The following is a 70,832-nucleotide window of genomic DNA, read 5'->3' as shown; positions in this document are numbered from 1 at the left end:
CTCCCTCCGCACGATACAGAATACTTCTTAAAGTACAAATACTTATTAAAATACAAAATACTTCTTAAAATACAAAATACTTCTTAAAGGCGGCAGGATGTATTATTTGTAGGTATGAGGACCCGGCTTTATTATTTTTTATCCTTCTCCTAGTTTGCATGTTTTCCTTCTCTCGTCTTCTAAATTGCTGGCACCAGCAGTAATAAATAGTGATAAAATCAAAATTGATTTTTAGCAGTGGACAGTTTATGCCTAGAGAGACGGCTTATACCTACATAACACAAAAGGGGGAAAAATGAGGAACCTCCAGTGATCCGTGAAAACCTAAATGCTTTTGAACAAATCCCAGGAACAGAACTGCTATCCACAGATATCAGTGCCGTCTCGCAGGCTCTGCTGGGTTAGATACAACTGAATGCAGTGATAGCTCAGAGCTAAATAGCCTTTCAAATTAATTTGAAAACAAACTCTGTGTGTGTGTGTGTGTGTGTGTGTGTGTGTGTAGCATATGTATCATATGTAAGTAGCTTAACATTTTTCAAATGGTGCCTCTATTTTTTGCACACACAAATCTTTATATTTGCAAACTCAGAAATCCATGCCAAAACACAATACCGTTTGTCATTTTCAGTCCCTTCTCTAAACTGGACCATTCACAAGTTTCTGGTTACGGTTTGTGAAATTCTTGGTTTGAAAGGAAAAAACAGGGAGAGAGATGGGGCCCAGGCGTCCTCGTCCCCTTGAGCACGGATCTGCCAGTCCCCCCCCACCCCCCCCAGCCTGCCTCAGGTCACGAGGCCACTGCGCCCCCTGCTGGCGGTGGCCGCTCCCCGAGGGCATCTCACAGGCTGTGGGGTCCAGGGCGGCCTCCCCTGTCCCTGTCTGCGGTCCGTCTGGCTAGAGGAGGAGCAGAACGAGGTCCAGCTCCGGAGTTACGAAGGGACCACTGCGAGGAGTCCGCCCGCAGTTAAGCGCGGGCTCGTCTGCTCTTGCTGGTGCGAGCGCTCGCGGAGGTCGCCGGAACAGGGCCTGTCCTTAGAAAGTGCCCTGACGCGTAGAGGGATGGCTCCGGTTCCCGAGCACAGATCAGCTAGGGCCTGTGGTCACCACAGGTGCCACACGTCGAGTGGGGCCCCTCGGGGTTTCCGTGGCCCGACTGGCTTTGTGGACGGCTCGTTTCCTTTTTTAACCTTCGCGGAGCCGCGTTGGCAGGAACCTTTTAGGGAAAGTAGCTGCTGTTCCAGTGCTCCCTCGGCCTTGTGCAGAGCCCCTCCAGAACGTTCGCTCAAACAGCTGTGACGGGAGGGCGGGGGTGCAGGGATGAGGGCTTTCTTTCGAACGTGAGGAAATGAAGTCTCCAAGAGGTTACGCCGAGCAACTTCTAAAGCCTCTCATTCGGAACGAAGTCGGTCTCAGGGAGCCCACGGGGAGGCCGGGACGGCCACGGCGGGGTCTGGACCGCGGTCCCAGCTAGACGGGCCGTGCGAAGGCTCTGCCGAGTGAGCTCGCGGGCTCGGGCGCTGCGACCGCTTGGGCCCTCTTACGTGTCTGTCTGCCCACCTCACGCGGTTGCTCTGTAGATCCAGTGGACAGAATCCGGACGCTGATTGAGATGCTTTTTTATTTTTCTTTTTGAAACCAAACACACTCAGACAGGGAAGGACAGGTGTGGTTTCCGTTTTCTCTTTGCCTGAAGATCTCTGCGTGATGCTCGTGGGGGATGAACCGGGGGAAGAGATGCCCAGTCCGTCTGGCGAGCCGGGGACGAGGCTGCTCTCTGTGGGGCTTGACATAGCTCGTAAACTAAATGTGAAGCGAGGGCGGTCCCTTGACGTTGGTGTCACAGCAGGGGCCTGCGGGGTTTCAGAACAGCCGAGCTTCTGGGCGCGGACGTCTCCCCAAGTTAGTGCTGCCTTTCTCTGGGAGAGCCTGGAAGGAAGCAGGTCTCAGGGCCCAGAGGCGGGCTTGGGAGGCCATGAAAACGGGCCTCCAGCAAGACTTCCAACCCTCTCACGCCTGCACCCGAGTCCTGTCTGCCACACGCACAGTCCATGGGCTCAACCTCCCTAGAATGTCAGTTGGGGTGCATGAGAGCCCCCCCACTGACCCCCTGCAGGGGGATCCAGACCTCCCTCTGTGGGGTGTTAGCGACGTCATCTATGCCACTGAAAAGGTTTCATCTTACTACTTTTCATTACAGGGGTATTTTGGAAAACATAGAAGACATGAACACACACGAATGGTTGTGTATAATAGTTGCAAGTGAAACCCGCAGAGGTAGATGAGAGGTTGTCTCGAGTAATATAATTACTTGAGATTTTTTTCCTAATGGAATTAATTCATTAGAAAATGTCTGCAGCGACTCGGTAAAAGAGGAAGAAAAGCTAGCAACAAGAGCATAGCTGTTACCTGACTTGCCGTGGATATTCGCAGTCATGATACCTTGGAATGTTGCCACAATATGGATTGCTTTGATTAAAAGATGCCACTTGCATAAAACAGGACCATGGGGTAATAGTTTTCTGCCGCTAGATAAATGCTAATGTTCATTTTTAAACCAGGAAACATTGATCCTGTGACAATGCCCTATTCGAATTACTTTGTTAGACCACAGGGTTGATGTCTATTTAATCACTCGGCTAACGGACGTGGGTGCGGGACCGCCGTGCGCCCACTGCGTCCTGCTGGGCCCCGGAGTGTCCGTGTCACTCCCGCCCAGCGCTGCGGCCAGCCCCAGCGGATCCCATCTACTTCTTGTTTCCCTTCAGCCCATGCCAAATAGGGTAGACAGATCTGATGATAGCTCAACACAGTTTCCTTAAGGCTTAGTGCTCTCAAGGATGCATAGCTTTTTGTGACTTAAAACACTAATAAACTAGCATGCATGTTTCTCATGTCAACTCAGTGGTTTTCCATGTGATACGAAGAGGTCTGGTTGTTTCTATGAACCGGACTCCTGCATTCCCGTCTTTCTTTTGTACTTACGAAGTCAACTACATTCAGCTGTGACCCTCCATTGCGGCATTCATTTAAAACGAGGCTTTTCCATTGACTCTTGTAGTTGGATTCAGAGGTCAGAATTTATTGTCTGTAATCCTGAGACCATGTGCGCAAGAACCGCTTGCCTTCAATGTTCATGCGTTTAGCAAACATTTATCAGTTTACCTTCGGTATGTTAGATACTGGAGGAGACGCTGAGGAATTAGTCAACAGGAGTGACCTGTTTTTGTGCGTTTCATTCGTAAGCACCCTCAGTAAAGTGATCCAAGCTTACATGTAGAGAGCCGACTGCAGAGTACATTTGGTTCTCATTTCTGCTGCTAGCGTTTCCTTTTTTTAAGAATTTATAAACTGCTGCCGTTTGGAACTTCTTTAAGAAACTTAGAATGATCTATTTAAATGTCCCCTTGACCGCCTCTCTCCTTTGTGAGTAAAGAAGTCATTTCAATGGCGCACGCTGTCCCCCTCTGCTTTACAGCTTTCTCCCTGTCGTGGAGGAAAAAAAAAAAAAAAATCTCTGCAGTTTGTAGTGTGTGTTCTCATTCTGACTTCAATGTACATTAACATTTTGGGAGATCGAGTCTTTCAAGAGATGTCTTACAATGCTATTGTTTCCATAATTTTTCTTTTCTGTATTTTAAGTTGTATTTCCTGTTTTGACTGAGAATTCATTTTAAAAGTTGGTGCAGGAAAGGACTCTACCATCATCCATTCTGGTTATCTGATATGTAATAAATTCATGGTTTTATGGCTGACTTTACATTTCCCGGAGGGAAGGAGATGTATTTCTGCAGTGTCCAGATCGAAAGAGCCGTTCAGAGCGTGTTCTCACATGTTCCACTGTGTCGGCCTGGTGAAGCCCGCCCTGCCAAGGCATAAACTTTTGTACTAGCTGTCTCCGTATTCTGTTCAATAAATTCTGTGCTCTGAATATGTTTAACGGATGCTTCGGTGTAAAATTATTTCGAGTGGATGGCTAAAGAGCATTTGGATATGCTTTAGAGAAAACACCAGAGCCCATCGCCTTGCTCTGCGACTGATTCTTAGGAACATAAAATCGGTTTAAAATGAAAGATCTTAGATATCTCGTGTGACGGAAACAGACCTAAGGAATGGCTTAGGTCAACTTCCTCATTTTACTGATGAGGAGACTTTTGCCCAGTGTGGGAGCCAGGCACGCATTCTCGTCCTTCCTGCCTGTTGGGGGTAGGGTGGGGAGGATTCGTCATTGAGTGACAGAGCCCTGGCTGGTGGACATGGCTTGCAAGTCTGCAAGGTGGGGCAGCCTCTGGCTTTAAGTGGTGGTGGGCAGCTCTCCATCATACAGTGTTATCTTGGTGAAACGTGAATGACAACATTTTCATTTCTTTTGAAGAAGCAACACGCAAACGTTAAGACTTAACACCAGTCCAAAAGACAGCATGAAGATCCACCGGCTCCCCTCCCCCCCCACCAGCCCACACCCACTGCGCTTCTCCAGAAACTCCTGTATGTCCCATTTCCCGTTTGCCTCTTTCCAGAGATCCTCTCCGCACGTGTGTCTGAGCACACACCGGCCCGTGTCCCCTTACACACAGAGGGCAGCACATGCAGCCTGCCCTGTCATGACTGTTTTTTTACTTTGTCACATGTTGGAGATCATTTCCTGTCCACACACGTTTTCTTGATGGCTCTGTCGTTTTTCTCTGTGATGTGCCCGTAATTGACTGAACCAGCCCTCCACAGAGGTGCACGTCACCTGTTGCTAGTCTTGGCTGCTACAAACACAGCTGCAGCGGGACCCCTGCCCACGAGCAGGAATAATGGGGTGCAGTTTTGCGTTTTAAATTTGGTCCCGTGACTTCCCCATCGGGTTTCACGGAGGACATGCCAGCTTCTGTTCCAGCACCGTCTACCTGTCCCCCGCCCACTGCTAGCACGTTGCTGTGTCTGATTTTTGCCTTTCTTTGCTCATCAGGAAAGGGCATACGGTTTCTTGGTTTCAGTCCCCATTTCTTTGCATGAGGTTGAGCCGCTTGTTCGTGTAAAGGTTGTTTGAACACACACGTGATGATCGGGAATGAAGGACGTTCGAAGGAAGGGCAGTCTTAACCACGGAGAGGGCCAGGGGTGAAACAGCAGAAATGCAGTTGTAAAGGGGTACATTTACGAATGTGGAAATAGGAGTGTACAGTATTTTGCTCCTGGGAAAAGCACTTGCTGCAGAGGACATAGAAATGGATTGGGCGGGGGGGGGGTGATAAATAACACTTTATTGCCAACTGATCAGGCTCTCGTTCCTGACCTCTGCTAGCGACGTCCTGATGGCGTTAGTCTAATGAGCCTGTCGTCTTGCTGCCCAGGGGTCCTTATCACAGAGGCCACAAGTGAGGCACATGTCAGTGTTCTAGACCCCAGGGGGTTCTGGAAGAGGAACTAGAAATAGTGGTTATCCTTAAAGCTGTGAAATAGAGGTGTTTTCTGCTCAGCAGTCACAGGAGCTATTCTGGCATTATCTCTCATGAGCATCTCGTTATTAGCGCATCGGGAAGACAGACGCCGTCTGGGAAGTTGCCAAGGTCCTGTGATGCGGGGGGAGATGCGCCCCGCCAGAAACAGATCCCCCCCCCCACCGAATCTGCACGTAGAGTGGAGGCTTTACCTTGCCCAAGTAGAACTTCTCTTTCTGTTTTCTTAGCAATGCTTGACCACTAAAATCATTTGAAAGAAAAAAAGAGTAAACATTTAGAGAAACACATTAGTGCTACAGACTTTTCGAAGAACGGACCTTTATGCTACTTCAAAAACGTTAGGAGAATGTGTACGGCAGACGGGAGGCTTTTGAAAGTCAAGCCAAGACCCATTGCTCTATCCCAACCCCAGCCTTGCAGTCACAGTGCCCGACCTCAGTGCGGCTCCAAAGCACAGGGAGTGTTTCCCGGTCATAATGGTAAAACCACCCAAAGGTATTTCTCCGCTCACTGAGAGCTCACGGCTGGTGCTTCGGGCATTTTCTCCCTTGTTTCCTTCAGTCTCAGACTCTGAGGACGAGTCTGATTTGTACAAACTCAGCTGCTCCCTCTCCCCCACCCTGGGATGCCTGCTCCACCAGCCCTGTCCCCCAAAGTGTTTTGACACCTCTCTTGCCATAGTCTGTCCATAGGGGATTGAAAGCAATTTGAAGGGAAGTTCTAGGTTTTGTTGTTGGATTTGTTTTTGCATTTTTTGAAAGTTTTTATTTAAATTCCAGCTAGTCAACATACAGTGTTACGTTAGTGTCCGGTGTTAATATGGTGACTCAGCACTCCCATCCATCACCCGGCGCTCATCACAAGTGTGCGCCTTCATCCCCATGCCCCCGCCCCCTGCCCCTTGGGAACCGCCCATGTGTTCTCTGTAGTTAAGAGTCTGTTTCTTGGTTTTTCCTCTCTCTTTTTTCCCGCTGTTGTTCATTTGTTTCTTAAGTTCCACATATGAGTGACATCATATGGTATTTGTCTCGCCCTGACTTATGTTGTTGAGCATAATATTCTCTAGCTCCATTTTTGTCACTGCAAGTGGCAAGATTTCACACTTTTTTTGTGGCTGAGTAATGTTCCCGCATATACATACACCACATTTTCTTTATCCGCCCCTCTGTCGGTGGACGCTTGGGCTGCATTCATAATTTGACTATTGTAAGTAGTGCTGCTGTAGACATCGGGGTGCATGTGTCCCTCTGGATTCGTGTTTTTGTGTTCTTTGGGAAAATACCGAGTACTGCAGTTGCTGGGTCCTAGGGCAGCTCTACGTTTAACTTCGTGAGGCACCTCCGTGCTGTTTTCCACAGTCGCTGCCCCAGTGTGCATCCCCATCCACCGTGCACAAGGGTTCCTTTTTCTCCACATCCTCACCAACATGTCTTGTTTCTTGGGTATTGTTGAGTTTAGCCATTCTGACAGGTGTGAGGTGGCATCTCGTTGTGGTTTTGACTTGTGTTTTCCTGGTGTTGAGTGATGTGGAGCCATCTTTTCATGTGTGGTGTGTTTTGCGGCATTTTTCATTTTACCTTTTACCAAAGCATTTCATGTCCTTCATATAAAATGCTAGATAGTTCTAACAGGCTCATAGTGAAAACTGCACACCCTCCTGGCCCTGTGCTTCCACCTCTGGGAGGAAGCCATGTTAGCGCTTTCTGTCTTCTCATATTAATATCTATATTTCTCAGTCATGTGCCTATATTTCCTTTTCTTTCGCTTCTAGATCTTATCTGTTGATTTCCTTCTAAGGAAGGTAAGGAAGTGGCTCCAGCAATCTTTCTCTCCACCCTTGTCTGAAACACAGTCTCCTTCCCCTCCCCCTCATAGGGTTATGTCATGATTTTTGGCTATGTCAGTATCCTTTTGCTTGATGGAGACTTAAATATTGTTCACAGCAAGGTATTGTCTGTTCCGTGATTTTATTTCCCTTTTATACTTAACCCTGCACCTCTCCACTGCTTACTTTCTTATATATCTTTCATTAATTCAGCCCCGGACTCTGACAGACGTGTGAGAGCATTCACACATTTGGTATACTATGATTCTTATGTATTTTCTCAGGAAGGTCCATCCTAGAGAGCTCCCTGTTCTCTTGCTACTCTGTGGGCTGACTGGCCTCCAGACCTGCTGCCTGACTCTTATATCAGGAAGGCCCTTCCTTCACCATCATGTGGGGAATTCCCTTTGTTCTCTTCTGGGTGGATCTCTAGCTTCTTCATTCTTGTTTTACCTCCTGGTTGCAGTGGAATACATCCTCAGGCTGGTTGCTGAGAAAGGAACATGTGGGAGATAACTTTTCTGAGAAGGTTACATATCTGAACATGTTCCATTCAGCCCTTTCACTAAACTGATAGTTGTACTGGGTATAAAAATCAGGGTCGGAAATCATGCTCAGGATCCTGAGAATGTTTGCTGATTGCCAGCTTCCGGTGTTGGCCTTAAGAAGTCTAATGCCATTAACTCCTGATCCTTTTTTTTTTTTTTTTTAATTTCTAGAGAAATTCAGCTTTAATTTCCAACTTTCTTTTGCTTTGTCTGTCATCATATTTATAATTTTCAAGAATTCCTTCCTTTCTGAATACTAGTATTTGTTTTTTAACAACCTGCTTTTGCTAGATAGTTTATATTCTTTTCACTGAGGATATTCTAGTTCCTTTTTTTTTGTTTGTTTGTTTTTTTTGTTTTGTTTTTTGTTCTTCTGTAAATAAGAGGGACTGAAAAATATTGATGGTCTTTAAAAGGTTAGCATTGTTTTCGCCCGGGGTGGTATAGGTCTTTTTGTTGTTCTGTCCTCTGCATTATCTGCTTCTTACTGGTTACTTTGAATGTTTTTTTAAGTTCATTTACTTATTTTTCAGTAATCTCTACACCCAATATGGGGCTCTTACTAGTCACTTTGGGTTGGGTTTTAGTCTCTAGCATTTTGGAGGCTTTCCTTAAATATCTGGTGACCCTTGAATGTCCTTTAATGTATTTATGAGTGAAGCCCTGAAGAGCCACATTTGTGTAGGTGGGATTTGCTGGGTTTTGGGTCTCTGTGCAAGCGAAGGGGCTGGGAACCGCTCAGGTACCTCCTCGGGGGGAACTTCCAGCTGTCAGTATCTGCAGTTGGTTCAGTATGGGCTCGTTTCTTGGGAATCTTCCTGTCTCCTGCCTGGCAACAGAAGCCTGGCCGCTATTCTCAAGGAGAAGGAGGCTGTGCAACCCAGCCATTTAATGGGTAGAATTTTCTTTGCTATCTATATTTTTAGTGTGACACCTTGCTCTGGATGGTCTCCCAAGTCCAGACATCTCCTGTTTGCCCTTCTGGTTTCATACAGGGGTTAGGAAGAGGATCTGGGGATAAAACTCCTTTGTAGACTTTCGGATAGTCCTGTTTTCAGCCCCAGTGCTCTCCCACCCCCAGGCTTCCTTAGACCACTGCTTCCCAAGCCTTTGGGGGCATGAGGGGACTTGCTTCTGATGCCTGCCCCGAAACTGGCCAGGCAGCACCTTTCTCTCCGCTCTCTGTCACCTCTCAACGTGTTGCCCAACAGCCCTCCAGACTCTGGAAGTTTGCTACCATCTCTTCTTGACTTTTCTCCTTTCCTGTGTATCTGTGTGAACTTGTGCCTCTGTTCCTTTCCCATAATTTACTGGGGGCTTCAGAAAGAAGTAGCTGTGAAAGCGTGTGCTCCCCCTGGCCTGTGTCTGGTACTCAGTACCTATGTGGAGTTCTTAATAAACTGACTGTTGATGTTAACAGCGCTAATGACCAAGAAAAATAAGTTTTCTGTTAATTATTTTTCTCCTGCGGGATTAAAAAAATACCAAATGTAGGAGTGAGAGTAGCAGATTACTAATTAATAACCTTTAGGAAGTAAATACAGCATCGCTGGGAGGAGAACCATCCTCACAGAGAGTTTTGTTTCAAGCCATTCCTCTTACAACACGACATTGCTGCTTCGAGAATCTCCTGTCAGGCGTGGACCTTCCAGGTGTTCGAGTTCATTTTCCTGGTGAGGAAACTGCAGCCCGGCGCACCATAGCTAAGGACGGAAAGTCTTAGGGCCTACTGAAGCGCCTAAGAGGCTGAGGGTCTCCCCGTCTCCATGACCTTTACACATGTGAGACCTGAGGGGGGCTGTCAGGATCCTGCCGATGTCAGGCTGTGTGGCCCCCTTTTCTGGGACAGCAGCTGGCCCCAGTGCCCTTCCTAGGAAGAGCCTGGGTAGGAGAAAACAGATTTGCTCAAGTTCACAGCTCTGGGCTCTGCTCTGCCAATCTTATTTAAAAAAATAATAAAAATAATGATAATCAATGTCAAAAACTCCAAGCCAGATTTAGACAGAGTATGTGGCTGTCCTCTGGCTGCTTGAGTTCATAGCCTCCAGTCAGCCTTGAGAGGGTTTACTCATCCAGCCCGTGTTTACTGAGCTCCTGCTCTGTGTCAGGCGCCGTCCACATGCTGGGGGCGTGGTGGGTGACAAGACGGACAAGGGCGAGCCGTCAAGGGACACCTAGAGGAGAGAGGCCGACAATGAGGAAATGGAGCCCTGACAGGGTCCTTCCTGGTGACTGGTGAGACTAAGGTGCTGAAGTCTTCCAGGCAGAGGGCGGGGTGAAGAGAAGACCCTGATGGGTGGGGGCCCAGGTTAGCGCTCGGTCCTCACACCCGGCTAGTGGGGTCTGTGTGAGGGGGATCGGCTTCCAGGCGCTCAGGCCAAGCTCACGCCCGGGGAGCAGAAACGGCCCCCCAAGCCCTTCCGGGGCCCCACTGATGGCCCTGACGCGCCTCCCCGCTCCTCTGCACCGGGAGCTGCATCCAGCCTCCCTCACGCCTGAGTCACCAAGGCCCCACGAGAGCGGCCCGAGTGCGGCCGAGCCCGCGTCACTGCGAGCTGCTCTTTCTCCGGCCGGGAGCACCACGGGGAGATTAAACACATTCGCTTAGAAAAAGCCAAGAAATAGCTTCTTTTGATAACCAGCATCTGTTAGTTAATGGGCCTCTGAGAGCTGTATACAATTTAAACTTTTTATTAAAAAAAAAAAAAAAGCAAGCCTCATTTACTCTCCTGGGAGCTTGCGCTATGAAATTATAAACTGCACGGGTTTTTTTCCCTTCCCTTTTAAACGTGACTGAACATGGAATGGAGAACATTAATTTTGTTTTGTTTTGTTTTGAACTAGAAGTATGGGTTTTACTTTCCCCTCTGTTGATGAAAGCTATCTTGGGTTTTACGTGGAGGGTTCTCCAAGGAGCCAAGAAAGGGGCCGGAAGGCTGGTGTCTGCGGGCTTCTCACCCAGCCCCCTCGGCCCCCTGGGTCCTCAGATGACGCCTTCTGGTTTCAGCCCAGGGGGAAAGGGATTGTTGTCCTTTCTGCAGCCGTCCACTGCTCCAGAACCAAGACGCCCTGGGAGGGAGGGCACGTCGGTCCTGTCAGGGAGACTTTAATCTGAAATGACTCGTGCTTTGTCCCACGAAGCAGTTCTGGCTTCCTTTCCCCAAATACAGTCAAGGAGTCCTACCCCTGTGAGGGGAACTGGAACCCTGGAAGGACATCCCAGGAGAGACGTGCAGCCCGCGGGCTCTGGGGCCCAGCTGCTGGCGATCTTGGGCAAAGCCCATTCTCCTCTCTGCGCCTTTAGCATCCTCAAGAGCGCAGACACACCCCTCACCTTCTGGGGTGCCCCACCCACCCACCCTGCTGCGCCCTGCAGGGTACTATGCCGGCCATGTGCCCGTGGCCTCATCGTAGGTCTTGGTGTGAGGATTAGCTGGGACCGTAAACATTTGTTTCCTCGACTGTAGTTATGAGCATGTGCAAGCTCTGCTGGAAAAGATGGCAGCGACTGACTTGGTCCTTCCCTGTTGCACGGAGCTTACGGGTGTGGTAGAGGAGGCAGAGAATAAACAAGAAACCGATGAGGTCATCTCCCACGGTGAGCAGTGAGCATGAGAAAGAAGGGTCCGCATGATGGGATGGGTGGATAGACAGAAGGACAGAAGGGGAAGGGAGGCTGCCGTTGTGGGGTACTGATGGCTGACCTCCCTAAGCAGGTGACATCTGGTCTGAGACTTGAAAAGGTCAAGCTTCTGAGCATCTGGGGGAAGAGAAGCAGCAGTGACACATGCAAAGGCCCCGAGGTAGGGAAATAGTTTGTTGCAATCCAGAGCCAGAAGGAAGGCCGGTGCAACCTGCATGGGGGGGAGGCACGGCTGGACCTTGTAGACAGCACTGACCCAGGAGCAGGGCTTTTCTTCCTGGTGCATCGGAAGCTTCCAGAGAATTTGTAGCGGGGCAGGGCAGTCGCCTGAACCGAAGGGGCGTAACAGAGAGCTGGGGTTTACCTCCACTGGTTTTATTCACTTTCACACATTTCCTGGAAGACACTTCACTTCCTTTCTTTAGGACCGTAATCCCCTTGGTTGACTTTAATAACCAGCAAGAACATTTTTCAGGCTGTTTAATTTTATTAAAAGATTCAAATTTGATGACAAATGGCGTCATGGTTGCCTCGAGCCTCAGATACAAGACTTGCTGAGCCACGGACACATTATTGCCACCCACCCTCTGCCCCACTGGGGACTGCACCCCCCACCCGACGCAGTCTGAGACTGTAAATAATCTAATTATTTCTTGTACTTTGGTAAATACTCCGGGAACACACGTAGCTCTCTGAGACCTACAGAGAATATTAACTTGGTGGGTCTTTCTTCTTTTTAAGAACAATGGGTAGATAAGTTAGAGCCATTTCGGTGGGCTGATGGAACCCCACACAGTCAAACAGAGGACCAGGGCTTCCCTCTGAAAGCACCATTAACCTCACAGACAATTGTTCAAGATCAGTGATGAGAGCCAGAGATAGGGATCGGGGGAGAAAGGAGGGGGAGTCCTAGGCACAGAGTCCCCGAAACCCTTGAGCCCACGAGGATCCCAGTCAATTTCACAGCGTGCAGATGAGGCCTCGGGAACACGGGCAGGGTCCCTGCAGAGGCACAGCCTGTCCCCCACCTGGATGACAGGCCCCTCCTAGCAGACGAGGACATCGGCACCTTAGCACCGGGGCGAGCAGGCTGGGTCCCCCTCCAGAGGTTGCCGTGCAGCCTGGTGACCCCGACCTCTCCTTAGGATGGTCCCAAAGACCTATTCGGGGGTCTCTGCCTCCTCGTCAGTTGAGTGCAGAGAATCCTGAAAACAGAGGACGCCTGTACAAGGCTGGTTACGGAGCACCTTAGTGTCACCGCTGTCGTTAGTATTAATTACTGAAGGCGGCAGGCGCTGCGCTCCTCCACACACCTGCCCCCAGCAGCCAGCCGGGTGTGGGCGAGGTGGGCGCTCTTGGGGGCCCTGACGGGCGGCTTCCTTCGCATCCTGGTCCGGGAGGGCCGGATTCAGCCGCGTGCGGTGTCGACAGCTCGAGGCCTGACTCGCCGACGCACAGTCAAACCCAGGAAAGCCGAGTCGCCCCGAAGAGACAGGCGCTCTTCCAGAAAGCCGCCAAGCACCAAAAGCCCGAAGCAGCATCTTTAATTCATAGCCCTGGTTTGAGTTTGTTTTGCTAAATTCAAACTAATAATCTTTAAAACAAGAATCCACAGGCTCGGCAGAGCGGCGGTGGCCTCCCCGTGCAGGGCCTCACTCCCGTCCCACAAAACGCCAAGGACGGGGTGGGAGAAGGGGCTGCTGTCCTCCCACCGCCCCAGAAAACCAGGAGCTTGCGTTTAGAGCCGCAGAGCCCTGGCCATGGCCACGCCCAGGTTCACGGCCAGCACTCGAGGGCAGGCCTTGCAGGTGCCGTGGGACTCGGGGGCTGAGCACCGTGGGGCCCAGGCTGGCGGACAGCAGTGGTCCGAGCGGAGGGTAGAGCGGGCCCTTCTCACCGATGCAGGAGGAGTCTGTGCCTGGAGGGAGGCCACGGGGCACCGAGTGTCCCCAGCGGCGGTCTAGAGGTCAGAGACCGATTTCACAGCCCCTCGAGGAAGGCCAGTCCCAGAGCCAGAGGCAGGACGGGGAGAAGGGCCGCTGGAGGACACAGCCCCCCACCACGGAGGGGCTTCGGCAGAGGCCTGTGCTGCAGGGGTCCGGACACTGCCTCGGCCACCCTGTCGCAGAGCACCAGGGGCGCTTGGTAGGACGTGGGGCGCTTCTCCGGGGTGTTAGGACTTGACCCGTCCGTAGGCCTTTGTCCGATGAAGAGCAGGCTTTGCCCGAGGGGGTCTAGCTCCATCTTGAAAAGCTCGTACTCCACGTGGGGGAGCCTGATGCCCAGCGGTAGACACCCATTGGTGGCTGTGACGTCCCGCTCCGTTCCCAGGGACCAGGCCCCCGCACCCCCGCAGCTGCTCGGTTCAGAGAAGTTGAGCATGGCCGTGGTGACCTGGTCCATGGGAGTCACTCGGGCCCGCGTGACCTGAAACACCAGTTCGGTGCCGCCGAGGACCTTGCTAGAGGGCCTGCCCCTGGTGTAGCGGCCCGCGGCGTAGACCGTGAAGGTGGGCTGGCGGCAGGCGGGGTCTGAGAAGTGGCGGTAATACCCTTCCCAGGAGCGGTTGTGCCCATGGAAGGTGAAGAGCCTGGTGAGGAACAGCACGGCGGGGCGCACCTCGCACCCGGGGCTGACCCACCGGCCCCCCAGGCGCAGGGGCAGGGCCGCCTGGGGGGGCAGCACGGGCGGGTGGTGCTCGTCAGAGCGCGCGATGAGGCCGCACGCCGGGCAGGGGCGGGCGTGGTGCTGGCAGGAGACAAACAGAAACGGGACAGCGATCGTCCGGGCTGCACGAGGAGTCGAGGTGCGGGCGGGAGTGGGGCTCTCATGGGGTCCCGCCCGTGGGTCACTCCCCGCCTCCCACCGCAATGGCCACTTTGCTCTTGTTGGATCTCAGGAAAGTCCTCCCTCTTCTGGGCCTGTGCACCTGCTGGCCCTCTACCTGGCAAATCCCCCCACATGGGGCCTGGTGGGCTGCTTCCGGTCTGGGTCTCGGCTCAGTGAGGCCTTAGCGAGAACTCTGCAGATCACAGACCTGTCACTTCCTGCCTCCTCTTCTCTCCACCCCTCTGCCTCGCTGGATGGTAGGCTCCCCAGGCCGGGAGGCCCCTGTGGCTCCTTCGTCCAGCCCCAGGGCCTAGCTCATAGCAGCCCCATGCCGATGGGATGAATGGGTGGAAAGATGAAGGAGAGACGCCCTGGGGTCTGGAAGGGGCCTTTTCCACACCCATCCTGCTTGGTCCTGGGAGTCGACCATTCAAGGTTATTGCCCTTCTCCTGGCCCACTGTGACTCCCCCATCCCCTGAGCCCAAGCGCCAGGTGTTGGGCTCAGCCCTCCTCGGGCAAGTGTTACGTGTCCTGGCCGAAGATGCTGGGCCTCAGTGGGCCCGGCAGCCTGCCACATCTCCAGCCCGGAAGTGGTGGAGACAGGCTAGAATGTGCCGCCTGGTGCCCCTTCCGCATCCCCTCCGTACTGAGAGCTTCAGTGCTCTCACAGAGGTGCCTTCCCCACCTTGGGTGGAGAAGAGAGGCTCTTCTAGCTCCAAGAACCTCTCCCGGGGAAGGTGAGCGTCGTTCCCTCACTGCCTTGGAGAGTGCACGTGGTGACAGGGACAAAGTCCCACTAAAATACTCCTGCACGTCCCCGCCCCCCCCCCCCCCCCTTTAGAGTCTGCCCTGAGGAGGTAGTGGGAAAGAGATGGCACACAGAGATGTTCACTGTAGTATTATTTATGACGGGGAAACCAGCGGCCCTCCAGTGGCCAGCTACGGCCTCGGCCCCGGTTGTCCCAGGCTGCGCATCGGCTTTGCCTTTTCTGTGGCCTTATTTACAGTTGTCCGTGCTTTCCGGAGTCACGGAGCCGGGCTTACCATGAAGCACGTCAATGGGGAACAGATGCCAAACCAAAGTGTGTGGGTGTAATCAGTCTGCATTTTGGAGGGAAAAAGCTCAACGGAGGCCAAAAGGAACCAGATAGAGACATCTTGGTGTGGTTTTTTTTGTTTTGTTTTGTTTTGTTTTTGTTTTGTTTTGTGTTTTGAAAGGGAGCTGTTGCCCAGAATTCAGTCCAGAGCATCCCTCTGAAAGGTAAACGTCCTGGGAACAACGGCTTGTCCAAGCAAGGTTGATGTGGGAACTAGCAGACGTGCCCCGCTTTTGCTATTCGAGAAGGAAACCCCAGGCCGGGGGCGCAGGCAGGACGGGCAAGGGCAAAGAGGGGCATTTGGAGAGCCCAGTCAGGAAATCAGCTCCGTTTTTTCTTTTCCTTGCAAAAAACAAAAGATTTCTGCAGATTGCTGTTGGGTGAGACAAGTGGCATTCGGGATTTTTTTGTCTAGAAAGAAAGTATCGGAGGACTAAGAAACTATTTGTTTTCTTTTTCAGTTCGTCACATATTCAGCTCTTATTTTTGTCTGTGATGAACCTAAACTTGCCTTGATTTCCATAATATGGAAGATTATATTATTTTTGGTTTGGGGGATTTTGACTCGAGGACAGAGGCCTCGAAGGCATTTTGAAATGCTAGTAAATGGGTCCAAAATTGTGATGGGAAGAAATGAGCCGGCTGGGTGGTAAGCTGGAGAGCTGGTAATTGGCAGTCTGGCTGATCAGAGTCTAATTTAGGCATTTTAACCCACATTCTGACTGTTGTCACACTGATGTGTATTGACAGAGCAGAAGGCCTTACATCAAAATAATACCAGGGCTGTCCTCCCCACCTCGCCCCCTCTCCTGTAGGCAGGACATTTGAGATCCTAGTTGGTGATTCGGGCAGGGCAAGTGGCTTTCTGCATAACAGAAACAAACTGAGAGCTAGTGAGCCTTTCAGGTGAGAGATGAGCGAGAACAGGCATCTCCTCCTCCGATGTGTTCGAGGGGGATGAAAGACGAAAACGCTTTCTGGCGTCATTCTGCAGGGGTCCGGAGATGCACGTGTTAATAAGCAAGGCCCCAGCCAGCAGAATTCACACTTGCGTGGGAGCCAAACTCTTACTGGTTCAAACCTGTTACATAAAGTTATTTCTCGAACAGCACATAACAGTTTCTAATTAACCCCCAGAGGTGACACCAGGCTTAGATGATTTTGGTTGAGTGTTGGCTGATTGATTAGGATTCTACATCCAGGCAGTGAATTTGGGGATCAAATTGGTTTTAAATTAACTTCTAAAAATGTTCATGTTTACCATCTGGTTTGGGTCATGGACAACGCTCGGACCCTGGAGGTAATGACTGATTCGTTACTTGGGAGTTTATATGCAGCATTTTCTTCTCTGAAATTATGTCTCTCTCTCTCTCCCCCCCCTTTTTTTTCCCGGGGGAGGGGGCAGTTGCTGAGCAGGTATTTAATTTAATGTGCGCACATCTGGCACTGCTCCTCTCTGCCCACATTCCTGCTCTGCTGCTCGATCGCAGGGCGGGCTGCGTCGGCCACGCTGGCTGGTCAGGCAGCAGGAGGGCAGAGGTCTGCAGCCCCAGAGCCCTGCGTGGGGAGACATGAAAACTGTCATCCGCTGCACCCCAGAGGTCCATCCTGTCCATGTTCTGAGCAGTTTGCCCTCCTCATGAGGGGGTGGGTGCCTGTCATCACCCGCTGCCAGCACCTTCTCCTCTCTAAGTAGGATTAACGTCAGACCAGCCTAGAACATTGGTTGCCAAAAAGAGCATAATTTTGAGGTCATGGAAAGAACTCAGGCTGATTTTCTGATTATGAGGACTCCTGTGCTGCTTCTCTGCTCCCCAGAGGAGGGGGTGGGAGAGGAGAAGAGGGCAGCGGGGCTCATCCCTAGTACGCTTCTTTGGGGTCCTTTGACAAGCAGCTGCTCCCAGAGGTGAGAAATTGCCCATCTGGTTTAGTTCCTTGAGTACTGAGTACACAGTAGGCACTCAATACTTGATGAATGACCTGAGGGTTGCCCAAGGGCTCACTTGATAGGGGCTCCTGAACTCATGCCTCCAGTCTGTTCATCCTCACTTTTGAAAAATATTCCTGGGTTACCTAGTAGAGACATTCTTCTCACGGCATCCTACCTTGACTTCAGTTTCAAGAAACCCCAACTGATAAAAGTTAACTTGTAATTGTGGGTGTCGGCAAAGAAGCCCTGCAATTTCTGGAACCTCTGGCTTTGTTTCCTGTCTCCTAGTAACAATGTTGCCGATACTGGGAACATGTTTGCACTCAATTAGGGAGAATAAAGGTTCCTGTGTCACAAATTAATGCTGTAAGACTTGGGTAGCTGTTTTAATAGAATTGGTTTCTGTTAAAATTCGCTGTTTAATTGATGCTTCTGCAAACATTTTCCTGGGGGTGGGATGGTGTGGTGGTCCCAAGTCTTCAACCAACTGCACTGGAGAAGTCCTGAGCCTCCATGCCTCGAGGGCCAGGCTCTATGCCACGTGCCCAGAGTACGTCTCACACATGTGAAGAGCGGAGTCTTTCTGCCTATGTGCCTGTCAGGCAGAGAAGGGCTACCAGGTCTCCCCCGAATGGGGGCAGTGTGCTGTGATCACTTAATTTAAAATCTAGGTTAAGGACCTCAAGTGAAATTCACATGGGAGCTGGGGTGGGGGAAGTACATCTCCCTTCACAGGGCAGCCTCCTGCCCGGAGGGCAGTCCGGGGGCCATCTGGGAGCCTGTTGGAAATGCAGAGTCCCAGGCCCCACCCCAGACCCCCAGGACCTGACTGCATTCTCAGAAGATGCTCAGGTGATGGCATCTTGAGAACAGGGGCCGAGGAGTGCTGCTTTACCCGGCATTAGTGTGAATGGGTACACTCAGCATCTCTGGCTCCAGACACCAAAGAGGTGCCCGCGGGGCTCTTGGGGTCACCTTCTCTGGGTTCTGTGGCCGTCCAGCAGAGCCCTGGAGGAGGACTGACCTCTCCTGCATTCATTCGCTAAGCTTTATTGGCCCCCACTGTGTGCCAGACCCTGGGCCGTGTATAGGGATCCAGGAGAGGACAGGGCCCCACCCGTGCAGAGTCTACTGCTAGAGAAGCTGGCAACTAACAAGTAAACAAACCATGCAGCTGCGGGGAGCTGAGTGCTGGAAAATGTGCAGAGTGGGGATTGGCAGGAATAGCTGATCTGAGAACTGAGACACACCTGCCCAAGTGCCCAGCACGAGCAGAAGAGGACCCTGTGGGGACCACAAGAAGGATGTCAGGAGGACCAGGCACAGACAAGCTGAGCAGCGGTTCCTTTGGAAAAAGCCAGCCCTGTACAGACCTGTCTCAAGCAGAGGGAACAGCATGTGCAAATGCCCTGAGGCCAGCAGGCCAGCAGGGGGGTACAGAGAGGGTCTGAGGCAGGGACCAGACCATAGAGGGCCCGCTGGGTTGGGGCCCAGAGCTCGCCCTCCCAGGGCCCCAGACTCACCAGGGCACTCTGCAGCGGGCGCTGGTAGCCCGTGGGCCGGTAGTGCCGCCTCTCCCCTCGGTCGGTGTGGATGTCCCCCAGGTAGAGCTCCTCCACCAGCCGGGGCCCAGCCCGAGGCTGCGGCTGCAGGTGCCGCAGCACGCGGACCAGGCTGAGCTCGTGCATGGTGAAGCCCAGGGCTTCCGTGCAGTCCTGCTTGGCCCGGGCACTCAGCAGCTCGTACAGGGCCCCGGGGAGCCAGGCCCGGGCTGGGGGCAGCCGCTGGGCACAGTCCTGGCCCGCCCGGGTCTGGTTGAGGCTCCTGGTGACATCGAGCAGGCCGTGGCGGCTGTGAAAGACGATGCCCACCTTGTGCAGGTGGTAGTCGGCCTCGGTGGCCCCCCGGGTGACCCAGGAGGCCCGGCGCAGACGGACTTTGCCCTTGATGAGCAGGGAGTGGGCAGGCTCCCGGCAGAAAGGGTCCCTGTAGTAGAACTGGTAGGCTCGGAAGAGGCGGTTAGGGTAGAAGGTGTAGGAGCGGGTGAGGAACTCGGGTCCCGGGCGCACCTCGCAGCTGTCGGAGAGAGAGAGAGAGAGAGAGAGAGAGAGATGGGGGTTGGGCGGAGCAGGGAGAGCCTGCACGGTGAGCCCCTCTCCCTCTGGGCTGGACTCCTGATCCCACAGCCTCTATTTCAGACCTCAGTCCAGAGCTGGGCCCTGACAAGCCTCGGTTTCCCTAATTGGTCTCAGCCACCCACTTTGAAGCCAAGGGCCTTTCACTTGCCTTGTGGCCTCCACAAAAGCCTTCTTCTACTTCCTCCGATCCTAAATGCCTCCTTTAGCCGTCAGCCTCCCTCATGGCATGGGTCCTCGTACCTGTGGATACCTCGTGGCCCAAGAAGTATGCAGACTCTACAGCCAGAGGACCCAGGTTCAAATCCCATTCCTGTCCCTCAGGGGCTGTGGATAATGCCCAGCTCCTTCCTCTGTGACACGGAGGCATCGGACCCACAGTCAGGGTCTCCAGGAAACGTGAAGAATGGTGGTGGTGCCTGGGAGGTGCTTAGGAAACGGGCTCTTCTGCACCATTTGGGGGGCTCCAGGCCATGAGCCCCAGGAGGCAGTGGATCCTCGGCCCCTGGCCTAGAGCCTGGCACACAGCAGACCCTCCCCAGGGCCTCACGGAGGGAATCGTGGCTGACGCGCAGTCACTTCCGATCTCCCTTTTGCTCAGTTGACTTCCCTGACCAAGTTCCCTTCGTGCCTGTGACAGGTTTGTTGATCTAAACCAGGGGTCACCAAACTTCTTCTGTAAAGGGTCAGGTAATAAGTATTTTTGTTTGGGTGCGTGGGCTGGTCTCTAGTGCTAAAGCAACCAGAGACAATAAGTAAATGGGGTGAGGTGGGGCATAGTTGTGTGCCAATAAAACTTTATTTACAAAACAGGCGGTGGGCCAGACCTGGCCACCAGGATCGCTTCTGCTGGTGGTAAAGCAAGCACATGGGGTTGGGCACAAAGGGAAGCTGAATGACTCCTAGATCCACGGCCGTAGCCGGGTTTGGGGGCAGGGGAGCTTCTGAGACTGCATTGAGGGCGCAGACAGGGGGGCGGCTGGGTGAGTTCTAGGGGGAAACAGCGGGCAGGGCCCCCTTCACACGCTGCTGTGAACTCTCGTAGTAGTTTTCATAGCAAGACGGATGGAGCGAAAGAAATATGTTCTTACCCAGCACGAAAACAGTTCCCTTTTCTTTTCTTCCAATCTTTCTGATTATGTTAAGGAGAAAGTCTCTGTTGGAGCTAACGTGTCTGTAACACCAACCTCCCTTCTCTCCCAGAGAAAACGGACTCAGGACCCAGGCCAGGCAACGAATCTAGTGAGAATCTAATTATGTTGTTTTGTCTTCATTGACTTTCTTTTTTACAGTTACCTCCTATTTATGTCAGGTGGCTCTGCCCTCCCTCTCCGGGATGATACTACGCTTCCTTTAAAAATAATTACAGTATGCTGGGAACCTGGGTGGCTCAGTGGGTTAAGGCCTCTGCTTTCGGCTCGGGTCATGATCCCAGGGTCCTGGGATCGAGTCCCACATCGGGCTCTCTGCTCAACAGGGAGCCTGCTTCCTTCTCTCTCTCTGCCTGCCTCTCTGCCTACTTGTGATCTCTGTCTGTCAAATAAATAAATAAAATCTTTAAAAAAAATAATTACAGTACACTGTAAATGTGTACAGTTTACTGTTTACCAATTATGCCTCAATAAAGCTGGAAAAATAAATGAATATATTTAGGTAAACAAAAACAAGCTGGTGTAAAGAAAAATGGTAAAGATTTGCCAGTACAGGAGGTCCTTGAAGACGGAGGGAGGTGACACACACGTGAGGGGAGAGCCATAGTCCTGTCCTCACCTGCGTTTCAGACAGGGCCGGGGGCAAGAGATTTGCCTAACGGGACAGAGCAGGTCACAGTGAATGGCCTCAGTGGGCCCCAGACTCTGGATCATTCCCTGCATTGCCTCCAGGAAGCAGCAAAGCCTGTCTGGAGAACATGAGGAGGAACTTTCTAGGAAGACAGTTCTAGAAGTTTCTAGAAGAACTGTCCTGGAACGCTGTTGTCTCAGGGCAGAAGCAGCCTGCACCCAGTTCTGACCTTCCCCACAGCCCAGTTCTGTCTTGGGGTGACCCAACCAGTGGCGCCTGGATCTCACCTGGACTGTGGAGTCAGGATGGGGACAGAGCCTGGGAACGCATCCAAAGTGGCTTAGTAGTGCTCACGTCCCCTCCCTCCACCCAGAGTGCTAACAGATGTTTGGCAGTTGAGTTTCTCCCTGACCCCAGGAGGTACATGGAGGACGTGGAGAGGCCAGTCCCTGACTGCGGAACAGGACTGGCCCCAAGGGCGTGGCGGGGGAGGAAAGGATGTACTAGGTGTGGAGGAGGCCATGGCCGCCCTTCTCCCTCTCCCAGGAGGGAGGACTTAGACAGCTGTTGTCGCGTCTGTGCCCCACGGAGGAGGGTTAGAGCACAAATCCCACTGCCCAGAGCAGCAAACAGGGCCTCTGAAATGTCAGGCAAGCCTGTCCGGTTAGGAAGAAAATTCGACGGACAAGCAGGATGCCTGGGCCCTCTCCACCCTCTCCTCTCCCTTGTCCTGTCTCAGGACCTTTGCGCAAGCCTCTCCCTCTGCCTGGCTCCTCCCCTGGGTCTCTGGATGGCTGATTCTTCTTTCAGCTCTCAGTGGAACGTTGGCACCTCTGAGAAGCCCCCCTGGGATGCTGGTTCTCACATCTGTGGTTCCATGTCCTTCGTGGCAGAGCTCAGCACCGTCTTAGGTTCACCACACTTACTTCTGGGTCCGCACGTCTGCTGCCTGTCCCCACAGTGGCTCCCCCGTACCTAGTGGGCACTCAGTAAGTACTGGAGCCTGGGTGCTCAGTATGTCACGCACACGGATTTCATCCATGGCCGCGTGTGGCTGGGACACGTTCCGCCCACCAGGCTTGCGCTGGGGAGCGGGGGTCAGTAGAGCCACACGTTTGGCAGGTAGCAGGCCTCTTGGACAACTGGTTGAGTTGGGCCGTGTGGACACTGAGGCCCCGAGGGGGTGCAGTCTCCCTGCCCGGGGGCCTGTGATCAGGGTGACCTCAGGGTCTTACCCGGTAGAGACCCAGGGCCCGTCGAGGCGTGGGGGCAGCAGCACAGTGACGGGGGCTCTGCTGGGCGCGGGCTGTTGGCAGCGGGGTTCCCAGTGTAGACGGCTACCCCTGGAGGTCCCAGTCGCCTCTGTGGTGTGGGCTGTAAAGCAGACAGACAGGAGTTAGGGGTCCTGACGCGGTCCAGAAACTCTGCCTGCCCTCCCGAGCCATCCTGGGCCACAGTGGGGTCGGAGGCCAGCCGGGGTCTGCCGTCACCTGCACGGTGGCCCTGCCCTGGGGCATCCAGCTCCGCCTCAGCCACACCCGAGTCAGGGTGCCTGGGTCAGCACCTGGAGTCGTCACCCGCATCTCCACCGTGGAGGGGGACAACCCCAGGCTCCTGAGCTGCTGTGTGGCCAGGCACTGGCACGTGGTGGCTGAAGGACTCCGCACTCCGGGACAAGGGGCCCTCTAGACTCAACCCAAGGTGCTGGGGCAGTGGGACTCCCCCCGCTCTGCCACCGTCCGCACCGCCCCGAAGAACCCAGGTTCTCCTTGACCTCTGCCCCGTGGCCAGAACCGCCACCAGCCTCTGGAGGCCGCTCGTGGAATGGCCCCTCCTTGGTGCCAGGCCCGTGTGCTGCCCACCTGCGCACCACGGGTCCCAGGCCCTCACCTGGCCCTTAGCAGGTGCCCGGGAAGTGCGCGGCGGGCAGCGGGGCTGATGCGTGCAGCTGTCGGGGGGGCCGGGGAGGAATCGGAGGCTCAGGGAGGACGGCCGTGAGCAGCCGGGGCCTCACACCCTCCTGAGTGACCCCACATGTGCTCATCTTATGGAGACAGGCCAGGCGTGGCCTTGGGACTGCGCCCAGTCTCTTCTATGTGATGTCCCAAGGCGAGAGCACCAGGGCCTTCAGCTGCTAAAGAGCAGCGATTTCCCCAGAAACCGTCATCTCCACTCAGAGGGCTGGGCTTGACAGAGCGCAGATGGCGGGATGTGTGGGAAGCCTGGCGGCCAGCGAGGTCGGAATATTACAGCGACAGGCTGTGCTGAGGGCGGCCTCGACCCGCTGGCCGGCCCCTGCAGCAGGCCTGCCAGAGGCACTTCCTCCCGCTGAGCCTGCGGGCCAAGTGCTTGGGGGCCGGCTCGGGGACACAGGCCCAGAGGGGCCCCGGGGGGGGTGCCCGGGAAGGCTTGTGGGCTGCATGGAGAAGCACGTGACAGGTACACTCTGCCCCCTTCTCCACCGCGCACGGCGGCTTCCTGGCGCCACCAGAGAAGGCCTGGGGAGGCCTGAGGTCCCCACACTGTCCCCCGGCAGCTGTCTGATGGGGCGGGTGGCCCCGGACAGCTTCTCCGGAAAATGAGGCAGAGTAGATCCCTCCCCTCCTGGAGGCCTGGGGGCTCCTGTGGAGATTCGTGGGGTCCCCAGAGACCCCCAGACGCAGAGAAAGCGCAGGTGGGACGTGCCGCAGCAGTGACGGCAGCCACTGTTTCTGTTAACCGTGTATCCATCCCACGGGTTTTCGCGGCTGCCTCATCTTCGCGACGACCCTCGGAGACGGGCGTGAGCATTCGCTTCCTTTTTGGGGCAGAGAGACAACCTGGGGGAACCCAGATGCTGCTCAGATGGGACAAAGGACAAAACTCAGATGGTCAGACCGGCCTGACGTTTCCACTGTCGGCCATCGTCCATCACAGCCGGGGGGAAGGGGCTTTTTTCAAGACTTGGGGGGGATGAATTTGCTGAATGAATGAATGAGCAGGCAGACATGCTGGTGCAGCTCAGGGTCCTTGCTGTATTCCTGCTGTGTCCTCCCTGGTTTTAACCAGCCAAATGGGAGAAACGAAAACCACCGCCCAGTCAGCCGGGGCTGACCTGGCCCCAGACGACACCTTGGCCACTCTGCACGGGGAGCACGTGGCAAGGGGAGTCTTGAGAAAGAAGCTCGCGGGTAGTTCCGCAGTATCTTGGGCACATCTCATTTCTTGAGGACCAGAAGCAGGACCTCGTGGCGTGTGGGCAGGCACTGATCGGGCCAGATGGCCAGCATGGCCCTGTCAGGGAACCCGAGCCGGGGCCGCCTCCGAGTCAGCTTCTCCAACCTTCTCGTGCTCCTGCAAGCTCCCTCTTCGGGAGACACGGGGTCCCCTGGATTCAGTTCTGCGGGTTCATGTGAACATCATCAGTGTCAAGGAAACCTATCCGAACGTTTTGATTTGGGGAATGTTGATTCGGAGAAGCAGAGGGAAGAAAGGGACCAAAGGGGTCAGTGTTACTTGCCTGGTTGGAAGATCGAGCTTGTATCTCAGAAAAAAAGAGCAAACGGGCCCTGAAAATTATATTGACATTGTTTCCACAAAGCTCTGTTTCTTGAGGAAATGTTTTCTGTTGAAAGCAAAACAGGCCTTTCCCCCCATGTACTCCCTGAAGCACCGAGAAGAGATGGCCCTAGATGTTGCTTTTTTGCTGTGAATTCTCAGACGGCATGTTCCTGCGGAGGGTGTTTTAGTCTAGACGGCATGTTCCTGCGGAGGGTGTTTTAGTCTGTCTTGTTTTTCAGTGAGAAATTAGGATTTAATGAAGTCAGGAGACGACACGAAATCTCGCTGTATCCACAACAGACACACAAAACGCAAAACACAACTGGAGGCCTTTGTGGAAAGACCAGAGCGGAGCCGGCCTTGGCCTCTTGGCCGTTTGCAGAGCTTCAATTTAAAGGTTGCAAAAATTAAATTAACCAGTTACAAATGAACCGGGGCAAGTTGTTCTGTTGTAGCTTTTGAAGTAGCTTTTTTATTTTTTTCTTTCTCTCCCCTTTTCCTGCCCCCGCTCCATTGGCTCCCCCCTCCCCCGCCCCAAACAGTCTCCCCTAAAGGAACATCTGAAAGCAGATGGTACTGGAGGCCAATTGCACAACTTTTCACAGGGACCTGTTAGACTGAGTTCAATGCACGGGCCAAATTGATTTTTATCAACCATGGATTTTTAATTAACAGCGGTGTCCACTTACCGCCATCCATTATTTACTGTTTACCCACTAATTAAAAATTATGCTGCTTTTGCACTCGTAAGAACAGGGACATTTGAAATTAGATAGCCTCGTTCAAATTACCTGCAGAATTACATCCAGAGCGCCCAACTGCTCAGAGCGAGCTTCTGGGGTTTAAAATATGATCTGCTCCAACCTTTACGTGTTACCGTGAGTCAGAATGCCAGAGACAGCCCACACAGGCCCGCACCGTAGGGAGCCTGCCTGGGATCTTAAGGGGGAAGGATGCTTGATTTTCTCGACTGAGCGCAGGCACCCAGCGGAGACCGTCTCCAGATCAGCGGCTGTCTGCTGAGTCCTTGTAGCAATCCCAGAGGGCGCAGCCTGTCTGCGCATTCCATGTGCCCATCATGTCTGTGGATCAGCTGGCGTGGTCTCGCTACTACCCAGGGCGTGGGTTCTGTCCATTCTGCAGATGAGGAAACAGGTTCAGAGAGTGGAGAGACTTGGCTGGTGTCACTTACGCCAGGCAGACGCTTCTTATCCAATTAAAAAATAAATTTTGGCGAAGTACACGTAACGTACAACTCATCATTTTAACCCTTGGAAAGCCTACAAGTTAAAATTCAGTAGCATTTAGGCCATTCCCTAGGCCGTGCAGCTGTTACCACTGTCTGGTTCCAGAATGTTCTTATCACCCCAAAAGGAGGCTCTGTACGCATCGGTGGTCACTCTCCATTCTCTCCTCTCAAACCCCAGCAACCACTAATCTGCTTTCTGTCCCCGTGGATGGGCCTATTCTGGGTTTTTCCTAGAAATGGCATTACAAATAGGTGCCCTCCTCATATCTAGCCTTCGGAGCACTTCTGTTTGGTGGATGTGGCGATCCTCATTTTAGAGATGAAAATGCAGGCTCAGAAAGGTTCACACCCCACTCCATTATGCGTGTTTTCTTCAAAGGTCACGACAAATATGGGGCCGAGTGAAAAGGGGAGGAGGTGGGGAAGAGACACGGGGTGTGTAGGCAGCAAAACATTAGGTCTTTGGAGGTCATTCTTTTGGGGACAAAAAGCAACAGAAAAGCAGTCATATCTCCTATCCTAATTGGCTTGTGCTGGGGTCCCAGGAGGTGAGCCCGGTGATTCGGGGGCGGTGGCGAGCACTCAGCCGGCTGGTTTTGCACTGATTTCAGAGGGTGTTAAAAAGCAGCCACAGTTCCCATAGCCAACTTGGGCTGCACGGTCCACATTGCCGAGGACAAGACTGAATTTTAAAAGGGGCTTGGTCTGTGCTTGATTTGAAAATATTAAAGAATGCTTTACGTGAATAATCCCTAATGAGTAAATGCATAAGTGACTCCTCCATAGCCCAAGGGGGACACAGAACGAGGGGGGAAGGGCGTGAGGCTCACTCTGCACCCCAACCATGCAGAAGGGCAGTGGCTGTGTGTCCTAGAGCAGCTCTTTCAAAAGACCACCAATGGGGTGACCTAAACAGCACAACTTCATTCTGTCAGAGCCGGCAGACCGGAGGTCTGAAACCAAGGTGTGGGCAGGGCCACGCTCTCCTGAGGCCGTAGGGGAGGATTGTTCTGGCGTCTTCTGGCTTCTGATGGTTCCAGCCATTCCTTGGCTTGGAGACGCGTCGCTCCGGGTTCCGCCTCCATCGACACATGGACTTCTTTCCAGCATCATCCGACACATCCCATCATATTTCTTCATGGGGTGTTCCTAGGGAAGGACAGGGATGAAACTTTCCTGCCTCAGGGCTGTTGTGCATGCTGTTCCTTGGGCAGAGCACTGTTCCTCTGCTTAGTGCTGCGTTCTCCCTCTGTGCGGAGGTCTGAGGATAAGTGGCAGCCCCCAGCAGGTGGACACCGGACACTCCCTTCTGCTATTCTCTGCTCCCTTTTTGTTCTGTGTGGCACTCGTTGCGGCTGACAATTATTTTTTTGCTTTCTGCCTTTTATGTACTTTTATTTTTTGACTTTTCCATTTGAAATAATTTCAGATTACGAAAATGTTGCAAAAGTAATAGAAAGTTCTAGCAAACTTCATCCAGTTCCCCAAATGTCACTATCACCCACAGACATGGTACTTGGTCAAAACTAGGACATTGACATTGGTAAGGTGTTACTAAGTAGTCTACATGTCCTAGGCAAGTTTCACCAACTCCTCCATGAGTTTCTCCTTTTTGGTGTAGGGTCCAGTTCAGGATCACACATCACATTTATTTTTCACGTCTCTAGTCTCCTTTAACCAAGAACTTCCTTGGTCTTTGTCTTTTACAACCTTGAAAACTTTTGAAGACCTCTGGCCTGTATTTTGTAGTGTGTTTCTCAACTTGGGCTTGTCTGATGTTTCTTTATGATTCAATTCAGCTTTTGCAGTTTTGGTAAGAATGCCATAGAGGTGATGTGTGACTCTCAGGACAACATCTCAGGAAGCACACGGTCTCACTTTGTCCCAATACTGGTGATGTTCACTTTGGTTAGTTGCTTTAGGAGGTGTCTGCCACGTTTCTCCACACTGTTAAATTACTACATTTCTCTTTGTAATTAATAATTATCTTATGGGGATAGACTTAGATAATGTAAATGGCTTATTTTTCATTATACGTTCCCCCCACTAATTTTAGCATCTGTTGATGACCATGGATGATTCTTGCCTACAACAATTATTCCTGCAGTGTTTTCCAAACGGGCGTTCCCGAGTTCCATCATCTCGTCTGAATGTACTGATTGGAATTGTGCTCTAAGGAAGCACTTTCTTTTCTCCCATGCATCTCTTTGTTTAATTGTTATTTGCATTAGTATGAACCCAGATATATATATTTTATAGGTTACAACCCATTGCTATCATCTGTTCATGTTGTTGCTGAGTTGTCCCTGACTTGGTCTTTAGGCGATCATCCAACTTAGCTCTTATGTAACTTTCTACATGACCTTGTCATTTTTGTGAGCACTTCCTTATTTTCTGGTACTGAAAGACCTTCTAGACTCATTGCTCTGGAATCAACCATTTCTTCAAGGAGTCCTGGTTCTTTTTTTTTTTTTTTTTTTGGTGGATGGTGTTTAGAAACCAAGATCTGGGTGCTAGGTGTGCTCACTGCTGCTGGGGTGTCGCTCTAGTTTCCTCAATTTTTTCCTTCCTTCCTTCCTTCCTTCCTCCTTCCTTCCTTCCTTCCTTCCTTCCTACTTCCCTTCCTTCCTTCCCCTCTCTCTGCCTTTCTTTCTTTTCTTTTTTCTTTCTTTCCCTTTCCTTTCTTTTCCTTCCTTCCTTCCCTCTCTCCCTCTCTTTCTTTTCTTTCTTCTCTTTCCCTTTCCTCTTTTCTTCCTTCCTTTCTTTCATTGTCTTTCCACTAATCTGCCTGTTCATGAGGATAGGTCTTTATCTCTCTTGCTTTCTGCTGATTCTTCAGCACCTAGCATAGTGCCTGATGGATGCTCAATTCATATTTTTTGTCATGGCATGAAAACACTTAGAACAACGCCTGTACATAGTAAGTGCTCAATAAACATTAGGTATAATTGCACCTTTAGTTGAATGAATGAATGAATGAATGACTTGTGCACCAGAAGACTGATGCATGTGAGCTCCTTGTTGACACTTCTCCCACCCTTTGGGCTTTCTCCTCTTAAAAATCAGCTCGTAATCTCCATTATGTGTGTGGCCATTAGAGTCAGGCTTGAAATGGAAACAGAGAAAGAGAAGGCTTATAGTTGTTGGGATAACTAACAATCTGGCTAAGTGTGAAAGGAGTTCCCAGCAGGCTGGGGATCTTGGATGAACCAAGAAAATAGAGAAGAAAGAGAAGTAGGTGGAGATATAAGTGTGGGCATTGAATTCTGGTGATAGCTTTGAGGACAGGCTGGATCCAGCACCAGGACCTGATGCTAGGTGCTTTGCTCGAAAGCCTTTTTTGAACCTTAGAACCCACCCTAGCTAAACCAGGACCCTGCTGTGGTTGCACACCCCAGGGAAGGCTCCATCCAGCTCCTGGCACTGTTCAATAGAAACAGAATGGAAGTCACAAATGTGAGCCGTGTATGGGATTTTACATTTTCTAGTAGCCACGTTAAAACAGCTAAAAGGTAACAGGTGAGATTAATTTTAATGATATTTTGTTCAGCCCCAAATATTGTGTTTTAACATGCAATAAGTATGAAAACTATTAAGATATATGCCTTTTCTTCATAAAAGACTTGGAAATGAGGTATGTTTTGACAGTCTTGACACAACTCAATTTAGACTGACTGTGTTTCAGGGGCTCGGGGCCACATGCGGCTCGGGGCCACATGCTGGTGGCCGCCGTCCTAGGTGGCCTAGCTCTGGCTCAGGCATGGAATGTGTGTGCCCCCACTTTGTGGTACTGGAGCTTTTCAAGCTGGTTTCTGAAGACCACTGGCATCTGAGGGGGGAGCAGAGGGGAAACCCAGTGAGTGGAGCTCTAGCCCCACCCCCAGCTTTAGCCCAAGTAGCCCCTGGTTTATATAGTGGGATGCTGATTAAAAGATCTGCTTTGGGGGGGGGGAAAAGTGTTCTCTTGCTTAAAAAAAAAAAAGTCTGAAATCCTCTGGTTTATTTCAAAATCCTCAGCTTGAGGTAATTCACCTAGAATGTTTGGACTTGGAAGCTTACGCACATTTTAAATGAAAATCCCCCCCAGAAAAGAACCTCTCTTGATTAGAGGTGACTGCCCTTTACAGACTGAGATGTGCTGGTGTGTAACGGTGCGCGCCGGCAGTTTGGCTAACAAGCTTCGGAAACCGGCTGTTGAAATGGTGGCCATCGCTGTGTTGTGCTTTCCAATGAAGTCATTGCACAAAAGGCACGCAGAGTTTCCATTTAAACTCCCCCGAGAAGACTACAGATCGCCATGCTACGACAGTACCAGGCAATCGCAAAAATATGAAGACAAACTCGGAATCCTAAGGAGTCTAAACTTTCTTTTTGGTGGGGATGGCTGCTCTTCAGATCCCTTCTATGTCCCTCATTTGGCCATAACTGAAACTCATCATCCATCTAATTCGAGGCTTTCGTGTTCAAGGCCGAGTGCTGGGGCGGGTGGAGAGATGGGCTTGCGTTCTTGGGAAACGCAGAGATGGTGTGAGCTAGACAAAGTCTCCACCGTCCACTCCCCGCAGCGTCCTGGACCCCGAAGCGTGCCCTCCTTTGCTGGCGGAGCTGGGAGAGTGGAAAGTTGCCCCGGGGGATAGCGGATTCCCAGCTGGTGGGAAGGAAGAGGGCATCAGAGTCAGATGTCAGTTGTTGAAAGGCTGGTGAAGGGTCGAGCTTGGTTTGCCCCCGTTTACCCAGTTCTCCGTGAAAAGTCCCCGGTCAGGCGCAACCACGGACGGGGTGGGTGGAAAAAGGTGGGTCTCACTCGGTGCCGCCTGGAGAAGGTGATTGCTTTACGTTGGTTTCCAAAATTGGAAACATTTCATATGGAGAGCGGCTGGTTACACAGCCATCCCACCACCCCACCACCCCCCCAGCCTGTGTTGAGCATTTTCTGCGGAGGGAAAAGGAAACGTGCAGCTCCCGGGATGGGAAAGGAATGGGGGGGTTTGGGAGACGAGTCTCGCCCACCAGGCCTGGCTCATCAGCCACTGTTTTTTTGTTTGTTTGTTTAGGAATGTTCCAGAACAAAACCGGTTCACATCAAAACTCTCCCTCGGCCCCATGATAATGCTAATAATTACTGCGCGTTCTGGCTGGGACTTCCACCCAAATGAAGACTGGGAAAGCCCAGCCAAAGCCCACCAGTTACCAAATAGCCAAGGCATTAGGGTGATTGATGGAAGGTTTTGCCTTTTCACCCAGATGTTCTGGTGTCTTGGAGACAAGGCCTCGTCAGCTCAACTCTAGCGCCTGTGTTCCCAGATCTGCACGCTGGCCCTCCGATGTTCATAATTCATGCCGAATCCAGTCAGCGCTGTCCACTGATAGCAGCGTTCCGTCCTGTGCTTTGAGGAGGGGGCGAGGGGTGTGGGGGCTTGGACGGACAGCGCGTGGGCTTCCCCAGGCCTTCTGAGTGTGCCTGGGCCAGATGCCCCGGTGTCTGCCATGAGGGCGTAAGTTACAAGTCAGGATTTGCTCCACAGAACGTGTGTCTCGAAAGTCTCCCTTGTTTGCCCTCTTGGCAGAAGACTGAAGCTTTCATTGTTCTACAGAACAGGAATTTGGTAAGATAATCACAATGTTTTGACATATTCAGTAAGAAGGAAGACGTGTGTGTCATCGCGATGAAGACTCTGGAAAAAAGTCAAGGAAAAGGGATCTTCGGGCCGCGCGTTGAGGAGCTCAACTCTCCAATGGGGCCTTGGGAGCTGGTTCTCCACCAGTTCTTCCCTGGAGGGGCCAAGAACGTTCTTGTCCCACGGAAATGTTAGGTCTTGAAGAGAGAAGGATGGAGTTTGGTGGTTTCTATTGAGCGTCTTTGGGCCTGAGAACTCCTGGGAGATGTGGGGGGTCCCGGGGAGCAACCCGGCGTTGGGGGAAGTACACCACTTACTGGGCTGTTCGTGGGAGTCTCCACAAGGGGGCCCTCTTGAGCTTTGGTTGGGGTGGTTGGGTGCCCTGGGTGCGACGGAGAACCACCTCCTCCAGCGCCGGCCTCCAGCCCCGGGCCACCAAGGCTTCCTCATGCACCCTGACATGGGCGAAGAGCGAGCCCATGGAAGGCCAGCTCTGGGCCCCATGCTTTCTCCCATGGGCCATCGTTTCTGCTCCCATAGAGAACATATTTGGAGACTGAAGGACATGGGTAATGGGGTCACCTAGCCTTGCCTCCTTTCAAAGAAGTTTGCAGCACAGAACAGAAACTCCAATGGGAACCACAAGAAAGAGCATCTAGGAAGCTTCATAAACAATGAAACAAAACATCCTGCCTCCTCGAGCCTTTCCCTAAAGATGCAGGTGGGGGAGGGGAACCTTTGGGTCCGTGGCGACAGGAAGCACGGAGATTTTAAATGCAGGAAAATTATTGTAATTTCACAAATCAATTTTTCTTACATTGCGTTGAGATTAAGTTCGTGGTCTCTTCCATACGTTGAAAATAACGAATTTCCCTAGAGAGCAATTTTGTGGGAAAACCTACATCATGTTTCGAAAAACCCATTTTGTTAGGAGTTACCAGATTTTATTTTAAGAGAAATGGTAATATTTAATTATGGCATTATTTTACCGTCTACAAAATTAATGTGCTTTCAGAGTTTCAGGAGAAAAGCCTGCTGTAAGTCCAAACCCTATTTTTAAATTACCATACAAATAGAATCCCAAAGACGCAAATATTGGCTTAAGTGTTGCAGACGAGGTCCAGGAAAATGCGCTGGTTCCTAAATGTTAAATAAACAGGCTTGTAATTCTTGCTTTCCCCTGTGACCCTGGGCCAGGGCAGTCTCACACCACTGGGGAGACACACACAGCTCACAGCGGGGACGCAGTCGGTGCGCAGGGGACGGTCACCACGGATTCGTCATCCATGTCCTGCGACCGTCCCGGGAATGAACCCACATTTCTGTAAAGCTCTAAAGTCTGCAAAACCTGCATTTACTTCTCCGATCGGTTGTGCTAACGAGTCTTTGGGGCTTGGAACTGTGATCGCCCCATCTTCCAGATGGGGAAACAGAGGCACGGGGAAGGAGAGTCTGAGAATGTTACCTAGGTCAGTGGGTGGAAAGTCCCAAACTCCAAACCAGGTCTGTTACCTGTCCCTCCTGGCTTCCGTCAACCTCCCTGCAGCCCCTGGTCCTCCTCCCCATTTATTGAACACCTACTGTGTGCCTGGCCCCCACTGTAGCAAAGATGCTTCTACAGCGGCTCAGGGTCTGCTATTCCGAGCAGGGCGATCAATAGAACCTTGGAGATGTTCTGCCCGATGCTGATCCCCTTTGCTGATGGGAGATACAAGGACGGGCCTCCAGGAGGGGCCTCACCGCCCACATGCTCCTTGAGAGCCTTGCAGGGCGAGGAGCTGCTTGACAGGTGGACGAGAGCCGTAATGGGCACTCGGGCTGAGGCTGCGAAGGTGGCAGGGAGGTGTGAAGCAGCAGACAGGCTGAGGGAGACGTAATTAGTCCCTGTGACGTAAGGGCACAGGGCAAGGGCTGTCGGGGGAATGAGGGGGAGGCAGGCAGCTCTGGGAGCGATGCGGGGGGCCCTGTGAGCCACTTTGGGGATTCTGGAGTGTTCCTCAAACAGAGGGAGCCATGCAGGGGGCTGAGGTCAGGTGGGCATTCTGAAAGACAGTGCTTTCCAAGGACTCTGTGCCTACCTGGGGAGACACTGGCTGAGATTTGGGGGGAGCACGCTGGACAACTTGCATCTGATTAGTGACATGTCCCCATTTTGATTCGGTTCGATAACTGACACACGCGGCCAGGGATTTTGTTAGCACGAGGCTAACGCATACAGGGTTAGGTTGTTTTTTCTGAAATAAGTGAAAATGAGTTACTTGCTTTAGAGAGGAACGGCGACCCAATTATGGACAGTAGCGGTCAGATGTGGCCAAATTGTCATGGTGGCATATGGTGATAGGTGGGGGCCAAGGCTCAAAGGCTTCCTGACCTGTGTTGAGGATGATCGTGTGTGTGTGTGTGTGGGGGTGCGAGGTGGGGAAGGAAGGGCTCGAGCCCGTGAGTGACCACCTCAAATCCCAGGCCCTGAGGCCGGGCCGGGACAGGCAGCGTGGAAAGGCCAGCGCTGCTGAGATGTGGGGTGAGGGCAGGGGAGAGGTGTTGTGGGTGTGTGGGTTTGCAGCCTGGAGCCTGGAGGGGATGGTGGGGCCACTCTCCAGACTGAGGCCTGGGGAGCTCTGTTGCTGGGCTGTGCTGTTTGAGGAGGGACTGGGACATCCAGGAGGAGGCAGCCCTTCCCCGGGGCCTCACTGGGGCCGCCCACCTGTCCGTGATGCGCACACGGGGCAAGAGTGGAAGTCGGCCAGGGGCAGCGGCCCCAAGGGAAGGACCAGCTGGGGCCCAAGGAGGGCCAGCCAGAGAGGGGCACAAGTGCTGGGCGCAGGTTCTTTAAAAGTAGGGTTGCAGCTAAAACACAAGACGCACGCTTAACATTTGATTTCTGGGTACATAACGCAACACTTTTTAGTTGTAGAGTATCTCTGATATCACACTGATGAGTGTAGGCGTTTGCAGGAGAGACACACAAAACCAGAGGGATAGAGAGATTGTGTTTTATGACTTAATTATTATTTTTATATAAAATCTTTTATGACATACACAGGGCAAGAAAAAAATGAATCAGAAGATACAGAAGGGCATGAAGGTGATGCAAAAGCTCACCCACATTTGCCTCAGCCACAGTGTATTGCCATTAACCTGCTGGCACGCAGTCCCCTTCAGACTCCGGAGGCTGGGCGGCAGGGAGAGGCAGAGCGTGGGGACTGTGGTACCTTTTGAACTTCTGTCTCTGTAACAATGCCCGGCCCGTGGCAGGCACACAATATGTTTCTGCTGAATGAATGGATAAATCTCTCTCAACTTTTTTTCTTTTATACACAGATACGTGCATTAATTCCATTATTATTTACAAAAATGGGACTGTTATATGCATATTATTTGAAATCTATGTTTTTAACTTCATAATAGATTTTAGAAATCTTTGAGGAAGGTGGGCATTTTAGGACCGGAGGGACTCAGGCATATTCACTGTTTTCAGGGGAGGAACTGGAGGAAATAATGAAGTGCCATGAGCAGAAGATGTAATAACCAAGAGAAGCAGGTTCCCTAATCAAGAAGAGTCCAATAAAAACAGGCTAAACTCTTCAAACAAAAGCAATACGTGGCTTGCAGTGGAATTTTCAAAATGTATAAAAAGGTATAAAATGAAAAGCGAAAGTTGCTTTCTACCCCGAAGCCCTGGTTGCTTTCTCCAACGTGAATCATTTTAAATTTCTTGTGCATTCTCCCAGAAAATGGTTTCATGCCGATCTCTGCATATAAATGTATATGTTTTTTATTTGGCTATTAAAATTTTTTTATGAATGCAATCTTTCTATACACATCGTTCTGCATTTTGCTTTTTACACTTAAATTATCAGGGCTATCTTTGCATCATAGACATACCCCTCTGTGGAAAGGTAAGAGTATTCCTTTACATAGATGAACCTTGATTTAGCTAGCCAGTCCTCTGCAGATGGTCATTTAGATTGTAGTGTGTTTTTTTGGTTGGTTTGTCTGTTGCTATTATCACATATGACAGTATGTTGGACATCGTTTTAATGTTTTAACATATCTGGCATACATTTTACATGTGTCCTTTGGAGAAATTCCTAACAAAGAAATTGCACATTCAATATTCTACTAGATTGGACCAAACGGTCCTCCAAAAATGCTATTTCAACTTAGCCTCCACCAATGGTATAGAGAGAATTTGGCCACCCTGGGTATGATCAAAATTTTCACTTTCTGCTATCTCGCATATGGACGATGGAAGAGAAATTACAAGTTAATGAACATTTGTGGCTAATCGCACATTCTTGTGCCTGAAAATAAACGAGGGACACAAGTTAATAAGCAGATACTCCAGTAACTTGGATTTCCACCCCGCTGTTTATTCTCACTGCCACCACTCTGGGTCAAGCCACTATCATCTCTCGCCTGAAAACCTGACAGTTGCCCTCACCATTCTCCCAGCATCTGCTCCGCCCCCTGTAATCCTTTCTCCATGCAGCAGCAAGTGCAATCTTTACAAAATGTAGGTCAGCCTCCTGTTTCTTCAGTGTGGCTCTCTGCCTCTTCTGAAGACACCCTCACTGTGCACAAGTAGATTTGAGGTAACATATAATTTTTCAGAAAGTAGGGAAGCCCCTGAGATCCCCGGCCCCCAAACAGAGCTGAAGTGGGACCAATGGAGCCCGTTCTGAGGGTGAATGTCAAAGTCAGCATTGCTTATGGTGAGAACCAGGGGGCAAACCAGAGGTTACAGCGGTCCCCAATTACTGCCACCCCTTGGCTCCTGGGAGATGCAAATACGAATGTTCTCTTGAGAAAAGCATGATCACTTTTTCCAAGAGTTCCCATGGGTTAAGACCAAACAAACGTGACTTCCCAATTAAAGATCACCAAATACACAAGTAAATAGCTCACTACAGACTAAGAGTTAGCATAAAGAAAAAACTTACATCCCAAGAGCAGCAAATATTGGAATCCCTATCACAGAAAAAAAGAAAAGTATTATGAGATGTTTCATAAACTAAAACATAGAAAGAAAAAAATGAGCAACAAACATGAGCCTATAAAAAACGACTAAGCAGATTTGGAAAGAGAGTCAAATAGAACCTTAAGAAATAAAAAATATAATTATTGATACAAAAACTTAGTGGCTGGATCACAGAGCAGGTTAGACACGGTTGAAAAGGGAGTTAGTGAACTGGAAAATAGATGTAAAGAAATTACCCAAAATTCAGGAAAGAAAGAGAGGGGACTGAAAACTTAGGAAAGGCGGTGGAGAGACATAACAGCTGTAGGGGGAAAGTCTAATGTCTCCCAGAAGGAGAGAAAAGGCAGCTTAGCAGAGAAGCAGCAGGTGGAGAAACAAGGTCTGAAATTTTTCCAGAAGTGATCAAGGACACCAAAAACCACGGGTGCCAGGAAGAACAGTGAGTACCAAGCAAGATTAGTAAAAATAAATCGACCTTTGAAACTCTAGAACACTAAGAGTAAAAAGAGGAGAAAAGACCCATCAGCCTAGATTTGTGCACCCAGCAAAATAACCTTTCAAGAATAAGGATAAAACAAAGGCATCTTCGACTAAACAGTACCAAGCATGGTAGGTACCAAGAGGACCACTGCCTTAATAACCTTTTATGCAAGGGAACTGAAGAAGGAAGGTCTGATTTTTAGAAAGATTCAATGAACAAAGAATTTGAAAATATTGTAAATCCACACACACACAAAACAAGTAAACTAATAATCTAATTTTGTGGGGTCAACCCCCCCCCAAAAGAACTACCAGACATGACTAAAATATTGGAAAACAGCAGTACATTATTTTGGAGAGGAATATTTAGGGTTAGTGTTCTAAATTCTTTGTGTTATCAGAAAACAGTGAAGATATTAAGTGTTGAGGTATTAAAATTTCAGAGGGAGCCAATAAATAATAGAAATACCATATAACTTCTAAACCAGAAGAAGAGGAAAAAAGTAATAGGAACAAACACAACCCAACTCATTTTTTAAATAAATATATGTCACGTGTGTGTGTGTGTGTATGTGTGTGTACATACACACACATATGACAAGAAAGGAGGAAAAAAGCATCAAAGCAGAATTTGTAGAAAATAAGAAGAGAATAGAAACAAATCTGACTTACTTGCCAGTTAGCAGACATTATCAAATTGGATTTTCAGAACTCCTGCTCTATGTTATTTACATTCCTGAAGCATAAGGACCCAAAAAGGTTGAAAGTAAAGTGAGTGAAAGCCACTTACTTACTAATACTAAATAAAAGGAAACTGAATTCAGATAAAACAGGATAGACTATAAAAAGCATTATTAAGGACAGAAGCCACTCCACAAATGGTTCAATTTCCCAGGAAGATATGATCATAAAGCAGCATGAAAATATACAAAGCAAAAATTGCTATAGACATACAGAACTATTGACAAATCCATCATCCTGATGGAAGATTACATGGCACAATGTTTTCAATTATTTATAGGGCAAACAGACCAAAGTTATTAACATGCAGGAGATTTAAAAGCACAATGAACAAATCAAATTCATTTTACATGTGTGTGTACATGCACAAACGGGCATGTGTGCATACGTGTATGTATTGTGTAAGTATCTCTGTGTATAAAACCGTGCTCAACAATGAAAGAATGCACATTCTTTCCAAGCACACGTGCAGTATTTATAAAAACTGATCCTGTAGTCTGTCAAAGAATAAGTCAGCAAATTCAAATAATTGGTATCACACAGGCATAATTCCTGATCACAATGCAACTAAATTAAAAATCAGAAAGTAAAACATTTGAAAAATTCTATGTGTCTGCAAGCTAAAACACTTCTTCTTCCCGCCCCCCACCCCCGCCAAGATTTATTTAGTTATTTTAGAGAAAGAGAGCAAGTGGTGGTGGGGGGGTGGCAGAGAGTCTTAATCAGACTCCACGCTGAGCGCCAGAGTCCAACGCGGGGCTCGATCTCACAACCCTGAGATGGCAACCTGAACCACACTTGATCTTAGCCAAAAGGCCGAGAAGCGATGGCAACCCGAACCAAAACCAAGAGTCAGACGCTTAGCACACTGTGCCACCCGCATGCCCCCCAAAACATTTCTAAAACACCCAGTTATCAATGAATACATCAACATAAAAAATATAGTTTAAAAAGAGAGCTTACAGAGCTTACAGAGCTTACAGTGAAAATTGAAAATAGTGCCTACCTAAATTTGTGGAGGGCAGGAAAAACAAGACTTTCAGGCGTATAAAATAAAGGCTTATAAGCGTATATTTAAAAGAGGAAGGCCTGAAAATTAAAGATACTTATCCAATTTAAAGTTAGAACCAGGGGGCAGCTGGGTGGCTCAGGTCATGATATCAGGGTTCTGGGATCAAGCCCCACATCGGGCTCTCTGCTCCACAAGCAAGGAGCCTGCTTCTCCATCTCTCTCTGCCTGCCTCTCTGCCTACTGATCTCTCTCTATCAAATAAATCAACAAAATCTTTAAAAAAAAAAAAGTTAGAACCAGAAAAATAGAATAAGCCCAAATAAGGTAAAAGGAAAGAGATTAAAAAAAAAAAAAAAGCTGACATTAATAAAAGAATAAACAAGGCCCAAGTTGGTTCTCTGAAATCCTTAATAAATTAGATAAATCTCTGGTAAGACTTAACAAAAAGAGAAAGAAAGAAAAGAACAGAACAATGGTGGGTGGGAGAGACGAGAAGAGAAATAAAATCGGGAATGAAAGGAGACATAACTACAGGTCCAGCAGAAAGATTTTTGTGAAAAGAAGCTTATGATTCAGCTGCCGGTGAATAGGTTCATGACTGAGAAATTGAGCACTGATTTGAAATCGTCCCCTCCCCCAAATAAACAGAAAACAAAACAGAACACAAAACAAAAGGAAATGAGCCAAAAAACCCAGGCCAGAGTGTTTCTACATGAGTTCTACTAAACTTTATTACATAAACTCTTGCAGCGAAGTAGAAAAAGAGAGGACGCCTCACCTCCTGCGTGAGTCCTTTGTACGGAGGGCAGGGCCCAAAGTTTATTCAATTTGGGAAACACTCTTCAGAAAAAAGGGCAAATGTATACAAACAGCAAATAAAAGTAGATATTGACTTAGAAGGAGAAAAATAGCACAAGAAATTACAAAGTTTATAAAGTTGGAAGAGACCACAAACATTACAACAGCCAGGAAAACAGCACACGGTCTTTATCAATCAAACTGCGCTTCCTTCCAACACTTTTGGGATCATATCATCTTTGGTCACCTCTTCGTATGACAAAGATTTTGTACTTTCATTTTCTATGGCAAGAGTAGAAAGGTCATTCAGGCTTTCTGCTGTCTTTGTTGACTGAAACGATTTTTGGTTATTGATAGTTTAGAAACCTTTTTTTTTTTTAGCCTCATGAACTCACTGTTAGAGGTCATACATTTTGCGGGGTGTTATCAAAGTTTGGAAATCTCTACCAAATTTCTGTCACACACGAGCTATGTGATGCAAAGTACTTTGCATACGCTCCCTCTGGATCTCTGTGTTTCACGCCTTATCTCTACACCACCTGCATGGTTTTGGTGACCGGTGCCAGAGGACAGATCCAAATGGAGGGTCCTTCATGACAGTAGCTCCTACTTCCTACCGAGAGGCAAGAGTACTCCTGAAGCCAGTCCCACACAGGCTCAGATAACAATAATTAACTACACAGAGAAATGGCTGCAAAGCCCATGAACATATTCCACTGAGTAAAAGGATTCCCAACTCAACTTCTCCTTAAGCTGGATCCCCGAAGCGCCTGTGGTCACTGCAACACTTCACAGCAAGAGGCAGGGATGGAAGGAAGTCAGCGTGGACAGAGCCCTCAAGGAGCAGGAAGAGAACGTCTTCTAACTGGCTAATGTTAAAATAGTTTCCATTTTCAAAGTCTGCAGACCCTGGTGTCCCTGTGAACACGTGGCTAGGGCTCCTGCCTCTTTCCAGGTTTGGGAAAGGACCCTGAAGCCTTTTGAAGACAGTGTGCGGAAGGAAAATTAAGGATGTGATGAGAAAGGAACGTTATGAGACAACCTCATTTTGGGACGTGGTTGCGAAAATCCCAAATAAAATATTACCAAGAGGAATGCAGTAGTATATAAAAAAAATCAGGCATTATGTCTATGTTGGGTCCATCCCAATGATGCAGACGTATTTAAAGCTAGGACAATCTGTCAGTGTCATTCACATTCACGGATTACAAGAGAAAAACCATATGATCTACTATTCATAGATGCAGAAAAAGCATTTGATAAAATCCCATACCCAGTCACAATTTAAAAAACTCTTATCAGGGGCACCTGGGTGGCTCAGTGGGTTGGGCCTCTGCCTTCGGCTCAGGTCATGATCTCAGGGTCCTGGGATCGAGCCCCGCATCTGGCTCTCTGCTCAGCAGGAAGCCTGCTTCCTCCCTCTCTCTCTGCCTGCCTCTCTGCCTGCTTGTGATCTCTGTCTGTCAAATGAATAAATAAAATCTTAAAAAAAAAACCTCTTATCAAAAGAGAAATAGTTTTGAAATTTCCTTATGCTGATTAAGGGCCTTACTAAAAAAATGTATACATTAAATGACATTTCTTAATGGGGAAATACTGAACTTTTGAGATCAGAAACAAGAAAAGATGCCACCAGTTAGTTCCAACATTTACTGAAGGTCCTAGGAGTGAGGGGGGAAAAAGGCATGAGGATAAGAAAAGGAATAAAGTGATCACTATTTGTAGATGACATAATTATCTTTGCACAGAACTCAACATCTACAGAAAAATGGAAACAATGTGAGTGTTTAGCAAGATGACTGGATAAAAGAAATCAATGTAAAAAAATCAATTATATTCTATAACAGCAACAAATAGTTGGAGGGAAAAGACACCACTTACAACAGTAGTAAAAAATAGAATGTACCTAGGAATACATCTCATAAAAGTAAGAAAGACACATTTGGGGAAAATTATAAAATTGTATTGTGAGACAATAAAGATATAAAAAATGAAGTGACATATTAATGGATAGGAAGTATCAAAAGATGTCTCTGTTCTCTTCTGATCCACAGACACTCATTCAAGTAAAAAATCCCATTTTTTTAGGATCTTGACAAGGTGGTTATAAAATTTATATGAAAGAGCCAAGTTGCCAAAAATTGAAAAAAAAACAGGATATGGGGGCACACTGTATCAGAGATCAGGATTTATTGAGAACTTGAGTAATTATAACATTGTATGTTCTGTGAAGAGATAAATCGGCCAATAGAATAGAGAACCCAGACACTGACTCATGAAATTTATGAGCTTGATATAGGATGGGACTCCTGATCAGTGGGGAAGAGATATCTAGCCAACAATCAGGCCCAGGACAATGGTTATCCATGCAGAGAATGAAAAGACATCAGAGCCCTTCCTCACACCATACCCGCAAGTCAATTTCCAGTGGATGAAAGACTTAAATGTAAATGCAAAACACTAAAACTTTTAGAAGAAAATGTGAAAGAATATGCTTAGGACCTCAAAGTAGCAAAGGATTTCTGAAACAAAATGCAAAGAGTGTTAATGCTGAAAGATAAGATAAATATGATGACATTAAAATTAGGAACTTCAGTGACTCAAAAGACACCGTAAAGGGAATGAAGGAGGAAAGCCACAAACCGGGAGAAGATGTTTGCCACACAATAACCAGCAAAGAATTAATATACAGAATATGTAAAGAAGTCCTACAAATCTTAAGGAAAAGACAAACAATACAATAGAAAAATAAGCATAATGCACAAGCCAGTATTTCACAGAAGAGGAAAAGAAATAGTAAATAAAGCCGTGTAGAGACATTCAGGCCCATTAATAGTCAGGGCCATGCAAATTAAGACCCAACAAAGTAACATTTTATACTCATTAGATTAGCAAGAATTATAAATTCCAAAAATAGCAAGTGTAGCTGGAGATTGGTGGGAGCCCTGCCAGGGGGAGCGTAAATTGGAATAATTACTTTGTAAAGCAACCCTTGTAAATCAACTTTATAAAAAGTTTACAATGTGAGATCTGTGGCTTACAAGCGGTTTCTGTGACTCGCAGTTAGAAATATGTTCAACATTAACACCCACTAGGCTGCCCACGAATGCACACTCATGCACATACACACGTGCACATGCATATAACGGAAATAGACATTTTAGGAAACAACGCCGGCTCTCACTATTAGCTCTCTACTCTGCAGCATTCTCTTCTCCTTCATTGAAGAAAACCCACTGGGGACCCCCGCCAGTGTGACTTCCTAACCCATCAATAAATCACCACTCTGATTGTATAATTCTTGCACACGTGTTCTGCACATGTGTTCCCCACCCGGTCACCTCACGAGTCCAGGAGTGTTTGTAACAAACTTGCTTCTAAGAGCCGAACACCTGAAACAAATAGAATGTTTGTTGACCCAAGAACTGAGGAATAACTGGTAGCTGCCTTATATACTGGAGAATTAGACAGCAGGGAAAAATGGATACACTGTGCCCACACCCAACCACACCCACATCCTAGGAACATTCTAGAAACATAGTAGGAGTGACAAAAGTGTGCAGAATAACAAACACATGCCGGTCCCAATAGCTCTGAGATCGTTTAACAACAAGCAGTAGCTAAAAAATATACGCAGGGCGCACCTGTCCTGAGGAGGCAGGGAAAGGACAAACACAAGGAAGGAAAGGTGACGGGCGGATAGTCACTGGCCACGTCCTGGTTCATCGTGTGAGAAGTGGGATCGTGGCAACGCGTTGTATATTTCAGAGGACACAGAATCTTGCTCTTACCGAGTATTGGAAAATAAAAACGTACATACAATCGAGCTGCTCGCCTAGTTAAAACTCTTCCCATTTGTAAGTCCTACAAAATCCAGTCTTTGCCCGGGAGTCCTCTCATCGTCTTCTTCTGGAGCTCTGTGCATCGTGCACACTGACCTCCTGTGATTTTTTTTTAAATCACGCCCGGTGCGATGTGCTGAATGTTTGTGCCCTCCCCAAATCCGTAGGCTCAAGCCTTGCTCCCCCAGTGTGATGGCATGTGTGGGTGGGGCCTTGGGGAGATAGGAAGTTTAGATGTGGTCATGGGGATGGATCCCCCATGATGGGATTAGTGCCCTTGCAAGAATAGCAAGACGCCCACGTGAGGACACAGCAAGAAGGTGAATCAGCAAGTGGGCTCTGACCAGAGAACTTTCTGGCGCCTGCATCTTGGGCCTGCTAGGCTCCCAAACTTCGAGAACTCTATGTTTAAGCCTTTCTGTCTATGGTGTTTTCTGTAGCAACCTGAAATGACTGACACACCCATCTTGTACTCACCCCAGGGCCTTTGCACTTGGCACTGTCCCAGGGATGCTGTTTTTGGGTCTTCTGGCTCATTCTCATCCTCCTTCAGCTCAAGGGTCACCTCTTTGGTGAGAACTTACCCATGACCCTATCTCGAGTTGGGTCTTCTGGTGCCCCTAGGGTCTGCTCCTCCCTCCCCCTTCCCCAGCAGGGGACAACGGGAGTACTGGTCACTACCTTCCCGGCACTGACCACTGTTAGTGCAGGTCAGGGCACTTCTGATCGTGGGCCTCTTCAGGGGACTGTGAGCTTGGGGAGGGCTGGGATGTCTCTGTCTCACTCGCCTTGTCACCTGCCAAGCCTGGTGCCACGTCTGCCGGAGTCTCACAGTGAACACGGCTGCCGGAACCAGCCACCTGGTTTTTGGGGCCCAGTGCATATTTGAAAACACGGGGCGCATATTCAGAAACTAAGGAATTTCAGGACAGTGATAGCAGAGCTTTAAACCCAGCGTGGGGCCCTTCTCAGCATGGGACTCTGTGGGCCCACCCAAGCCCCATGCCCACGAGGCCGGCACTCTTGCTGTTAAGTGTAGGAAGACCTGAAGCCTTAGCACAGCGTGGGGCCTCGGGTGACCTAAGCGTGAACAGGCCTGAACTCGCTGCCGATGGCTGGCTTCTCTGAGGGGAGCCGGCGGGGGTCTCCCTGCTTGCCAAGTCCGGCACGCACCGCTGTTCCTCCTCCCTGTGCCTGAGGCTCCTCGAAGGCAAGGACCGTGGCTGTTGGGCCCCGTGGCTGGAGCCCAGGCTGGGTCAGCCAAAGCTAGCTTGGAATCCAGCGCATGCGGCCTCGTGTGAGATGCCCGTGCTTTGCCCCAGGAAGGCTCACTGTCCTCATCTGTTCAGTGGGTTCAAAGCTTGCTGTGGGGAAAGAGGTCACATGGGGGAGGGGCTTCCCATGCTGACTGTAGGGAAAGCCTCGGCCCGTGTGTGTGTGTGTGTGTGTGTGTGTGTGTGTGTGTGTGTGTCTGTGGTGGGGGTTCCCGTGCCGCACAGAAGGAGAAAGGCACAGGCCCCTTGCTCTGGGCGGGGGTGTGACATCCTAGTCACCGCTGCCTCTTGGCACTCAGCTGGCTCGTGGGTGCCAGGACCCCCAGTTCAAAGGTCACTGCTCGCGTGACTGTGGGCACCTGGCTCCCCTGTTCCCTCATCCCGAGCCTGGGGCTAATGCAGCCACATCACTCATTCCTGGAGCCGGGAGTGCAGACCACATGACAGAGGGCGGCGGAGAGCTGCTCACTCTTTATGACTATGTTTACGAGCAGATGAGGGCAAGGGGCATTTCTATTCAGTCCCGCTTCCCTCAAGGTTAATGAGTTCAGGTTGGTTTTCTGCATCCTGAAAAGGAATTTTAGCGCGTGCGATTACTGCTTTTAGTCAGCCACAACCTGAGCCCGGCTCCGGGCCGGCCGTGGGAGGCCACGAAGGGGGATAAAACACAGTGGCACAGAGGGGCTCCCAGCCCTGCTTGGAAGCCAAACACCAGAGGAATCGTGGCTGGGCAGTGGGCCGGGGGGGGGGGCGGGTGGGTGATGATGCCATGGGGTGGGGCCTGGGCCTGTCCTCCACGTGGTGGGGAAGCAGGGCCCACGTGCAGATGCCCCACTGGGGGACCGCGTGGGAGCCCGACTGGCCCCGCAGGTGTCTGTGGGGACAGGTGTTGTTCAAATAATCTCACAGATCAAACGTAACGACAAACCTGGCGAGAACGTGCAGATAAGAGCGGTTCCTTTGAGGAAGGCAAGCCAGCGAGGGCTCCTGTTTGGGGCCCCGGGAAGGGCCTTTGGGGTGTGACCCATGAGGAGTAAGTCAGGGCTGCCTAGGTGGGGCCCAGCGTGATGGGGGAAACAGCACATGCAAAGACCCCAAGGAGGGGCCGAGCCCGCACCTGCACGGCCAAGGAGGAGAAAGAGTGGCCGTGGCCGGAGCCCCGTCTGCAGTGGGAGGGTGGACCGTGAGGCTCACGCATGGGGGCAGTTTGGACTTTATCCAGAGGCATCAAAAGCCCTGGGAGGGCGTGGGGAGCCGAGGCAGCCCAGGAAGCCTGAGCCTACAGAGGGAGGGTACAGACAGGAGAGCCCTGGGGGGCTTTCTGGTGGGGGAGGCCTGGGCTGGTCATGGAAGAAAGGGGGTGTCAGTAGTAAGACTCTGGTCTACTGTGAAGTGGAAAAAATAAAAAAGGTTACCCAAACTCCGTGAAACAGAAAAGCCACTATTCGAATTTGCATGCACGTATTAGAACGCCAGAGCGAGCAGACCTGGCCATGAGATCCCCTGTAGATCGACGTTGGGGAGGGGGTCTGCGCAGAGGCCACAAGGCCAGCTGCGGGGGTGGGGGCTGTGGGCCACTGCATGGGCTGGGTGGGGGACGGCTTGGGAACCCCTCGAGCTGAGAGCCCTGGAGGCAGAGCGGGTTTCGGGGTGACGGTGATTGTGGTTTGAGGAGTTGAGTCTGAGCTGTCTGGGGGCCCCCAGTGTGCCTGAGGGGTGGAGGCCTGAGGGGCAGGTACGGGCCCGAGTCTGGCCCAGGGACTGACTTCTCTTTGAGTCTCCAGGGAGGCCCACCGGGGTGGGGTCCACCGGGAAGGTCCGAGGAACGGACTGGGAAGGACGCGCCCGAGCCCTTCTTTTTCCAAGGCCAGTCTGGGCAACGTGGGTGTCCGTTTGAGCAGGAGGAGCCGGGGGCGGACATGCCCTGAGGCCACTGCCAGTATGGGTGGGCACCTACGCCTGGCCAGGGTGACCGAGGAGCTGAGACTTGGAATTACTAATAAACTTTAAATTTAGCAGAGTTCCAGATTTACTGAAAAGTTGGGAAGACAGTGCAGAGCCCTCATACCTCCCCTGCTTCCTGACTAGTACCGTCTTCCATCATATTAATACCTCATCATTAACTGAAGTTTATTCTTCATTCAGATTTCCTTAGTTCTTGCCTCGCGCCCCCTTTTTAAACAGGATTTTACATTTAATTTAAATGTGAACATTAAAATTCAGTAGAGTGATGGGAGAACGTACGTCCTGGGGCCCCTTGGGTAGGTGCCTGTCCTTTTCAACTGTGAACTGTATGAAACCGAAATACAGATCAAGGCTTTCTGATGGAAATCTTGCGTCTGAAACGGTACGTGCCGTGAGGGGTAAACTGCACGCCAGGGTTTGAAGACTCACTGTGAAAAACGAATGTGAGCCAGCTCAGTAATTCTACAATATTGATTCCATGTCGAAATAACAATATTTTGGCTCTGTTGGGTTAAAGAAAATGTTGAATTAAAAATATAATTAACCATGAATTAAAATAACATAGTTAAAGAATTTCGTCTCATTCTGTTTACCCTTTAAAAAAGTGCCAGCCAGACCGGTTAAAATTGCCTACGTGGCCAGTGTTCGGTGCCCGCTGGCCACTCTGCTTTAAGGGGCAGCGGCCCGCAAGAGACAGATGCGCAGGAGCGAAACCACAAGGAAGCGGGGCTGTCGGAGCAGATGATGGGAGCTGGGTGGGCCTCCTGGCGCTTGTGGGGGCCTCCGGAAACAGGGAGGGAGGAGGAGGGCAGGGCATGCTCAGAAGGAGCCCCGTGGAGGCGGTGGGGATGGCATCGGTCTGGCGAACCCCGGGAGAGGGCCCGGGAGGCCTGATAAGATGTTCCAGGGATTTAGGTGTCTGTCCGAGGACTGACCGGGAGAAGGCAGAGAACGGTGCGGGTCTCTGGGAGTGGCCAGTGTGGGTGAGATCCGCAATACAGATCCTTCCCAAATCGCTCACCTTGTGTGCAAGATGCTGGCCTGGTGGCAGTGCTGGTGGGAGGGGAGGCGGACGGGCAGGTGCACGGCAGCCTGGGTGGAGGCTAGAGGAGGTGGTGTTGGAGGCCCGCATCTGTGTAGGGTCACGTCCGCGGCTCCATGCCCAGCTCGGGTCCACCCCGACACCGCACTCCACAGAGGGACCTGGACCCCCTCGTGACTTAGCTGGGTGCCCGGAACAAAGCACCATACACTGGGGACTTCCACCACAGAAATGGATTCTTTGCAGGTTCTAGAGGCTGGAAGTCCCAGACCAAGGTGTGGGCAGGGTTAGTTCCTACTCAGGCTTCTCTCCTGGGCATATGGATGGTCGTCTTCTGTTTCCTGTGTCTCCACGTGCCTTTCAAGTGTCCCCTCCTCGGAACACCGGCCCTGGTGGAGGACGGCCACCTCAGTGACCTCAGTCTCACTCTGTCAGCTCTGTAAAGACCCTATTGCAAATAAGGCTGCATTCTGAGCTACTGGGGCTCGCCCTTCAACATATGAATTTGGGGGAGGGGGGACGTGGTTCAACCCGCGTCACTTACCCAAGCTCACACTGTTGATCCGAGCCCTGGCTCGCTATCCGGCCTCCACTGATACACGTTCTCATTATTAAAAAAATAATCCGGCATGGGGAAGCAGACTCTCCTATTAGTATCCTCAACACTCCTCCCCCTTCCTGGCAACAACCATTATGATTAGTTTGTGTATCTTTCAGGCCTTTTTAAATGGAGAAATATACATAAATTTGTGTTGTTGGGTTGAGGGAGGGGGCGTGCTGTTTTTAAAAATAAAATTTAAATCCTTGTTACGGTGAAAAACCTGGCTAATGAAAATTATGTTTCAAAACAGACTGAGGCATTCTTTGTGCTAAATATGGTGTTCTTTGTCTCATTTGCAATGGAAAAGTCCCTTGTTTCAAAAAAAAATACATTATTGAGAGGCCTTACAATACAAACTACATTTTCCAATTCAATAGCGTACAAGGTCAGCCAAGCAAAGACAATGTAAACTAGCTTCAGAAGTGTCTTGTTCAATAATGAAATTTGTTCCGAGGGGCCAGCATTCTGATCAGAGCCTGGCGGAGGCTGGCCGTGCGCAGCTCTGGTCTCAGCCTCCCGCTCGCACCCCCTCGGTGACTGGGAACCTATGAAAGGCTGCTTAACGCCAGTCCACAGGTCACAGTGGCCGGGTTAATGAGGGTCTGATTTCTTGGAGTTCAAACCAAAAGAAAAAGGATGCCGTTCACAGCCTCTGTTTTCCCCAGTTGGCCTCTGAAAACACGCCATGTGGCACTGGTCGAGGTGGGAGGGGACAGGGGCGCGCTTGATCAGGAGCGGGGTCCTAAGGGGCCAGCGGGATCAAGGGAGCAGTTTTAGGAGAGTCCGTGTGAAGTGGCCGCCTGAGCTCTGTCCAGGTCTGGACGCCGCACCCACAGCCCCGTCCCTGATCGCCTCGCTCTCCACCCGTGTGTCTGTGTCCCTGACCGCGGACCCTAAGTTAGTGCAGCTTCCAGAACCTGCCTCCTCCTCCCTCAGGCCAAAGCACCTTGTCGCTGGAGGCGTCTCCCTGTTCTGTGGTGTCACCTCCTGGTGGATGCCATCTCCAGCCACTGGCATCCCTCTCACATCTCCCTCCCCTTCCCTGAAGTCTCGGGTCCGTCGTATGTCCATCTGGGTGGCCAGTCCCCACCCTGGCTCCAGAAGCCTCTACTTCCTCCCTTTCTGCACCTGCAGTGCTGACGAGGACACAGCTGTGGCTGCTGGGGGTGGAGTGGGGTGGGCGCTGAGGAACAGTCGAGGAAGCAGATGGAAGTCTGTTTCTGCTCTGCCCCCTGCCTGGGTGTGACCGTCACCTGCGTGTCCCGCCAACCAGGCTCTGAGCGTGTCTGCATCTCCACCGGGGAAAGGAGGAGCGTCCTGTTAGTCGCACACATGGCCAAGCCGGTGGCCCGCCAGCTGCGAGGAGGCTGTGTGGCCTCCGATGGCCTCGAGGCCAACAGAAGGGGCTTGAGAACGGTAGGAGAGGAGGAGAAGGGGTATTGGGGCGCTTCTCCCCCACTGGTCACACCCACGCCAACCCCCCGCTTTCTCACTCTCGTCTGCCACCAGCCTTCCCAGAGCCAGCACCTCGGTGCTTGGATTCACAGCGATCAGTCACGGGACCCACCTTCCTTGCCCCAGGAGCTGCTGGAGAGAAGCCCCCAGACGTGCCGGAATTCCGGCTGTGGCTCCTCCTCGTCGGCTCCTTCCCTTTCCCTGATTGTCCGCCCTGGGGGTGACATCCCACCTCCTTCAGCAAGACATGTTCTCAGGGTCGTGGAGTGCAGGGACCCCTGTGCTCCGGAGTCCCCCTTTCTGGGCCCCTCCCCCACAGCTCCTCTCCCAAGCTCTGTGCCCCTCTCTTTCTCCACAACCTTCTACCCTTTGCAGAGACACTCATGCCTGCTAAGCTCCGTCACCCACCTTGGCCTCACTTCCTGCCTGGAAACATCACAATTCCTCCACTTAGCCTTCCAACAGGCGTCCTGTGTGCGTGCCTACTACGCGCCCAGCACGCCTGTCTCTCACGAGATCATGCGATTGAGAAACCTGGCATTTCGGCTTTTAAACAAAGACAACACCTAGTTAAAAAACTACAGAAAGCAGCCCTCTTTGACCACCCAGACTGTCCAAGTGAACTTGGTACGAGCTTGCTGTGCCAACCCAAGGGTGTCGCTCCTCGGCTGCACACTGACAAGCTCCCCACCGGCCTGGATGGAGCCCAGGTTCCTGCGCCAGGCTGGGGGGCCACTGCGACATGCCCTATTCCATCCGTCTGCCTCCTACCACAGCTGGAAGCCAGAAATTATGGTGGGATGGGGCACCCTACCTCCTGTCCTCTTGGCCAACTCCTACTTATCCCCCGAGACTTCACCCAAACTCCTGTGCTCGGGGAGCCCTTTTCTGATTCTCCAAGGGGGCAGCCCACCCTCTTGGAGCGTCTCCCACCTGCACTAGGATTTTGTAACTGTTGTCATTCACACATCTCTTCTCTGCAGCCTCCTCTGTGAGTTCTGTGAAGGAGGGACCGCAGCTTCAGTCAGGAGGCAGAGCCTTCTGGGGGTGCTAACACAGCTAAGACCATCCCTGCCCTTGGGTCACTGAAGCGCCTCACAGCCAAACAGGATTCTTGATCTCCGCCTCCCCCCTCCCCCGCTCCAGGCAGCCCATGTGGCCTACAGCTAGCCCGTAAGGCTAGTAAGGAAGTTAGAAAGTGGGTTAGAAAAAGGCGGCCCTCTGGGTAGGCATAGCCCCCACCAGGGCCCTTGGCTGGGCTTGTGGAGCACAGGCAGCATCTCACTCTTGTAGAGTGAACAACCTACCCAACAGTACATGGTGGTTCAGCCGCCGCAGTCTCCATCCCCCTGCCCCAGGTTCCATCATCCTCCCAATATTAGACCACACATCTGGGAGTCATCTCTTTATTGCCTGTTGTGGGTTGAATTGTGTTGCCCAAAAAGATACGAGTCCTCACTCCCAGTACCTGTGAGTATAATCTTGGAAACGGGGTTTTGGCAGAGGCAATCAAACTAAGATGATGTCATGCTGGCTGAGGGTGTGCCCTGTAGCTGGTGTCCTGAGAAGAAGACAGGGATTTGGACACAGACCCAGAAGACGCAGGGAACGATGCCGTGGGAAGACAGACGCAGAGACCGCAAGGTCATGGCCACATGCCGAGCAATGCTTGGAACCACCAGAAGCTGGAGGAGGTGAGGAAGGAGCCTCCTGGGAGCCTCTGGAGGGAGCACAGCCCTGCTGAGACCTTGCTTTTGGGACTTCCAGACTCCAGAATAGGAACGAATACATTTCTGTTGTTTTAAGCCCCCTAGTTGGTAGTACCTTGTTCCGGCAGCCCCAGGACATTCACACGACCCCCAACATCCAATCCAGTGACAAGTCCTGGTGTATGGCCTTTGCATTTATTCGGAGATAGTTCTACCTCTGTCCATCTCTGCCCCTGCAGCCCAGCCTTCCTTGCTGCCCCCCAGTGATCCATTCTCCATCCAGCAAAGGGAGAGCCTTTTTGAGCCCCTAAACTTGCCACTGGACTTGACCACAACCAGGTCGGAGGCCTTCCACTCCCACGCGAGCGGGCCCGCCCACCTTTCTGACTTGTCTCCATCACCCTCTCCCATGCGGGCTGTTCTGATTTTTCCTCCCGTTCCTTAAACCCCCCAAAGTGACTTCTGTCTTAAGGCCTCCTCTCCTGCTGAGGTCGACTTCTTGACATTTTGTCTTTTTGGAGTGAGCCTCAAAGTCACTTCCTTCCAGGGACGCCTCAACTGGAAGGTCCCCCTCCCCCAAGTCGCACCACCCCCTTGCTTTTCTCCTTTTCGTAGAGATGTCACCACTGGTCATTTTCTCATCTGTTTTCCTATTTAATGCCTGTGCCCCCCTCCCTGCCCCAACCCCAGCACCCAAGTAGAATGTGGACCTCCCAAGGGCCACACCAGGCCCATCTTGTTCACTGTCACGTCACCCTGCCCCAGGGTGGAGAATGCATACCCCTGAGTGCCCTGTGGAGGGAACAGAGTATTTGAACGGAGAGCTATTTCCACCACTGAGTCGAAGTTGCAGGAAGTTACCTGAACACCCAGTACCTACATGGTCATTCCTTTGAGCTCCCGAATTAGACTCTGGAGGAGGGAGAGAGAGAAGTTTGTCTTTGTACTTAAGTGGGATGTAAAAAAAGAAAAGAACTTTCTGGGCAATTTATCTGTGTAAACAGGGAGTATGTTTCACCTGTTAATAATGAACTCCAGCAGCCTCAGCCTAGACACTTGGAGGATCTCTCCGGTGATGAATGTCCTCCATGAAGCCCTTACAGGATGTGGGGCCGGGGGTGGGGCTCAGGTGGGGCTCAGGGTCCCCGCCTGTCTTCCCGCCCGGGGAATAATGAAGGCAATAATGGAAGCAATAATGATTGCCCTGGATAGGAATGGACTTAGCCCTTCGCCTGTACCCTGGCACGCCGACGTTTCAGGAAGTCAGGCGGTCCCCTGTACCGTCAGCGTCGGAGCCTCGGTTTCTGAATTGCCCCGAGCAGGCACTTACAGTCCCTGAGCGCTTGGGGTGGGGTTTGTCAGGAAACAGCCGCTGTCACTCGGTCACGAAGTTGTTACCTTCTCTGAGGTATCAATGTTTACCTTCTTTGTTTTCAGTGGTTACTTTAAGTTGATCCTTTTTGTAAAAGGCAGATGCTGACATCTGGGAAGACCACAGAAGCGAAAACAAGCCCGAACGTCAGTCACTGTAAGATGCCGGGCACTCTTAATCACCGGCAAGTTGGTTCTCATTTCAGTAACTGCGCGTCGCTGTTAAGGAAATTAGAGCCCAACAGGCTTGGATAAAGCTGATGGGCTAAACAGTAGACTTAAGTTTCAAACTATCTAGAAACCACACCCAACCACCAAAAACACATGTTAAAACAACTCTAATTGTATATTTCAAAGAACAAGTAATTTAGTTGTACTGCGGTCACTGGTGATTCCAAGCTAAATATATCCGTGTCTTGCTCTCTGTTTTTACGCTTTTTTTTTTTTTTTGGAAAGAGTGGGGTTGGGTGTGAGCTATTGCTTTTCTTCCCCTTCTCCATATAACTTAACACTGAGACTGGGGGATGGTAACTCAGATTTTGTAACGCACACTGAGCTCTGGGGACAGCCAACAATGGAGGACCAAAGCGTGGACAGCACTTAGCTAACTCAAAGTGGACTCTGGAGGCTTTGGTTAGGTGCTGTGGTCGTAAGCAACAGAGCCCACGCCTGACTCACGCAAACTGAAACGGGGCCCCTTCGAAGGGCGTAGGGGCTCACTGACCTAAGGGCTGCCCCGGGAGTCCAGTTGGTGGGAACGACTCTGGAGTGCCTCTGAGACCCGCTGTGTGGGCATGACCCCCGCAAGCTGCCAGTCATGGCACCAAGATTCAAGGTCCTGGAGCAAGTACCTGACTTGCCCAGCCCGAGACTCTGGCCAGCCGGAGGGGAGATTCCTTGACCGCCACGTCCTCAAGGATGAGAGACGATGTGGGGAATCTCGCTTTTCGCCAAAGGCGGTGTTTGTCCAATGCATTTTGCTTCGAGCAAAGAGGACTCGAGAAGGGGGTCTGGGAGCGGGGATTCCTCGGGGCCAAGGGACCAACACGTAGCACAGTGACTCTCCCTGGCGATGGTGAGGGACCCCACCTCCCCTCCTTCCTCTCTGTGGTCAGTGGTGGGTCTCCTGGCCCCTGGGCTGCCTGTGCGGGGACTGTTGGCCCCTCGGAGACACCAGGGGACAGTGAGCTGTGGGCTTCCGGGGCCTGGCATTGCTCGTGCTCCGAATGGCTCTTGAGCACCCGAGAGCCCGCAAAGCTGCCGTCTTTCCAGGCCTCTGTCCCCCTGAAGCATCCTCCAGGGTCAAAGGACAATGACAGCAGGACCCGAATCACAAGATGGCTGTGAAGAAATGACGTGATGTCCCCTACGGAGCTCAGTGAGAGCCGGTGCCTGGGGGACGTTAGCTCTTGCTGATACCGGCCTGCCCAGAGCTCTGGCCTGGCCGCGGGCACCCTGTTGGGGTGGACTCTGGTTCCCTGTCCTGAAGCCCCAGCTGCTTGCTTGACCGGACGCCTCTAGCATCCCCATTGCCTTGTAGCACGGATGGAACTCTGCTGTTCCCCAAATCGATTCCCCGGGAACCCTAGCCTGCCTGGGAGCATCTCTCCTGCCTGGCACCCTGGTGCCATTTGGGGATGAGTCTGCTTCCAATACCAGGACCCCCCTCCACAGCCGGGCGGGTTCGGCCAGCCCCACCCTCCACGACTTCCTAACCAGACTCTCCTGCTGGGGTCCTGGCACACTGGGGGGAGGAGGAAGCCTGCAAGCTTGGGAGGCTGCAAACCCAGCCCAGATGGAGCTGATCTCATAGAAAATACAGGAGAAACGAGAGGGAGAAATCCCCATAATCACACCTCCCAGCGATCACCACTCCCCTCCTGTGTTTTCCTCTGGTTTATCTTCTTCAAATGTTTTACTTTTTTATTTTTTATTTTAAAAAGATTTTTATTTATTTACTTATTTATTTGACAGAGAGATCACAAGTAGGCAGAGAGGCAGGCAGAGAGAGAGAGGGGGAAGCAGGTTCCCCACTGAGCAGAGAGCCCGATGCAGTGCCCGATCCCAGGACGCTGAGATCATGACCTGAGCCGACGGCAGACGCTTAACCCTCTGAGCCACCCAGGCACCCCCTTCAAATGTTTTTTAAAAGGAGTTGGGAGGGGCAGAGGGAGAGAGAGAATCTTAAGCGGGCTCCATGACCAGCACAGAGCCCGACGCCGGGCTCCATCATGACCTGAGCCTGAGATCATGACCTGAGCAGAAATCAAGAGTGGGATGCTTGACTGACTGAGCCACCTGGGTGGTCCCTTCTAGTTCATTTTTACAGAGTAAGGGGGCCCCTGCCAATGCACATAAAACCGAGATCAAAGGTACAGACACTGTGGTTTTGTTCTAACATGATGTCAGAAATATCTTCCATATCACCCAGTGTTTTTTGTGACATGGAACTCTTTGTGGGGGGTTTTCCCTCACAATTTATGCAGGTCATCGCCTAATGGTGGAATATTTCGGTTTCGGTCTCCTGGCCTCCCTTCCCTCCCTGGGTCCCTGGATGTGGCTTGACACTGCCCAGCCCCCAGCAAACTCTCAGCTGCAGGCTCATCATGTAACTTCTAGAATCTCCACTTCCCAGAAATGCCCGCTGCCATCTCACCCACCAGTGGGTCCTTCACATACAACACGAGGTGTCGGGGGCTGATTTGCCTCCCTCCCACCAAATATATTCAAGTCCTAACCCCCAGTACCTCAAGACATGACCTTATTTAGAAATAGGGTCATTACGGATGTAAATAGTTAAGATGAGGTCCTGCGGTGTGTGATGAGGGTGCCCTCGTCCAAGGTGACCGGACTTCTTCCAGGAAGGGGTGAGGAGGCACAGACAGATGGGGACAGGCAGACACGGGAGGGGCACATCTAAAGTCAAGGAAGGCCACGGATTCCCAGCAAACAGCGGAAGCTACACATGGGCTTCTGACCTCCCTACCCGTGCTATGCACGCCAATCCACCTCTGACCCTGTCCAGCCATCATCTCTGATCCTTCCTCCCCCACCCCGCCCCGCCGCCCCAGCCATGCTCCTCTTGTCCCAGAATGCCTTGCAGCTGTCAGGAAGAACCAGTAGCTTGCTCCCAAGGCTGGAACGGGCAAGCAGCGTCCTGTCCCTCGGTGATGGTGGGAGCGACCCCCACAAAGCACTGTGCTAACCTTCCCCCCCCCCCGGACGGTCTCACTGACTCCTCGCAGCAACCCCCTGTGTAGGTGTGATTTTGCAAAGGAGGAAACTGAGGCAAGAAGGATCAAGTAATTAGCAAGCCAGGGAGCAGCCGGAGTTTGAATGTGGGAAGGGGCTTCCAGAACCCAGCCCACTCTGCCACCTTTGCAGATGGACAGTCGGGGTCCTTCCTGCTTCCACGACTCTCTGATTAGCCCGCAGGCCCACGGTCTCTGCTCCGTGCTCCCCGCAAGAGAAACCACCAGCCCAGATGCCTCAGGCGAGCACAACTCTCGGTGCCCAGACTTGGTACCCAACCCTGGCTCTTTGAGGGAGGCAACAGGGCAGGGAAGCCCTTGCCTGGGCTTGGAGTTGGACCATCACTGGAAGGGGGCAGTTGAGGCACGAAGCTCCGTGGCCCACGAGCCTGGGCCCTGGGCTAGCTGCCGGGTGGCCCTAGGTACTTGGGCTTGCCTCTGTCTTCCGTAAAATGTGCCCATCACACGGGGTAGAGGGGGAGGTGATGAGAATCAAAGCAGGGAAAGCGTCCAGTGCCCTTGGCACAGCACTTGAGTTGTGCCCCTCTCTGCAGGGAAAGTCAGTCTCTCTGTCTCTCTGTCTCTCTCTCGCACATACACTCAACGTGTGGTCAGTTATGGTAAGAATACCCGACCATCTAGTCTCGCTTCTGGGGAAACATGCACACTTAGCTGCTAACGTGTGCTGTTGCATGTGAGAAGGAGGTGGAAAGCTTGGGAGGACAAATGGTAGGCTGAAAAAAACGGCAATATCCACAGGACACAGTTTATCTTCTATATATAAAGAGCACTGACAAATCAACAAGAAGAAAGTATTTTTTTTCAGAGGTCCAATACAAAAATGGGCGAAGGACATGACCAGAGAGCCCCTAAGGAAATCAATAAAAGGGGTCCATAAAAATACAAGTAGATGTTCCTGTCTGCTTGTAATCAAAGGATTGCAAACCTAAACAATGAAGCATTACTGCCGGCAAGATTCTTAAAGAATGATAATGACCAGGGTTGGCCAGGGTGGAAACTGGCGCTCCCGTGGGCCGTCTGGGCGGAGTGTGGACTGGCGCAACCCATCGGGAAGGAGGCCCCGTGAAAGAATGTCACACACACTCTGCTGTGGCACTGCCACTGTTCGGAATTTATACCCAGATGTGCAGGTGACAGGGAGGCTGGGGGAAGGGGACAGAGTTGTAAGCAGGAGGAACGGCCTGTGTGTGCGTGGAGAGGGCAGTAGAAAGGACTTCATGTGACTGCGTCACGGTGGTAGCTGGAGACCGCCGTCTTCTCTGAGGGGGAGAAAGCTGGTCTGGGACACGCGTGGAGGTGAGGGTCGCCTGGAGGCGGAGGAGCACCCGAAGGGGAGGAGAGAAGGGGGGCGAGGGGGGAACACGGCTGCGCTGGACGGAGGGTGTGGCTGGGACCGACTCCCACGCTTCCTGAGCGGTGCCATCGGCACACTCTCCTCCGCCCTACATCTTGACAGAATGGGAGCACTTTCAACCTCAGTGTGCCCCGGAAGGGGCTGAGAGCCTCCATTAGATGCGTCGGCAGCGGGGTAGAGAGGAGGTGAGGAGTGGGAGCCAGAGCGATGACCGAGCGGCGGTGGCTGGGGAGGGGCTGTGTGTCCCACCGGTCCTCACCCCGCGAACCCCGTAAGCTGGGGGTCACACCAGGACTGCCTCCGTGGGTCCTGTGGCTGACAGGGGTGCCACGTGGAACATGGGCCCCGGGGGACATGTGGGCCACTGTGTAGTGTAGCCCACCCCCCTTCCCAGCATTACTACCAGGCTCTGGATTTGGGGATCTGGATCTGGGGGGGGCCAGAAACAACAGTCGAAAGCCTGTGTCCTGTGCCAGGAGGGCGCTGGGGCTCCTTATACTCAGGGACGTCCGGGGATGGAAGCAAGTCCGGGCAACTTCCGACCAGCACGGCCCCCCACCTCATTCGGTTTGCTCTCGGATGTCTCCAGTGAGGGAGGCATTCTGGAGGCATCGCGTTCCTCCACTGCCAAAAAGCCTTCAGTGGGTGTTCCACTGCCCTTGACACAAAACCCAGCTCCTTCCCGAGGCCCATCCTCCATGATGGACCCCTGATCACCTCGGAGCTCACATCTGCCCCTTGGCCCCCCCCCTCCTCTCACCAGTCCCAGGGGCCTCCTCTGTGGTCCCCCACACGACACGGATTCTTCCGCACCTAGGCCTTTGCACCTGCTGGTCCCTCTGCCCCGATGCTGTTCCTCCTCCTCCGGTTAACCCTTCCTCTTCCTCTTTTGTCAGGCTTCACCTGCCATGTCACCTCCCAGCCTCGGCTAGATGGCCCTGGACACACTCTGTGTGGCGCTCATCACTCCCATCATGAATCGCTCATTTAGGATCTCGTTGCCCGTTTGACTCAGACTTCCGTTGAGGACAGGGAGCCGCTTCCTTTGATCCTGTCTTCAGCGCCGCCTCCCAACAAGTGACGCGTACACAGCGAGGCACCCAGGGCCGGGCTGCTGAGCCGAGCCTCCCGTGGGCGCCGCCCCGCTGGCCTCACCCGATGCCGTCAGTACGTGCCGCCCGAGTTCCCATTCCACAGAGAAGGGGACCGGGGACGGCAGCCGAGGCTTCAGGATCGTAGGAGGCCGCGTACAAGGACAGCTGAGCCTGCGTCACCCCTAAAGACCAGCAATGACTCATTTTGTCACAGTGGTCGGTACCATTACAGCAGCCACGGTATCTCGGGGACACGCGGGACGGCAGAGTGGGAAGGAGACGGAACATTAAGAGACTCAGGCAAACGCAGGTTGGACCGGTGACAAGAGCAGGGCCCTGCCTCTTCCCTCCGTGGGAGCGGGGGGCGGGGGTGCTGGCGAGTTTTGTGCAGGGTCTGGTAGGAGCTCGGAGGGTTCACCAGGGTCTCCGTCAAGCCCTGACCCCAGATCGTATCACCGAACCCTTCTAGCACAGCTTGAGGCTACACCAATCCCTCTTCCCAACTCACTGATGGGGATGTAGGGGGTAGAACGGGAAGGTGACAGATCTAGGATGGGAACCGGGTCCGCCCGGTTCCCAAGATGCTGCTCTCAGGCTCCACACACAGCCATGTGGGACTCAGCCCCCCGCCAGCCGGCCTCAGGGCGCACAGGTGGAGGTCGTGGTTGCACAGCAGTCCTGTCCCTCCGTCCCCCGCCCTTGCCATCTCAGTACCCTCGGGACCACAGGCTGGCCCTCCACCTGGGAGGTCTGACGTTGTCTGGGACACGCTGGTCCCTCTGACACCTTCACACCCTACCCTGCTCTGCAGCTCACCTCCTAGGGTTTACGGTTTCCTGTATCAGGGTCTTTTGGAAATTCTCTGACTATCCCAGAAGGACAGGGGACCGGCTTTGCACAGAGGCCTCCTGAAAGCCATTCTGGTTTAAAGAACAATCGCACCAACCCCCTGGTCACAATTCACGGCCACCCCCCAGGTGCCAACTTCAGAATTTAGGTCTTCCCCTACTGTCCCCCCAGCTCGGCTCTGTTGTCCTCAAGTTCAAACTGATTTCCGTGCCCTCCCTTCCTTGGCACGGGGCTACTGATCTTCATTTCCCAGGCCGGCCCTGGTGGTGAAAGCACTGTGTCTTGGAAAGTTTTATCAGGGGCTCGTTCTGGCTTGAAGCTTTCATTAACATAGTTAACTTCCAATTCAGTGCCCAAGTGTTTCTTCATGTGTGGCTTCTAACAGGTCTGCCATCCAGATGGTTTTGAAATGAAGGAAGCGGCTCTATTTGCCTTGAGCTGGTTATTTGAAATTTGGAGATTAGAGCCCTGGTCAGGAGATAAGCTAAACAGTCTGCCACCGTGACCCGGCCGGCAAGGGAAAGTTTCCGATGGCAATTTTCTTTGTTTTGAATAACTAATTCAAGTACCGATCTTTATTCACATTTGATTTTCGGATGAGCCCATTTGAGTCCATTCTCTTCCCAGTTTTTATTCCCGGTTTCGAAACGGAGTCCCACATCAACGACTCATTTATTATGGAATAGCCTGTCCCTCGGTGCTAGTTAATCTGGCTCGAAATGATAACTTGCCATCCCCAAGTCTATGGCTCGAGATAAAAGCAGGAATGAAATTAGCAAAAAGAAATACAAAGGAGGGGGGAGAAAAAGAAAAAGCAGCTGTGGGTTTTTTTTTTTTTTTTTTTCATTTTCCCCCTCAAGCATAACTTGTTGAGTAAGGAGATTTTTAAAAGCCAGAAATTGCTGTGGAGCGAACCCAAGCCAGAGGCTGGCGACCTGGCACAGGATGCGTCTGGCACCATGGGGCCTGGGGGAAGGTCTGCTGCGGCGGGAGCTAACCGCGACCCACGGCCCCGCTCCCGGCGTCCCCCGAGGAGGACATTTTCAGAGACAAGAGGGAGGGAGAAATCAGCGTCCAAATTAGAAACGACCTAAGCTGTGTTGTTTTTCTTGGGGCCTCACTGTGCCTTTGATTTCCTGATTGCTTAGAGCAAAAATAACAAAAATTCATCTAACCCGGTGATTTGGACAGAATCATTGGAAAAGCTACCAGTTGAGTTGGCTCTCGCCACACCCGTGGGTCTCCACCAGGGGCGGTTTTGCCCCCTGCCCCCTTTCCAACCTACCCTCCCCCGCCCAGGGGACACCAGGGCGGTTTCTGGAGACCTTTGCGATGGTCATAACGGGGAAGATGCTCCTGCTGGCCTCTGGTAGGGGAGGGGTCAGGGATGCCGCAGAACATCCTACAGGGCACAGGCCGGCTTCCGCAGCAGAGGACAGGCTGGAGGGACCTCGATATCAGTCGTGCTGAGGTTGAGAAGCCCTGTGTGTGTGTGTGTGTGTGTGTGTGTGTGTGTGCGTGTGTGTGCGCGCGCGCGCTCAGTAGGAACCCACTGTCGGGGCCTGCTCGTGTTCGCACAACTGCAGACCTGACGTTCGGGCATGCCCCGGCTCAGGTACCGAAATTATGTAAGTATCTCAAGGATTAAGTGGGTTCTGTTTCCTTTCACGAAAGCACAAGGATCCGGCGTCTGGCGATGCAGCCAGTGGAGAAAAGAGCTTTGGAAGGAAGCGTTCGGTGGGGATCGGTGCCCGAGTTGGGAGCAGGGAGCGTGAAGGCTGCCTGCACGGGACCCTTCCCCTCTCTAGGGTCTGTGTCTGCCTCGAGGGGCGGCGGGCTGTGGAGGGGCCTCCGTCCGCCCACCCGGGGCCACCGGGCCCCCAGCGTCTCTCCTGGGGCCTCTGTGGCACTTGCCGTGGCGAAGCGGCCCGGCTCCCCGAGAGAAGCCGCGATGCTAGACCTCCGGTGATTCCATGGGCATGACGGGACTTCGGCGCCTGCCGAAGACAACAGCCCTGTGCTGTGACCAAGACCGAAGGTTTCTGGGGTGATCTGCCCTATTGCTCTCCATGGCCCCATCCCGAGGGAGGTGGAGGCCTTCCTCCCTGCGCTCCCCCCACCTCCGCACCCAGAGGAAAGTGTGGGCCCTCCTCGCACAGGCTCGCACCCTGCCCTCTGTCCTTGCTTGCTCCCTCCGCCCCTCGGGGGACCAGCGGGGCGGCCGGCCCGGGTTTGCCTTGGCGGAGGACTCCAAGGCAAAGGACAGCTGTGGGGCGGCTCCCTTCCGGCCCGGGCCGGAGGCAAAGGAGCCCCTTCCGGCGGGTGGGCGTCGCTGTGAGGGGCTCACACTGCTAACCCGGCCCTCCCTTGACCTTCCTTCAGGCCCCTCTCATCTCTTCTTCAAATATCCTGCTTAGAAATTGGGGGTTGGGAAGCAAAGAGCGCAGCTGATGAGCTCCTGTGGGTAGACCAGACGCGCCTTGCCTACACACGCAGCCGCGAGCCTGGTGGGAGCCGACAGCCCCGTCCCACCGGCTGCCCCTCACTGAGTACTTCCCTGGTGCAGACAGCGCGCTTAGGGCTTCCCTGCGGACCTCCGTGTATCCTCACAACAGTCCTAGGCGAAGGGGGGATTCTGTAAGCCCACTGGACAGATGAGAAGGGTGAGGCTAAGACAGCTAATGGACATGCCTTCCCGAGGCCACGCAGGTTGGTGATCTGTGTTCTGAGCCGGGGATCTGACTCCAGGGCCAGAATTCTTAATCCTGAACCATGTGAGGGTGCTCGGGGCTGAGCCCGGGGCTGTACACCCTTCCGCGACTATGGTTATTATTGTCCTTTTGGCTAATGGTGACGCACCGTGGTCAGGTGGCATTTGCAGAGTTTTGTCCATGCCCACGCCCTACAGAGGGCCAGCAGGAGAGCAGTTAGTCCTGGAGAAGGCACTGCCTCCTCTCCCCGGGGTCCTCTGACTGCCCTCCCTCCACGCCATCAGGCTTACTGGACAGCAGCGTGGGCTCAGGGGCACTGCACACTCCAAGCTCGGCTGCAGGGCATAGACCCTGAACACCCACATCTTCGGGATTCAGTGGGCGAGACGGAATCTGCAGCTCTGGGCTAAGGGATCTGGGGCTTAGAACTTGCCACTGGGCTGTTCAGTGGGCCTGGGATCCTCCCGTATCGTCTTGGAAGCCCCGGCCTCCCTGGGGCCTGGCACAAGGGGCTGCTCCAGGCGCCTGGAGACCAGGCCCCCACAGGCGCACAGCGCGGAGCACTGCGCGGAGCACTGCCCGGTGGCGCGGGACCCTGGAGGTGCTGTAGGCTCAGGCCAGATGAGGCCAGAGAAGAGCGCTGCCGCCGCCGCCAAGAGCGCGCGGAGCGCAGCATCACCTGCCCAGCCCACAGGTCCACACAGCAGTCCCCTCGGGCTTCCCAGTAACATCAGACGGCGAGCTCCCTCCCTTCGGAACTCGGGCAGCGAGCCGGTGGAGGGAGGGCGGCACCTACCTCCCAAAAGCACCAGGACGCAGGCGTAGGGGAGCATGGCTGTGGGCATCCCGTCCCGGCTGGCAGGACGGCCCCCCCGGGGCGCCTCCACTGTTATGGAAAGGAGGCGCGCGCGGAGTTCTCCTGCGGCGGCGGACGCTGGCGCTACAGCGGGGTCCCGCGAAGAAGTTGCAAGGGTCCTGAGCCCCCCTCGGCGCTCACACGCGCTCACCCGCCCAGGCTGTTGATAGTTGTAAGTCGAGCTGCGCACTCATAGGTCCAACTTGCCAGAAGAGGTGGAGACAGCCCCAGGCGTTGCGCGCACACCCCCGCCGCGCGCCCAGCCCTCTGGCGTGGCTCCTCCTGCCATTCAGACCCCCCAGCCGACCCCCCTCCGTCCCCTGGTCCTCGCCTCCCCCAAAGTCTTTGCAGTGAGCACAGAGGCCTCCCTCCAACTCTTGCCCAGGCCGAGCCAGAGCCGCGCGCGCCTACAGCCAAAGAGCACCCCTAGCCACACGCCGATCCCTGGAAGGGCAAGGGGTTGGTGGGAGGCTCTTCTCTGCCCCGCTGGGTCCCAGGACCCCCAATGTTTCTAGTCAGGCCTTTCAGATACTCTTGGAAAAGTTTCCTCAACTTGGAGCCCGGTAAGCGCAGGAACACAGTGAAAGTGGCCAACCTGGGGTGCCCAGCAGCCAGCAGCCTCCCTGTAATTAGCTCGTCCTGCTCCAGAGAACATCTAGGCAAACAGTGTGGAGCGGACCAGGGCGGGTTTCCTTCCCCCACCCCAACTCCTCCTCCAACCACCCCCCTTCTCATCCCAGTGAGTCAGTTTAGGGTGGCAGCCCAGAGGCAAGGCAGCTGGGAGGAGAAGGAGGAGGAGGAGGGGAGGACAGACACCCTGCCCCCAAACTAGTCACCTCCTGCCCCCCACCCCAGGCCGGGGCACCTCCCCGAGTGGCAGGCAAACCTTGAATGGAGGTGGTGGGCATCTGGGAAGGAGGTTCTCCGCCAGCTATTGGATTTGTGAATGAGGCAGAGAGAAAGCATCACTTGGGTTGGAAGGTTTCAGCGGGGTTGTTCCTGCCCGCATGGACCGTTTGGGTGCCGGAAAGCAAAGCTGTGTGGGGCAGGCACGGGGGCCTGGGGTGCGTAGATGCAGGATCCATCCATGCTGGTTGCCTTTCGCTGGGAGGACAGAGGAGAGGGAGAAAGAAGAGAGACCCAGAGAGGAGGGAGGGAGGGAAAGAGAACTGGAAGGGAGAAAGGGGGGCAACAGAGACAAAGAAGGAGCAAGGAGGCAGGAACAAAGAGACTCAGGAGAGAGAGAAAGAGGAGAGACAGGACCCGAGGGAGGAAGTGTGAGGCGAGCGAGGGGGAGGGATGATGAGAGATGGAGGCTGTGCCCCCAGGTGGGCGAGGGGACCTCAGGACACATCTGTGCCCGGGGTACACTCCAAGCCGTTGGCCTGCCCTCTGAAGGATTCGTAGACCGATGGGTCCGCACCTGTCCTGGGGGGCTCCAAGACAGCACCCCACCTTTGGCTTCCTTGCCAGAAGCTTAGGTGAGGCCCCTGGGAGCCCTTCAGCTAACTGCAATGTCAGGGACCCCCGATCTGGGGACACCCCCGCCCCAGCTGGGTCTTCACTTCCCTCTTCTCTGGGGGCAGCAGAGATGAGCAGAAAGTGCGGAACGAGGCCGCACAGCATGATCTTACACGAATGGAAATGTGAGTGAAACAATCAGTTCCCTTCCTGAAAATGACATTTTTCTGGGCTCTCCGCTTTGCAGGGGACAGCATGAGACCAGAGCAGCCTTGCCATCACAGGGCCAGTCCAGCCCTCCCTGGGCACCTGGGCTGTTGCACAGATGAACCCGGAGTGGCACAGCTGACATCCGTGGCGGGAGGGGAGTTGCTCAGGATGATTATTTATAATTGCATAATTGTGGTTATTCGTGGCAATTATGTGTCTTTACATCTGCAGGACGTACACCTCGGGATAGTTGCAAGACCTGCGTGCTGTCCTGGCCAGACCCGAGGGAGGCTCTCTGGGCTTTCCGAGTGCGGGCGTTTTCAAGTCTCAGACTGCTGATGGGGTTTGGCGCGGGGAGGGGCTGTGACATGGATGTCCCAGGTGGGGTGATAATCTGGGGTTTTTAGAACTTACTGTACTGCTCTTGGATGTGGGACTTCCCGGAGAAGTATGGTGCCCGTTTAGGAATTGCTGGGCTGGCTTATTTATAAATGATAGGGATTGCCACGGGTGTAGCGAGCACTCGGGCTGGGCGAGGTGCTTTAGGCGCGCGTACCTTACATCCAAAGGACCCGATGAGAAGTAGGAATGACTGTGGCCCCATTTTACAGAATGGAGAAACTGAGTTTGGAGAGGTTGGGCCACTGTCCCCAGGCCACACAGCTGGAAGGTGGCAGAGACGCTGCTTGTGACCAGGATGCTCTGCGTCTCCTTGGGGGTGTCCCGTCTCCCTGCGCTGTTGCCTCCATTCCGAGCCTGAAGATCCTAAAGGGGAAAACCCATGCCATAATGACAGCCTTTTTCGGAAGAGGCTTTGGGATGGGGAGAAGCATGCGGACAGAGGACTTCCTAAGTCCTAGCTAGACCCCGCTGTGGAGACTGACCACGGGGGGTGGGAGCGGGCCCTCTTCAAGGGAATGGCAAGGGGCCCTCGGGAGAGGGCATCTGGAGAGGACAGGACGCTCCCCCCTCCCCTGGTGAGGGAACGGAAGAGCAGGGCGGCGAGCTACCTGTCCTAAGGCAGATTTTACTCCCGAAAATAAAAAAAAAGGAAAGAAAATGAACAGTGTTTGAACAAGACTCTGCTCTCGTTACAAGGAGATCAAACCAGACAAAGAAGGAGCCAGCGCTAAAACTTACGGGTTTCAAACATATATTTATTTTTAACCAAAAAAAGAAAAGAAAAGATTATATTGTCCCGACTGTGCATTTTGCCAGAGGAAAGGGGATATATGCCCCGCCCCTCACCCCTTTCTTGCATACAGAGCAATCCCCTGAGAACATCTGAAATGCTGGTAATTAGAAGGCTGTTTGGGGGACAAGCAAATTATTTCTCAAGCCCCCGCTCTGGCCGAGTCACATCCATGGGCATGATCACATTTTGGCCTCTAGAGCTGGGCTTTTCTGGTTGTTAACTGCAGGGACCCTCCCCAGGCGATCAGAGTCAGGGGGGTAGCGGTGGGGGCCATGGAGGTGGGGGAGGGGGGCCGGGGTATGTTGCTTTGGGGCCATGCACAGCCAATGTGAGGGAGGCGTCCGTGAGCCGGGTGTCCATGATGGGAGAGGAGGAGGCCGGCCGGGCATGCTTGGCTCTTATCTCCCACCCACCCTCCCCCCATATCCACATCTGGGGGTGAGGGGTCAACGGAAAGCACCGTAGAACAGAGCCTCCTCCTTCCCCTCCCCACCAAACACCTACCTCCTCATCCTTGTCTCTGCTGAAAACACCGTGGGAAGGTACGATCGCTCCATGAAATCTCACTATAAAACGGTCTGTTTGCTCTGCTTGTTATCAGGGGTGTCTGATCAAAGAAACAGTGCCCAGACCTGGTTATCTAATAACCAAATAAACAGCCAGGCTGGCTTCCCTGGTTGGGGAGGGTGGAGGGGGCAGCCCTGGATGAAGTGAGGGACAGGCCAGAGTGGCTGGACCCCTCTTGATGACCATTCCTGCCTACAGAGTGTCACACCGGCCAGATCCTCACAGGGGCCTCCATGTTCCAGATGGAGAAACTGAGGCAGGGAAACCATGTTCCTGCCCTCCAGGGGAGCCCAAGGCCGTCAGGTAATTGCCACAGTGTCGGCCTTCCTCCCCTTGTCCCAGTGCACGCCTGTGCCCAGCTCATGCCTTGTGTGTCACGGAGGCTCACTACATGTTTGCTGCACGGATGAATGAGCAGAGCAACTGTACAGAATGAGCACTGGGTTTGTCTCAGAAGACGTGCTCGTGCGTCTTAACGCTACCACTTAGCAGCTTCCTGGGGCTGGGGCTAGGGCGAGGCAAGCGAGACACCCAGGGTGCAACATGGAAGGGGTCACTCGCTCTCAGACGCTCACCCTGCACCTATATGAACCCGAGAGTGAGCGCCCCCTCACGTGTTGAGCCCCAGGCATCTCGCTGCCCTCCCCCTAGCCCCAGCTCTGCCACTCACTCTGACTCCTGGTTTCTTCCTCTGAAAATGGGGATGATGCTCGCGCTGCCCAGTGGGACTAAGAAGTCGGTGTCTGCAGACATGAGCTTGGGGTAGAGGATCCAGTCTTCTCAGGTCCTGAGGCTCTGGAGAAGAGTCAGAGGTCACACAGCCGGTGTGACACGGAGCCCGGATGACGATATGGTCTGGGACTTGAAAGTCTGGCTGCTCAGCCTTATTCTAAACAACTTGGGTCCTGAATGGCTTCTTGTTCACCTGCCTCCCCCAGAGAAGATGCCTTGGGCTTCCCAGAAACTCCCCCTACCTCATTCCCTTCAGTCTTCTTGCTCCATCAGGCCGTGGTAGGAGCCGGGAGGCATTAGAGGACTTAACCCATCACCCGGCATAAGTGTCCATTGAACATGGGTGGATGGATGAGTGGGTGGGTAGATGGATGGATGGGCGGACAGATGGATGGATGGATGACTAGGGGGATGGGTAGGTGGGTGGGTAGTTGGAAGGATGAGGGATGGATAGCAGGCGGGTAGAGTGGGCAGGTGGATAGATGGGTAGAATGACTAACACCACAGTTGTCACAATTGTTCTGGGTGGTGCCTAAGCTGAATCATTTGTTCATTTTATCATCACATTTATTAATGAGTAGTGATCATTAATGCATTCACTCACCCTTGGATTACAGATTCCCAAAGTGGGGAGCTACATCATAGTTCCTGCACTGAAAGGGCACTCTTCCAGGGGTGGGACCCTGTGTTCCCCTAGAAGTAGCCACACAGCCAACATGGCGGGGAGGATTGAAGCCTCTTGCTGAGTGAAGAGGAGGTTGCTGCTCTAGGGTTGCCAGGCTTGCTTGACTGGGAGGCTTGGGGTTGGCTTTCCCTCTAAATCTCCGGGTCCCCCCACCCAGCCCAGCCTCTGTGATGCCAGGGCTGCTCATGCTTGGCTGTGGGATCACTGGAGGAGCCACCCAGTCCGATGCCAGTAGGTCTGTCCACAGAACACCCAGTCAGTCCTCACCATTCAGGACTGATGGACAGGTTGGAGCTACTTAGTCCCACCAGGGCTCATAGGGGGATTGTAGAGAGAATGGGTTGGTCCAGTCCATTTTACCTGAGAAATGAGAACATTCAGTGTTGGGGCACCTGGGTGGCTCATTTGGCTAAGCGTCAGCCTTCAAATCGGGGTCATGATCCCGGGGTCTGGGGATCGAGTCCCCCGTCAGGCTTCTTGCTCAGCAGGGAGCCTACTTCTCCCTCTGCCTGCCGCTCCCCCTACTTGTACTCTTTCTCCGTCTCTCCGAAAAACAACTAAAATCTTAAAAGAAAAAAGATTCATAGGAATCTTCCCTGTGGCATGATCTTTAAAAAAATGAAAATAAAAAAGAACATTCGGTGTGGATACCAAGGCCGAGGGGAGGCTCCTGCCTCAGGGGAGAAGGGAGGCTTTGGGTGTCCGAGGGAGTGCTTCTCCTGGCATCGCCGTTCACGGGGAGCAGGACTTTGGGCGACGTTTCTGAGCCTTTGACTCATCAAAAGTGAGACTTCTCGGAGGGTTTGGGGGAGGATCCTGGGAGGTGTTGCAACGAGCCCCTTAGCGTGGGGCCTGGTGGGTGGAGTGTCCTTGGTAAGACGGTTGCTGTTGCCCTTTGTGGCTGTGTCCCCCAAACACAGAGATGTAGGACCTCACGCAGGACTCCGTTCTGCAGGTGTCAGAGCGGGAGGGCCTCAGGAGATCTTCTAGCACGTTCTTTTTCAGATGGTTCCTCGGGGGCCTCCTCAGGAAGAGGACATGGGGGAGGAGGCAGCTCTCTCTCTCCTCAGCGGTTTCCTCAGCAGCCTTAGCTGTAGTAGGGCGACCTTTGTGGGGTGGGGGGGAGTGGCGGCCCCTACGTATTTCTGTCAAACACGAGCTCCTCGGCCGTCGGAGCAATGAATGAGACACACGCAACCCCGCAACGCAGAGAGCTCTAGAGGCCTAGCGCGTCAGGAAAGAAGCAGACGGGCTCATTCGTGTAAACGCCAAGCACAGGACTGTACACAGCAGACAACATGCCTTTCAGGTATGGGTGTATCCGAGGCAGGACATCAGACGTGTTTGACTGGATGCCCGTACGAGGCAAGTGGGCACGGGAGCCGGCGGTGGGAAGGGAGAAATCGCCGTCCGTACACGTGAGGGCCCTCACACAGATCAATTCGGTAATATTATTGCAACTTTCTGGGTCTGAGCAAAAGAGGTGGGAAACCACTGACTGCCTCTTCTCAAACACGGAGAAACGGAGGCACAGCAAGGGGCAGAGGGATTACCAGGATGGCGGTGGGAGGGTCAGAATTGTTCCCTCCGTGCCTAGACCCAGCAGCGTGGTCCAGCCTCCTCCTCATTCCTGCAGGTGTTTGCAGAACAGGCTGCCCAGAGCGGGGCCGGCAGTGGGGGGGGGGGGGGGGCGTCTCCCCTTTCCACCTCCGCCGGCCACCAGCTGAGTGGCACGGCCCAAACCTCCTGTGACGATTCCTCTGGTCTGAGGGGCTTTTCGTGGAAGAGGCAAATAAAAAGGAAGGCAGGGGACACGCATGGCTTCCGACTGTTGATTTTTTTCCCAGCAATAATGTTTATTGTTCTCTTCCCATTATAAAAAGCACCTAATAGAGCTAATTTATTAGCTAATATATCTAATACGTTTAGAAAGCACAACGTTTATTATTTCTCTCCCATTATAAAATCAACAGTGCTCTTAATACACTCTTTGGAAAATGCAGAGAGAAAGAATGCAAATGAAGAGTCGCGTGCGGCGCCGCCTGAGGACAAGCCCAAACTCCACCATTTGTTTTCTGCCCTTACATAAATTTTCTTCCGATCTGTCATCACATTTAATAATGTAAATGTCTAAATAAACCACTCGTCCCACCAATTTCATCTTTTGGGCTAATTTACCGGCCTTTCAGGACTGGGCAGGTGCGAGGCCGTGGGAGAAGGGGGCACAAAGGGGCAGAAGGCAAAGTCAGTCTCTTTTTTTTTTGATCCCGATATCCTGCATATTGCTTTGCCCGTGTTTTGTTTTGTCTGAACCTTTCACCGGACTAGGCCGCGAACTTTCCTCTCCTTCCGATTTCAGGCTGGAGGCGGCCAATTGATTTTAAATAGAAATACCCGACAGGTGGGGTTGCTTGGGAGTTTCAAAATCCACCCAAAGGTGCCCCCACCATCAACGGAGAGTCCGAGGAGAGGCCGGTGCCACGTGCGGTGAGGAGGTAAGCCACCTTCAAGGTGAAAGGCACGTCCTTGGGGACGGAGGAGCCTCCAGGCGCTGCTGGACAGGCGAGGCAGAAGACCCTGACCTATTTCTTCTTTCCTTTTTTTTCAGTTTACAATGAACATGCAGGGTTTCGTCTGCACCCTCCCTCTTGAAATGGAATTTTTATCTCTTGATTCATGCTACAAGATAAAATCCCTGTTTATCCAGCTGCATGAATAATTGATAAGCTCTTTCCAACTTGCCGGCAGAACTTAGCAGTCTCGCCTTGCGGCCTGGAACCCGTGGCAATTTCCTGAGCACCAGCAAGAGACCTTTGCACAGTTTCTGCTTGGAGTCCACCGACTCTGTGTCCCAGGGCGGGGGTCATCTCTTGATCCAGATTCAGGAGTCACAGATCAGGCACTCAGGGTTCTAGCACGGGGGATGCG

General features: G+C 52.3%; 1 protein-coding gene across 1 annotated transcript; it reads right to left on the bottom strand.

Annotated features, from left to right (window-relative positions):
• Positions 1–13,446: 13,446 nt before the first annotated feature.
• On the bottom strand, positions 13,447–63,043 carry APCDD1L (APC down-regulated 1 like; the record flags this gene model as incomplete). The annotated part of the gene is made up of 4 exons (XM_080814364.1): positions 13,447–14,214; positions 18,847–19,399; positions 22,476–22,614; positions 62,995–63,043. The coding sequence occupies 4 exons, from the start codon at positions 63,041–63,043 to the stop codon at positions 13,447–13,449; spliced, it is 1,509 nt and encodes a 502-aa protein (XP_080670490.1).
• Positions 63,044–70,832: the final 7,789 nt, after the last annotated feature.

Source organism: Martes martes (assembly GCF_963455335.1).
Source record: "Martes martes genome assembly, chromosome: 9".
Classification (NCBI taxonomy): Eukaryota; Metazoa; Chordata; class Mammalia; order Carnivora; family Mustelidae; genus Martes; species Martes martes.
Note: the sequence above shows the minus strand (reverse complement) of the source record. Positions and strands in the feature narration are given on the sequence as shown.